The 56,312-nt window shown below is 31.9% G+C and overlaps 8 protein-coding genes across 11 annotated transcripts; 4 read left to right on the top strand and 4 right to left on the bottom strand.

Moving 5' to 3' along the window:
- The first annotated feature begins 278 nt into the window (after positions 1-278).
- On the top strand, positions 279-2,092 carry LOC124921394. Its single transcript, XM_047462053.1, has 5 exons — positions 279-415; positions 1,201-1,318; positions 1,434-1,533; positions 1,627-1,713; positions 1,794-2,092. Exons 1-5 carry the CDS (start codon positions 355-357, stop codon positions 1,926-1,928), a joined length of 501 nt encoding a protein of 166 aa, XP_047318009.1. The 5' UTR covers positions 279-354; the 3' UTR covers positions 1,929-2,092.
- A 239-nt stretch (positions 2,093-2,331) lies between these two features.
- On the top strand, positions 2,332-4,033 carry LOC124921395 (putative 4-hydroxy-4-methyl-2-oxoglutarate aldolase 2). Of its 2 annotated transcripts, none has more exons than XM_047462054.1 (2): positions 2,332-2,477; positions 3,400-4,033. In XM_047462054.1, exon 2 carries the CDS (start codon positions 3,408-3,410, stop codon positions 3,906-3,908), a length of 501 nt encoding a protein of 166 aa, XP_047318010.1. In that variant the 5' UTR covers positions 2,332-2,477; positions 3,400-3,407; the 3' UTR covers positions 3,909-4,033. The 2 variants fall into 2 exon arrangements, with proteins under 2 accessions (XP_047318010.1, XP_047318011.1); XM_047462055.1 differs by having other exon boundaries at positions 2,363-2,477; positions 3,360-4,033.
- A 3,825-nt stretch (positions 4,034-7,858) lies between these two features.
- On the bottom strand, positions 7,859-9,288 carry LOC124921179 (U-box domain-containing protein 27-like). The gene has a single exon (XM_047461804.1). It carries the CDS (start codon positions 9,182-9,184, stop codon positions 7,937-7,939), a length of 1,248 nt encoding a protein of 415 aa, XP_047317760.1. The 5' UTR covers positions 9,185-9,288; the 3' UTR covers positions 7,859-7,936.
- A 22,943-nt stretch (positions 9,289-32,231) lies between these two features.
- Positions 32,232-33,300, top strand: LOC124922031 (dof zinc finger protein DOF5.8-like). The gene has a single exon (XM_047462753.1). The coding sequence runs from the start codon at positions 32,522-32,524 to the stop codon at positions 33,149-33,151; it is 630 nt and encodes a 209-aa protein (XP_047318709.1). The 5' UTR covers positions 32,232-32,521; the 3' UTR covers positions 33,152-33,300.
- A 691-nt stretch (positions 33,301-33,991) lies between these two features.
- Positions 33,992-36,327, top strand: LOC124920915 (UDP-rhamnose/UDP-galactose transporter 4-like). Of its 2 annotated transcripts, XM_047461498.1 has the most exons (7): positions 34,035-34,110; positions 34,219-34,313; positions 34,683-34,836; positions 34,916-35,100; positions 35,192-35,392; positions 35,494-35,655; positions 35,739-36,327. In XM_047461498.1, exons 3-7 carry the CDS (start codon positions 34,701-34,703, stop codon positions 36,069-36,071), a joined length of 1,017 nt encoding a protein of 338 aa, XP_047317454.1. In that variant the 5' UTR covers positions 34,035-34,110; positions 34,219-34,313; positions 34,683-34,700; the 3' UTR covers positions 36,072-36,327. The 2 variants fall into 2 exon arrangements, with proteins under 2 accessions (XP_047317455.1, XP_047317454.1); XM_047461499.1 differs by lacking the exon at positions 34,219-34,313 and having other exon boundaries at positions 33,992-34,110.
- Positions 36,328-36,370: 43 nt separating this feature from the next.
- LOC124920916 lies at positions 36,371-37,857 on the bottom strand. Of its 2 annotated transcripts, none has more exons than XM_047461501.1 (5): positions 37,627-37,857; positions 37,354-37,489; positions 37,176-37,278; positions 36,885-37,029; positions 36,371-36,731 (listed from the first exon to the last, which is right to left on the bottom strand). In XM_047461501.1, the coding sequence occupies exons 2-5, from the start codon at positions 37,429-37,431 to the stop codon at positions 36,650-36,652; spliced, it is 408 nt and encodes a 135-aa protein (XP_047317457.1). In that variant the 5' UTR covers positions 37,432-37,489; positions 37,627-37,857; the 3' UTR covers positions 36,371-36,649. The 2 variants fall into 2 exon arrangements, with proteins under 2 accessions (XP_047317457.1, XP_047317456.1); XM_047461500.1 differs by having other exon boundaries at positions 36,379-36,731; positions 36,885-37,068; positions 37,627-37,848.
- Positions 37,858-39,016: 1,159 nt separating this feature from the next.
- On the bottom strand, positions 39,017-40,943 carry LOC124920609. The gene is made up of 2 exons (XM_047461130.1): positions 40,533-40,943; positions 39,017-40,410 (listed from the first exon to the last, which is right to left on the bottom strand). Exons 1-2 carry the CDS (start codon positions 40,848-40,850, stop codon positions 39,130-39,132), a joined length of 1,599 nt encoding a protein of 532 aa, XP_047317086.1. The 5' UTR covers positions 40,851-40,943; the 3' UTR covers positions 39,017-39,129.
- A 3,634-nt stretch (positions 40,944-44,577) lies between these two features.
- Positions 44,578-52,218, bottom strand: LOC124920195 (violaxanthin de-epoxidase, chloroplastic-like). Its single transcript, XM_047460629.1, has 3 exons — positions 51,923-52,218; positions 50,481-51,800; positions 44,578-44,806 (listed from the first exon to the last, which is right to left on the bottom strand). The coding sequence occupies exons 1-2, from the start codon at positions 51,932-51,934 to the stop codon at positions 50,520-50,522; spliced, it is 1,293 nt and encodes a 430-aa protein (XP_047316585.1). The 5' UTR covers positions 51,935-52,218; the 3' UTR covers positions 44,578-44,806; positions 50,481-50,519.
- Positions 52,219-56,312: the final 4,094 nt, after the last annotated feature.

Here is a 56,312-nt window from a genome sequence, read left to right as displayed (position 1 = left end):
GAGGTCCGACCGATGGACGGACCGATTGAACCGTTTAAACCGAATTTTGCCCAAAATTCCGAGTTGATAACCGGAACTGATTTCAAAACCTTGATTTAATGTAATCTACTCTCTAATATACTTTTATCTGTCATAATGCCAAATTGATTATTTGGAGATAAAAAATCACGAGTTCATACAAAAATAATAATAATAATAATAATAATAATAAAAATGTAATGAAGATGAAATGGATTGTAATATATTTGGGCTGAAATATAAGGCCCGCCTGATTTTCAATTCAATCTGGAATCTTCTCAAATCAAACTACCCTTTCTCGCTCTCTCCGCGGCTTTCCGATCAGTCTTGTGAAGAATGGACGCCTTCTCGAGTTCATTGATCTCTTCTCGTAGCTCTGGATTTCACTTCGTATCCGGTAATCTCACGCTTACTGTTTTAGGTTATTTCATTTTCCAGGATCCACTATATTTTCCTGTTCTTCCACATTCGCATCGTAACACTCAATCACTGCTTTTTAACTGTAAGCTGTTTGTGTATGTATGTTGCCAAATCCTAATTAACGATTAGGAATTTTCATTAATCTGTCTTCTAATTAGACTGGAAGTAGTTTTCCTGATGAAGATTCTCTAGATTTGAATGAATTCGTAATACTACTGCACACGAGAAGAGAAGAAATGTTATGTCATCCTTCAAATGAGTATTATACTGATATGTTCGAGTTTAATTGTTAAGTTAGGGTTAGCTATCCTTCAAATACTTAGAAAGAACTGATAAGAGTACTTAGAGTTGTATCATTGAATGCATAAGTTGAATTCCAGTTTGTAGTTTGAAAACTGAAACAGAACAGTTGGAACAAGGAAGAAGATTAATTGTACACAACTTTGAATCTTGTGATATTTGTTTGTATTGTTTCTCATTGATTCAATCATCTTTACACATTGTGAATTGTGTACTTGATAACTTGACATTCTTTTTCTCTATCACTGGAAAATGATTAACAAGACATTAAGTAGATTAGGTTTGTGTTAAAAATGGCATTTGCGATGTAAAACAGTATGAAACATAAAGAGAAAAGAATTGTCCCCCCGAAACAAGGCCACAATGTACTATTATTCCATTGAATTGTGAATAGATAGATTCTTATGGTTCACTTTCGTTTTGTGGGATATTCTTTTTGTTTACATGTTGTATTTCCTTTAGGATCTTCTCTGAAACTAGAAGATCAACATTTTCGCCCAAGTAACTTGTTAATCAACCCCACTTGCGGAGATAAAGCAAGATCTTTGAAGTCCAAAACTTCACTTACAATTAGAGCAAGGTACAATTTTTATACTTAACTCTCGAAACCCTAACTTTACTAGGACATGTATGCTAGTAGATAACATGTCTCATTTATCTATTTATTGATTGGATAAAGAAAAATTCAATTGCAGCAATGATTATGAAAGACAAGATAGTGGTAGCAATTTTTTGGGTGGATTTGTATTGGGAGGCATAATTGTTGGAGCACTAGGCTGTATTTATGCACCACAGGTACACTCTATTGCCTTTTTTGGACCCTTTATGTGTATTATTCATTCAACCATAGGAGATATTATAGTACATTCTAATTGTCACAAATTGCAGATCAGCAAGGCACTAGCGAGAACCGACAGCAAAGATCTAATGAAAAAGCTTCCGAAGTTTATATACGATGAAGAGAAAGCTTTGGAGGTCAGGACATGACACATTTTCTATCTAATCATTCTTCTTCACTATGTAACTTTGCTCACGGTTTTGCATATTCCAAACAGAGAACACGAAGGATACTGAGCGAGAAGATTTCGCAGCTGAACACCGCCATTGACGATGTTTCTTCTCAGCTCCACGCAGATGACGAACCAAATGGAGTCGCGGTTAGTCCCGAAGAGCTCGAAGCTTCAACATGATCTTTTTCCACTTTTCTAAAATATTTGTCCTTTGTTGTGAATTTCTTTAACTAATGTCTTGGTTAAGTAATGTTTTGCACTATTTTTATTCATTTCTTTAACTAATCAAGATAGTTAAGGTTTTAAGTTTGATTTTTCACTTTAAAATGTTTTTATTGAGTATTTGTTGATTATATAAGTCATAAATAATCATATATTTTTTTAGAAAAATGAAATTTGATTATAATTAAAGAAATATTCAAAAGAAGGTTGTTTAAGGAAGAATATAAAATAAATATATTATTTTTGATATGGACAAATGAAAGAAGTTAAAAAAATGGTGGCTTTCAGTTGGGAATCTTATTATCACAGAGATTGACAGCAGATAGGAAATTCCATAATTACCCTTACTCAAATTATTTCTTATCTAATATTCGAAAGGGGAAGCATATGAACAGATCACACATAATTGATTTGCTCATCTCTCTCTAGCTCCGTGATCAAAGCTCAAAAGAAGGCCATCTGACAGTTATCGCCGGAGATCCGATTCCGGCCGCCGGATTAATTCAGGTATGGAATACGGATTTCTGTTTTCTTCATCACATGCTTATGATTTGTTTGTTCTCGATTCTTTTTATCATTATCCTGTGTAGATTCTATAGAAATCGAAAGAGATACGTGTGTGATTCAGAAGAAGATAATATTTGTAGATCTTCAGGATCTATCTAGCTTCTCTTTTGAAAACTGTTTCGATGAGCATATATATGAATTTGTTTCCTGTAATAATCGTTTTGTAGCTCAATTAGTTGTAATCACAATGAATGAATGATATGCATATCATATACTAATAGGAAGTTTTGTAGCTGGATCGTAAAGGTTAATTTAATTATGGTTTGATCGATCCTTCTGACGACCTGTTGTATGTATTGATTTGTTCTTTGATTATAAACTACTAATCTAGGAAATGTTGATGACTGATTTTTTTATCATTTTCTAGGTTTTCATTGTGAGTTTTTGTTTCTGTAAAGTGAAAGTAAAGATTAACGATAGAGAGCGGGGATTTTGTGTCATGAATGGTGTCGAGAATGATGTGGGCTGCACACGTGATTGAACTTGGAAAATGGAATTTCTCTCTTCTATTAGATTTAAGTCTAATCACGTGATGACACATCATTATCGATATCATTCATCGCACCAAATTCTCGCTCTCTGAATATTTCTTTGAAATAGTTGTTTGTCAATAAGCAAAGTCTGAATTGATGATATTATTTGAAATAGAACATCAAAAGTAAAATGGTGAATATTTCTTGGAAATAGTTGTTTGTCAATACGCAAAGTCTGAATTGATGATATTATTTGAAATAGAACATCAAAAGTAAAATGGTGAATATTTCTTGGAAATAGTTGTTTTTCAATACGCAAAGTCTGAATTGATGATATTATTTGAAATAGACATCCATCTTTGTTTGTTTGTGATCGAAATTGGAAAAAGGTGAGGCGATGGCATATGTTACTACTGCGGAAGTTTGTGATGCAAATCCACAGCTGATAGTGAGTGGTGAAGTGCGAGCCCTGCAGCCAATATTCCAAATATATGGGAGAAGACAAGTATTCTCTGGACAGGTAGTGACGCTGAAAGTATTTGAAGACAACTTCCTTGTTCGCGAGTTCTTGGAAGAAAAAGGAAACGGGAGAGTTCTGGTGGTTGATGGTGGTGGAAGTTTGAGGTGCGCTATACTGGGAGGTAATCCGGTGGTGCAGGCTCAGAATAATGGATGGTCGGGGATAGTTGTGAATGGATGTATAAGAGATGTGGACGAGATCAATGGGTGCGATATTGGTGTTAGGGCTCTTGCTTCTCATCCGATGAAAGCTAATAAGAAAGGGATTGGAGAGAAACATGTTCCGATAACGTTTGGTGGGACTAGGATTTGCGATGGGGAATGGCTCTATGCTGATACTGATGGAATCCTGGTTTCTAAGAATGAGCTTTCTGTTTAAGATAAACATCTTTGTTTCGAATCATAATATTATTATTGTTATTGTAATTTCAGGTTTGAGTGTATTTCTGTTTCGGAGACAAGCATTATAATACATAAATATTAATAAATTTATTTTCTTTTATGTTTCATGTTGCTGGAATTTTAAGGTTTCTTTAATTAGATCTTGTCTTTTTACTTATCTGTGTAGTGTTAGTGTGTACCATATTTTTTGGGTTTCATGAGATTCAATTGTGTAGGACACCAAAAACACTCATTTATTTAATTTTATAAAATTAATTTATCTTTCAAAACTTAAGAATATTTTTTACTTTTAACCATAAAAAACTAATTATTTAAAAATTTAATCAAATTTAAAAAAATAAACAAGAAAAAAGCTAAATAACCAAAGATCAATTGAGCCATAAGCGGGAGTCTACATTAAGACCAGCCGCAGCAGGGGTCATTTGTGGTGTCAAAAGAGGAGGGTGGGAGGCAGCAGGGGCAAAGATGGGTGTCAAATTTTGGGTGTCAAAATTTGACATGGGTGTCAAATTTTGTTTGGCCCAATGAGAGGCTACCATGTGGCAGGATAATATCTACCTTTTGATTTTAGTTTTCTTATTTTAAAAATACATTTTAATAATAATTGATCAATAATAAAAAAAAATTATATCAATATTTTTTTATTTTTCACGATCTATAAATAAAGACTTGGTTTGTGTCATTTGGACACCAAAAAATTTCAAAAATTTTCTACCATATTATCATCCTTGTTTGTATCACCTTTCTTTTGAAATCTTCAAACTCTTCCCTATTATCATCCTTCTTCATTTTAAATAATATTTGTATGTTTGATTTATCAAGTGATGAATAATATTGTTTGTGGTTAAAAAAAATGAAATTATGTATATGTTTAAATGATGTGGAAGTGAGAGAAAGTGAAAAAGTAATTTTGATACCTTGAATAACACGCTGCTGTATGACATGTTAAAAAGTGGGTGTTAAAAGAGGTGTTAAGCTGACGTGGCAGAGTGTTAAATGAAAAAATTTGACACCCTGCTGTGGGTGGTCTAAGGATTGCACAGTTTTTCTTAATAATTTTTTATTTTATTCGGTCTTATTACAATACTGTGTGAAATAATTTTTTTTTTCTTTTTCACCCTAAAGTTGATGTATTTAATTTTAGAGAAGTGATAGAGAAAGAATTTGGTGAGAGAATGACTTGACATCACCTTCATTGTTTGGAAAATGTAAAAGTGGGAGAAAAAAGAGAAATTATTTGATTTTTTCAGCTAATAAGATTATGCCAAGTCATTCCTTCACCAAATTTCCTCACCAAATTTCCTCACTTAATCATTTCTCTTAATTTTATATATTGTTATTTGGTTTAATTTTTTTTGTTTCTTTTTTCTAATTTTGACATATAAAAATAAAACAATTATTACACAATTATAGGTATTTTTTTCATTGTTATGAAAACCGTTTGGTTATCAACTCGATTTTTTGAGCGAATTTCGGTCGGACTGGTCCAACCGATTGAACACTAGTCGCCGAATTTAAATTTTCTTTTATTAAAAGTAAATTTAAATATATTGGCACATAAATTATATATATAATCATTTAAATTTTAAGCATATGAAAAATAATAAAAAAACATGCTAATTAAACTCAATAGTTTACCAATTAAATTAATATCATACAAATAATTACAAATACCTTATTATATGACTTCAAATTGTTTGAAGCACAACAATAATTAGAGACTTTACCATACAATTGTGGCAACAATACCAACCAGTACAACTGATATTTTATTATCCTTATACGATATCTGTATGAAAAAAAAAAGTGTTATGCATATTGGAAATGAATACCTGAAATCTCATAAAAAAAAATTCTTGCAGTTTGATATATATTTGAAGAAGTTGAGGAAGACGATCAAGAATTGAAGGCTAGAACGGATTGTAGGGTAAAAGGATGCACAATCGATTAGAAAATTATAAATGGGAGTAAAGATGCAGTATACTTGGATATGAGGAGTTAATGAACGGTTGATCATGTTGGATTTCATCACCGTTGGAAAGTTTGTTTGAAATGGTAGATTTGATTTCTGAGGAGTTAAGGATTGTAAAGCCGGTTACAAAATAAATCTAAGAAGAGCTTCTGAAAGAGGAGAAATATTGAACAAGATGAATGTATTTCAGTTAATCACATTTGGATGTGAAAATATGGTATCCTTTCTAACCGAAAATATCCGATTTGGTTTTCAGGTCAAACCGTTCGGTCGGACCAAATTTTGACTGATTTGAAAGGTAATTGTATTAAAGTTAAAATTCAGACCGCTCAATCAATCGTTTCGCAGTCAGACCGTTTGAACCGCCGATCAGACCGCGTATTTTAAAAATATAATTTTTTCATTGGCCTTTAAAAACAAGTTTCTTATATTATAATTAGTTACACAATAGTCTTATTTATCACTCTAGAGACTCAATAATACAAAATCTTAAACGTTAATAGTGAATTTATAAAAACAAAAAAATCTCACCGAAGTGGAATACTCAAACAACGAGTATATCAGATAAGTCCAAACAAAGATCTAGACCGATCAAATTGTAGAGGACGCCGTGAGGATTCACCATCTGTGATTCGAGCCAAAATCGATATCGTTTCAATCTTTCTAAATATTTTGTTGTTATCTTATTTTTAAAAAAGTTGTTTAATTTTTCTTATTTAACTTTGAACTCAGTCCTTATTTGTCTAAGTCCATTGGATGAGCTCAACCAACCTATTTTAAATGACGATAGATTATATTTGCTGAAATAAATTCAGTTTTTTAATGTAATATTGTGATAATTTAATCAATGTAAAAGAGAAATATAATATATTATGGTGGACGTGTGATAATATGGACATTGGAGTGGTCAAACCCTCAACTTTCACCCACTTCTGAAAGGGATTCCAATTCTTTCCTACTTTTTTTTTTCTTCTTAATTTGTTATTTATTCTAAAGTCACTATTAAATAATAAATAACTATTTTTGTTGTTATAGTTAGTTATTCCGATTTTTATAATAAAACAATAATAGTAAAAATAAAATAAAATAAAATAAAATAAATCATAACCTACCACTTTAACAACATGAATACTGTGAATTTCTTTATATGTACATATTCTAGTTTCTTACTCTATTCCTTTTAGAGTAGATGCTGATCTGATCAATTTGACTCATTAAATCAGATCCACCTTTTATCATATCACATGTCCAAATTATTATTTTTTATTATAACTCAAATTAATTATATTAAAAATAATAATAAAAAAGAAATAATTTAAACAAAAAAATATAAATAAAACAATATTATGAATTCAACGTGTTTTATCATTTATGGATGATAGAGAAATAAAAAATATAGTGTCTAAAAAAAATAATAAGTAAAAAAAAAAATTGCAATGTTCGAAAAAATGATAATGTTCAGGATGTACGATAGAAATATAAACTGAAAATCAAGTTTATTCGAATATTTTTGTCCGTTTTGTGGCCTTGCTTTTGTTCCCGAGCATGGCTCATTTATTTTATTATGATTATTTTTTATTTCTCTTTCTCTCTTCAACACAAGTGTTAGATCATGTCAGATTCGTGTTTTTGCTTTCGTTCTCAACTTCGTTGTCTCTATCATATCATGGTTCGAGACAAAAATCTCCAGAACACAGTAATTTTTTCAAAAAAAAAAAATTCACCCTCTTCTACATATAAACATGTTTGGGACAAAAATTTCATTTTTTCGAAAAAAAATATTTCTTTTCTCCGCTCTTAAACATGGTCATTTCCCGTATCGTGCATATGTAACCGGTTCGTTGTCTATTTTCGTTATAATTCCGTTGTTCAAATTTGTTTGTTTGAAGTATAATACAAAAATGAGTAATTTAAATTAACAAGAATGTATGATATTGACAAAATTGCTTGTATACATTACCATCTCTCATTTATATATATATAAAAACTATAATACAAAATGTGAAGTTAATTGATTAATAATAATTAATTTTTCAAAAAGGCATAATATGTGTCGTCTTCGTTTCATAGCTCAACAAGCACGAACCAGTTCCACCTTTCAATTTCACCCCAAATATTTTCAGCAATTCATTCGCCATCTGCCGGACCGCCGGCGAACAATTACTCTGCATCAAAACCAATATCTTCGTCCCTCCATTACTACTACCCACCGCCTCCCTCGCCGCCGCTTCCCGGAATACACAACACAGACTCCACAGTATCGTCACCACATGCTCCGTCGCCTTCGTCGAAACCTTCAAGATCTTCTTCAACAACGCATTGATACATTCTCCGTTCCTTCCACAAATCTCTAAACTCCCTTCCTTCGTCGTCGATACCATTTCCAGAAGCTTCAGAATCTTCTCTGCTATACTGATTCTCAGATTTGTCTTGTTCAGCATTTCGCTTAAAGCTTGGACTGCGCCGAGTTTGATGAGTCTTGTTCTAGCTCGTTTCGGTATTGATAAACAGATCAAACAGGATAATCCGCTTTCAATCGCTTCTGGATCGGAGTCATTGGATGTTGCTAATCTGAAAATCTCTGATAGTAAATCGGTTTTATCGGCGAAATAAAGCTTGGATTCAGCATCCATTGCTACTAGTTCAAGCGCCTTGGCGGTTGCGATTCTGGATGATAGATTTCCTCGTTGTAATATGAATATAGTTGATTCAGTCACTTTCTCTCGTTTCTCCATTAGATATTTCGCTAACTGTTCTCTACTTACTCCAATCAACACCAGCTGAAGCAGCATTACCGATTCTTCAAGAAATTTCAAATTATCCGTGTTGAGATTCGCGGTGTCGGCCACGATACTGATGAGAAACTGAGAGAAACCGTCGATTGTCGCGAGGAACTTCCTGTTTTGATCGGAGACTTGCGAGAATGAGAGAAGCTTCGAGATGTAACCGCGGCAGTTGATTCGAGAGCGAAGGATTTTGGCGACGATTTCAGAGGCTTCGGATGTGGTTAACAAAGAGGAAGATGGAGATGGAGAATTGATGGATGAATCGGACCAGATCTGGATGAGACGTTGTAGAGTGTGATTTGGAACAAATTCTTTGGTGGAGAGGAGTTGCATGGTGGCGGGACAGGTGTTGTTACCGGCGTCGAGCCAGCGTTGGATGTTAGTACGGTCGTAGGTGACGCCGGTGCAGAGACTGACCGGAGATTTCATTAGGTCAAGAGAGATTGGGCAACGGAATAAGGTAGGGACTGTGATGAACAAATCATCTGTTCTCATTTCGTCTTCAAAATCACTATTTGCAGAAGAGAGAGAAAGAGAGTTGAAGACGGTGGTGCTGGTGGTGGTGGCGGTTGGAGAAGAAGAAGAAGGGGGAATAGAAATATATGCTTTATGAAGACAATACGGTCAAAGCTTCTAGTGATCAAGTTCTTTACTTTTTTTTTTGAAATTGTATAATTGGCCCCATTTGTTACACCCATATTAAATTAATCTAAATTGTAATGTCATAAAATATTTTTTAATTTTCGGAACAAAATTTGGGATAAAACGGTAATAATAATAATAATAATAATATTGTTTTACTCCTCTCTTGTAAGGGGAACATGTGAGATACGTAACATGGGATCTCATTTGAATAATTACATCATCGGTGATGGTTAGATTGTTTAGGGTTAGTTCGATGCTACATGTGTTAGTAGTGCAAGTATCTATTAAGAAAATGTCACATGTACAAAGAGAAAAAAATTAATAAATAAGAGAGATGATACTTTACTTTTGTGTATAAGTGTCACTTTATGAGTGAGATACAAGTAGTGCCTATACATGTAGCATCGAATTAACCGATTGTTTAGATGAAAATCGTGAACTTGGTTGGACAATTGAACTAGGTTGGGTCGATGAGTATTTATCTCGATTATTTTCTGGTGAACTATTTAGTTCGAAAAGAACTAAAAGATTTTCAATGATCAGGATATATCAATGTATTTATTCCACAACGCTATTATTATAACGATATAATAGATCTTTTTTAGGAAAAAGAAAACGGTGGAGACGATCAGTGAATTCATTAATTTTATTTTTTTTAAGATTTTTGAATTTATTAACGCTAAATTTTATGTAATTTTTGTTTGTTGGTGAACATTTTTTTGCTTATGTTTTCATTTTTGTTCTCATATATGATTTATTTCGGGTGTGTTTGGTGATAATGTGAACATTAATGTTTTTTTTTATTAATTTTGTTTGTATGTTTAAACGACTATTATCTATATTATGCTATACTGAATTGAGTTTTTTAAAAATAACAATGAGTAATCAAAATTTTCGCTTTGTAAAGTCTACTTTAAACCTAGATAAGATATTTTTGAACTTAATTTGAATCATGTTTTAATTTTAAATATCACTTTACATACAAAAGTATCATCTTTTGTTAGTGTAATTATTTATTACCTGGTAAATATTTATCTTCTGGATAACTTCATGAGTTGATTGTTTTTGTTTAATCTCTATTTTTTATTATTTAGCTTTGGTTATCCGTGTGTTATGTTGATTACTTTATAAAAATGTAATCTATTGTGAATTAGAAAGGGGGAGAAAAAGGTAAAAGACAACATCATCATTCTTACACTAATTTTCTTATACTTTAATGATCAATTATCATTATATATAACCAACTTGCACTAGTTTATTTTATTCATTTATTTTTTTCTGCTTAAAGTACCACTCTTATATATTCTTAGAAAAAAATCGTACATTTGTCTATTTAATTGTGGTCTCAAGAATATAAGATATTTTACAATCTATGCATTATGTATTTGGCTTCATTCAATATTTATTAATTATTATTATTATTTTTTTAATTTAATAAATTAACATTATCATTGTTTGAGGATTATTTTTAAATATCTATTTGGGTTCTGGGGTAACATAAACTAGAGTTCGGATGGGCTTAAAAAATTAATAGAAATTATGAATTAAACGATTTGATGAATTTTGATTTATTCTCTCTTTTTTAAATTAGATAATTAAATAGTGAATTAAATGGAAAAATAAATAATTAGGGAGACATATCACATTTTTACCGTAATTTTGTTTTCATTCGGAATGGGCACATCTGAGCCCCTTAATAGATCCGTCCATATTGATTTATTTTATAGGGTGACTATTATGATACTCACAATCACATTCTCGTTTACTAAAAGTATTCTTAAGGAAAATCAAATCTAAAATTTATGATTTTTTTTATGGAAGACATTTTGTCATTTGAAAACCAAATACAACTAATTATACAAAAGATTATATAAGTTTTTGTTTTTAATATTGAACCAGTATTTGTGCAAATCGCACTTAGGTACAAGCATTGATTGTGATCTAATAGGAACCGTGTGGGAGTGGAGCCGTAATTAGCAAAGCATGCAAAACTTTTTCTTTATTTTGAATTTTTGGTGCATCCAAATCATGGTTACCACCAACCCTACCCATGATGGATTTTTACCCATTTTCATGTTATTTACCATTTTTATTTGCTTAGAAATTAAAACACCCATTTCAAACAACAATATAACAAAGAAGAGTAATCATGAAACCATGCTTTCTTATTATTCAAATATGTAATCTAACCAATCCAAATTATAAAATTCATATATAGTCGTTAATCTATACTCTATATACAATTATATCAATAGTTAAGAAATCCCCAAAGAGGGGTTAATGCCGAGACTAGTTTCGAAACTAAAGAATGTTGAATGTGATATGGCCCTTAAAATACGAATGAGATGGATGTTTGTTGTCCCAACCATTCTTTTATTTTAGTCCCGAACCCGATAAGGAAATGAATAATTTATAACAAAGTTTTAATGTTTAAACATTGGTTCAACGAATTAATGAGCAAAATTAGGATTTTCTTCGAAACCATATCCTAGCTATATATATGTTTAAAGTTTGTGATGATCATGTGAATGACCCAACACAAAAGAGTTTTGCGTTTTTTTTATCTCGATGTCGATGAATGTTATGCCGAGTATTAAAAATAGACAGAACCCAAGGAAATAGTTAACTAATATAACTTAATGTTGTATTTAAATGATCCTTAATCTTAATTTAAAGAAGAAGAAGAATTGGAGGATATAAATTATTATTATTTTGACAATGCATGCATGCGTGCAATTAAATAAAATTGGAACTGAAAATAATTTTCAAGTCAAACCAAAGTTTGTGGCCTATGCATTGATGACAGATCATTATTGATAATGATCCATGTACTATTATTTATTATATATAATTATTGTTCTTGGCGACTATAATGCCTTGTATTTGATGCGGATTGATTTGAAATTAATCAATTAATGGGGTAATATAGTATGGTATGTTCAAAATATAATTTTAATATTTAAAAAATATTAATCAAAACAAAAAAAAATTAATCATATTTTAACTTAAAACATTTTTAATAAAAATTGAACTTCAAAATTTATATTATATTTTTTTTGTAATTGAATTCAGGAGAAAATAACTCAAACCAAACATACCTTCAAGAAATTATTTTTTCATAAAGATTTTTTTATGAAATTAAAACAGGAAACAGAAGTGATGGTTGTTTTGTTTTATAGCCTGTGTTTACTTCCACTCAAATTTCAGGTTGTAATACTAAGCCCATCTTACATAGGCCCACTTACTTGTGAACTAAAATTTTATTCCTAAAAGGCTAAAACCAAAATGAAAAGTTTTCTTTTTTCTTTTCTAAAGTTAAATTTAATGTAAAAAATAGTGGAATGCAAATTGAATTTGACCTCTCTAATTAAAAAAAAATAGATTGTTAAATTATATTGGGAAATATATATATATATAATATAACGAGTCAATAATTTTAATTTATTAACAAATTACAAATATATCTTTTAATTAAGCAAATTTAAGAATACGGAGAAGTAAAATAGTCAAATCAAATATCAAACTTCATTCGGTTTTCTCAACAACCCTTAAAGGCGTCTCTCGCATTTGGGTCCGGAGAGGCTATAGATTGTAAAATGAATGTCACTAGTGGTAGAGAGAGGATTATAGAAAGAAATCGATCATCGACTAGACTCCGCATTAACAATCAAAGAAAGAAGATATTTCTAGTTAACACACAACCTATGATGCAAACTAGGCTCGGAGCGGTGCAACAAAATCCTCATAAGGCTGAAGTTCATGCCTAATGCCTATGCAATTGTTGAAATTTTAAATTCATAAATTCCATTAATGAATGAAAATGAGAAATTGGGTAGATAAAATCAAATGAGATTCAAAAAAAATTCACACGAAATTCAAATGTGAATTAAAGTGGAATTTGATCTAATAATTAAATTATTATAATTTATTTATTAATTGTTTAATTAACATTTATATGTTTGAGATGAAATTAACCAATTGAATGTATTCAATGTTGTTAATTGTCATTTACCTTCATGAGATTATTGCTATTAATTTATTAACAATTAGAAAAATCATGTAGCATGTCCTTCCTAATGAAAAGGAAATGCAAAAGGCAATGAAGAGACAATCAATGTCAATCATTGGATCAAAAGTTAATTGTTGATTTTATTTTTATGAAAGTTTATCTTTTCAATAATATAAAACTCTTATCTCTAATCTCAAATCACTACATCATCTCATTCTTTCTCACTCTAGAATTCCAAAAGTCCTCTTCTTATTTTGTGAGTAATCTTCGAGTTCTTTGCTCGTCATTTCAATTGAAACTCGGTGATAGTTCATGTTTGACACAAAAATAATGAACGTCATGTTGATGATGCTAAGGCATTCTACCGGTTGTTGGATGATTCAAAACTTCCCTTGTACGAAGGATCCCTAATTTCAAAAACCTTCACCTTTATTAAATTACTTCACATAAAAAATGTTGGTCAATGGACCAACATGTCATTTGATTTGTTATTAAAATTACTCAAAGAAAAAATATTACCAGCTAATTCTGAGTTGCCAAGTTCATATTATGAGTGTAAAAAAATTATTACAGACATTGATTTAACATATGATAAAATTGATGCTTGTAAGAATGATTGTATGTTCTTCCGTAAAGAAGATAAAGATTTGGACGAGTGTAAAATATCAATGACGATGTTAGGGAACACCGACGTTGATAATTAAAATATCAGCAACGGTGTTAAGGTAATACTGACGTTGATAAGAGAATAAAATATGTGTGAAAAACTCGAGAGCAAGAATTATCAACGATGACGTTAGGGGAATGACGAAGTTGATAATTAACAATATCAACGACGACGTTAAGGGATTGCCAACATTGATAAGAGAATTAGAAATGTACCAAAAACCCAAGAGTAAGGATTATTAGCAACGGTGTTAAGGGAACGTCGACGTTGATAATTAACAATATTAGCGACGACGTTAGGGGAATACCGATGTTGATAATTAACAATATCAGTGATGGCATTAGGAGAATTCCTTCGCTATTAAATTTAAATTATTAATGATTGAATTCCCCATTTGCCATCACTAATATTTTAATTATCAACGTCGGCCTATCGTCGTCGATAAAAACCATTATCTTTTAACGACGACTGACGGCCGTTTTTTTTGTCGACACTAATATTTATTAGCGACGAAATTATGACTTTTAGTGACGACATAAACCGCCGTTAATGATACATTTTCCACTAGTGGAGTGCTTTGACTCAACTAATTCAAGAGGTGAAAATGTGCTTTTATCAAGTTAGACATTAAAAAGTTTATGATCATGTCAATTGGGAGTTTTTATTTGAAGTAATGGACAAAATAGGAATGGGTACAAAATGGATTGGATGGATTAGATTTTGTCTCTCGATAGTTAAGTTTTCTTTCATTGTTAATGAGAGTTCTCAGAAATTATTCAAGAGATCTTGAGGGATCAGACAAGGTGATCCACTCTCCTTTTTTGTTCGTCATTGTTATGAAAGCTCTCTAAAAAAATGATAGTTTTCATAGAAAACTCGAGACTCATCCTTGAAGTGAGTTGTGGGTCAACAAGATATCATTTTGTCATATCACATTTGATTTTCGCTAATGACACGCTTTGTATGTTTCAGGCTACTTATATGAATTTTAAAAACTTTCAGAATATTTTATGGTTACTCGGTGCATGTTCTGATTTTTGAGTTAATCTTAATAAGTGAGATATCTTTTTTTTTTCAAATTATGTTTCGAATAAAAGAATGATGAGTTTGGCAAATGTGTTGGGGTTCATAATTTGTGGTCTTCCGTCAACATATCTTGACATGTCATTATGTGCTAAATTACGATCCAAGGTCTCTTGTGACCCAATTATCACTAAACTAGAATATAAATTGTCTAGATGGAAAAGTAAATAATCTTGAAAAAGGGTCGGTTAATCCTCATTAAGAGTGTATTGTCATCTATGCCCATATATATAGGGGTGGACAAACCCACCGATCCGATCTAATCTGATATTTCGGATCGGATATCCGACACTATTTTTTTCAAAGATTGCGATACGTATCCGATCCGGTATCCGACCACTATCCAATCCGAAAACACTTGATCGGATCAGATCGACCAGTTGGATACCCGCTGATCTAATTTTTTCATATTTTTAATTTTTTTCATATGCTAGAAAATTGAAATTGTTCATTAAGGATCTCAGAATTCAACTCATAAGTGCAATACATATCAAAAATATAATTTAAATGCCAAAATGAAATCAATATATTTTTAAAACAAAGACATTAGTCCATCCAAGTGACCCAACATTTTTGTGGCAACAGCTCCAGCCTCCAATGTGGCAATGACTAATGACGATTTGAGAAATTCACAAACAGATCTGAAAAATGGGAAGACAAATAGAAGAAATAGATCTTTGATTTTTGTTTGGGTTTGGGTTTGTAAAGAGGAGAAATAGGAAGAAAAAGAAAGGGAGAGGGAAGGAAAACAAAGGAAGAGAGAGACTTATTTGATAATATTTTTGTTTGAATTTGATGTTTATTTAATAAATTTTAAAAATTATAGGATCGACTTCGGGTATCCAAATTTTTTTTGCCCGATCCGTATTCGATCCGGAAATCCGGTAAAAATATCGGATCAGATCGATATCCAAATCCGATCCAACGGATTCAGATTTTTTGGGATCGGCCGGATCAACGGATCGGATTTTTTAGTCATCCCTATATATATGATATGTCGTTATTCATTCTCTCTAAGAGTGTGGTGGTGAAAATGAAGAGAATAATGTTTAAACTTCTATGAGATCTTCTAACTCATCGATTTGTTATATAGTTAGTTGGAAAATATTAAATGTTTTAAAGATCAATGAGGTCTAGATATTTGAGATCTTATTTCTTTTAATAAGGCTCTTCTATCAAAATAGTGTAGTAAATTTGTAATGGAGCCAAATAGTTTTGGGTATCGATAGTCAAATGTAAGTATGGTAATGATTGGTCTAGTTGGTTCACCAAAATGTCTAATTATCCAGCGGGATGTAGCATTTGGAGAGGAATTTATTCTATGTAGAAAAGTTTTCATGAGAAATCTAGATTCATTGTGGAGGATGATTCTTCGATTAGATTTTGGGACGACATTTGGTGTAGTGTCAAAAGTCTAGTTATAACGTATTTTGAGCTTGTTCCATTGCTACATGTAGAAATGTCACAATTGAGTACATGTTTGATCATCGGCCTAGTTATTTTGCTAGCCGAATTAGATGTAAAAGGAGATTAAACATTATGGAGACTTTGTCCCATAATAGAGTTTAGTTTTAGTAGGAGTCAAGCAATTGTCGCCGTCTAAACAAGACGTTATGCGTTGGTAAGATATTGATTATTTGCATGTGGGGCATTGCTACAAGATGTTGACTAAGATGATTCTATATAATTTTTGTTTGGAAAAACTTTAAGAGTTAAAGATTTCATCCAAGATCTCGTTCTTTGGATGGAGTGTTATTCATGATAGAATTCTAACATATGATATGTGCATGAAAAAATGTTGTATTATGGCTAGTTGTCGTATGTGTAATGAAGAGGTTAAATCGGCAACTCACTTACTTTTGCATGATCGATGAGTGACTAGTATTTGGAGTTTTTGTAGAGCATTACTGTGATTTATTGGGTGATGCTCGAATCTTTGAGTAGTTACTGAGGAGTTTGGATTAATGCGACTGATATTGCAGGTCTATATATTTAGGTTATCATTCTAATTATTTTTTGGTGGACTATCTGGTTTGAGAGAAATCGTCAAACTTGTAATGATCGTAGTTGTCTGATGTGTATCATTCATAATACTATCATTACGATGTTTTCTATGATTCATTCAGGAAAGTTAGTAAAGTCTATTAGAGAGTTAATCGTTCTTTTCGATGATTTACGAGCTCGTGACTTATTGAGTACCGCTTTTTCTTATTGTTTTATTTTTTATTTTTTTTTTCGTGTCATATTTTTTTCGTTGTATTTAAACAATTTTTTTTTCATTTTTTATATATATGAATTTTTTTCAAAAAAATAAAATCAAAAACTATACTACTATTCAAAACAAAAATTTTGAATCTATTACTAATTATTAATATTATTATCGTAAAATAATGTGTTATTTTTAAAAAAACAAAGTCTTAACTTATTTTTTAAAATTAATAAAAAAAAATTAAAAGTATAATATTATGAAGGTAAAATAATGTGTTATTTAATTTATAAAATACCTGTTAATATTTAATTTTTTTATAAAAAAATAATAAAAAAAAATTAAAATGTAATGTTATAGATGTAAAATGATATGTTATCTAATTAATAAAATATAGTTTAGGTCTTAAATTATTTTTAAAAAATAATATAAAAATATATTATTATGTATACAGGTAATATAATGTAATCTAATTCTTACAATATAATTTATGTCTTAACTTTTTAAAATATATTAATAAAAGTAAATAAAATTATAAAAATATAAAAATATAAAGTTGCACGTTTATCCAATTGTATGTTAAATTTAAAATATAAAATTTTATTAATTTAGTTGGTTAGAATATTCTACTTATATTATATTATTAGGTTAAAAATTAAAATATATATTATTTTTAATCTTCTCACATAAATTATTTAAAAAAAAAACTCGTGAATGTGAATTTTACAACTATTATTCATGTACGAATACGTTGCACAATTAATTTCTAATTTTGAAGAAAAAACATTACCTGGCCAAGCCAAATATGGAGACCAATTTTAACTAACTTTGAATGCTATAATTCTTCATATTAATTAGGATGTAATATGTGACCAACTTGCCGTTTTTCAAAAGGCAAAGTATAAAAAGTCAATAATTAAAAGTAGGTCTACATGGGTTTGGCCCAAAATTGAGTTATTTTAATAACACAATTTTTATTTTTTTATATTTAATATATATAGACTTATAAAAAAAAAAACTAAACAAATTTAATTAAATATGGTTATAAAGGAGCCATACATTATTTTCTCAATAAACTCAAATTTTAGCATTAATTGATACCTCTAGTAAGAGTTAATAATGAATGACTAAATACATTTATTTCTTTTTATATATATGAAAGTAATAAAAAAAATTAACTTGAATGTATTATCGGGCTACATTACATATATACATGACAACCCATGATTTTTTTTTCCAATATATATATTAAATGTGTTACTTAACTATATTTAATATGATTTATTTTTGTTGAATAATATTTAGAACTTTTAAGGTACATGGGTTAATTATTTGAAATTAATTAGGTTATTTGAACAATTCACTATTTTTTCATTTCTTTTTATCAAATAAAATATTAAATACTTTTTATTTAATTTTTAATAAATATTATTGTTAATTTATGTATTTTCACTAATAACTCAAATTCTAATAGGTTTGTACCAAACAAAATTATTCAAATAACCCGAATAGTTAATTTATTTTAAAACGTTAGGTTTCAACTCTTTCGGAGTGCGACTAATTCCCGTGGTAAACACATATCTCGTAAACACACTAAACCAATTTAACTACATACGTGTCAAATGTGTCGTCGGATGGGTTCGAACTCATGACCGGAATAGTTATTTAAATAACCCCAGCTGAACAAGGTCTTAATTATTTGATTTATATATTGTAAAGGCTTATCTTAATTAGTGCTTATTGGGTCCATTTTAGTCATTAATCATTCTCTTGTGTTTGATAGCAAGAAATTTTTATTTTGAATCACTAACATTCTTTATTTGACACTTTATTTAACCAATTCCAACTTATACAGAGATAGATAGAGGAAAATGTATGGCTCCAACGACACCTCATTTATATATAGGGTTAGGGTTAGAGTTAGGGTTTAGAATTAGGGTTAGGGTTTAGGGTTGGGGAGAAAGGGTCCAATTACTAGTGAGTAGTCACAGAATACATGCATATACGTAGACATAACCTATAACTATGAGTTGGGAACTTGGGACGACAATAAATAATAAAATGGGGGCCATGCAAATCACCTAACCACAATATGGGTTAGATAGAGAAAAAGATGAAATAAAATTCAAAACTTTTCCTACTTTTCCCCATCTTCGGCCTTACACAGCTATCATCCATGCATAGTATTACTCACTCTTTTCTCTCTCCCTCTCTCCACCACAATATATATATATAATTAATAAATAAAAACATAAACTGTGCTTTATTTTATTTTATACAGTTACAGTGAATCTATCCATACAAGAAAAACTAAAGTTTATATATTAAATGCGTTACAAAATGCCCCCACCATATATATGACCATGACCATATAAAAATAGAACCTTTTCTTCATATGACTTTTCTACACAACCAGTCTGTCTGGTCTGGTCAATTCATCATTTTTCCATATATATGTAATTTATATAGCTACCTAGTATAGCTAGATAGCTCCCTCTATCCATCAATCTTCTTCTCCGACACACATTAAGAAAAGAACCTAAATCTATTCATCATCTTTCCCATGTTTTCTTCTTTCCCCTTTTCCCACATCAAATTAAATTAAAACCTCCCCCCATTCCCACCCATCTTCTCTCTACTCTAGTTTAAACATGTCTGCCTGCGGAGATAGAAGATCAAGACGGCCTATGTCTCTCAAATTGATCATGATCATCTTCTTCTTCACCCTCATTGGTCACTGCCGTGGAACGTCAAGAAGCACAACTTCAACTATCTTCAAAGTAATCAAGCCTCATCATAATTATTCCGGTCAATTCTTGGGTCTCATGCCAAAACGGACAACTCCTATTCCAGCCTCGGGTCCTTCAAGGAAACACAATGACATAGGTTTGTTGAGCAGATCATCATACTCATCGCCATGATCATCATCAATTAATCATCAGTATGCATATATAATTCTACACACACACTATTATATATACATATCTTCTTCTTCTTCTTGATCAATGACCAATATTGATCATCATGAAAAATCACAAATTTTTTTCTTTTGTGGGGTTCTTTTGTTAGATAGAAACTAGCTAAATGCAGATGAGAAAGTTGATGAGTTGTTTATGTTGTTACCTAGCTAGTACTGTAAATGGGTTATGTAATTCAACAATATGGATGACTGATCATATATCTTAATTTAATTTTGTGGTGTTTTTTCATATATATATTCATTTGATCCATTGTTTTTTCAGCTTATTTAAATTTATATGTGATAATTAAAAGTGAGGATTTGTTTTAATTAATTAATTATTTTAACAAATTCAAAAAGAGGAGAATTAATGATGATGATATGTCTGGTGAGTGGATATAAAAGTGGGGGGTTGGGATGGATGATTAAAGATGATGACGATCATGTGATGTGTAATTCAATTTCAAATCAACTTCTGTAGTAATAGAGATTCATTTTAATTTGCCTTTCTTTTCAAGTTAACTCAACCGTTTGTTAGGATTATTGTATGTTTTTTTTTCAAGTTTTATAAAGAGTAAAAATGTATTATTTAAGATTTGTTTAATATAAATTATTAAATTTAATAAAATACAAATATAAGTAATTTGGTAGGTTAATTAATGAATTAAGTTATATAATAATTATAAGAATATTAATATATATAAAAAAAATTGACTAAAAAATAACTTTATAATCATAAGAGCTTGTTTAATGTGATTTTTTTTACTCAATATTCAACTATTCTATTAAAAAAAAAAATTTAAAACATCAAATTACTAAATTAATTAACTAAAATATTAAAATAATTTTACTTTATTATTATAAAATTTTAAATACAGATATTATAATATATTATTAACTAAATTTTTAAATAATCAAAAAGATTTAGAAAAAAAATCATTAAAAATTTTCAAATAATCAAACAAGCTAGGTAATAACAATATCAAACAAACTCGACATTTGAAGAATATTTTATTTTATTTTATAAAAATATAATTTATTTTAGTATTTGGTTAAATGATAAATTAGTGAAATGATATATATTTAATTATGTTAATTTATTTAAATAATTTCAATCAAATAAATTTGAGATTATTTAACTTTTTTATCCAATCATTGTTAATCTAACTATAAAACTATTTTAATAATTAAAAATATAAATAATTTAATCTTAAAATAATAATAATAATGAAACAAACTAGTAATTAATTAGACTGAATATATACATTAATTATACACGTATTTTACTCATTGCCCTTATGATCATATCATAACAACTCCGATCGTACGTACATACCTTTGTGGGTCCCATACTTATTTACTGCTATAGTAAAAAAAAAGGTAATTAGTGGTTGGGTAAACCTGACAACTATATTGAAATATTTTTTTAATTCAATTTTTCTGTATCTTTAATTTATTCTTATTATTGTTAATTGTTAATTTATGTTTTAAATCATTTAACCTATTCATTGTAATTTATTAGTTAACTGTTGTATTGACAAATATGAGATGTAGAAATTTTTGATATGCCTAATCAAAGCAGCACAATATTTACTTTTAGTTTTATTTATTATTAATGTAAAATATATATATGGTAAATTTTAATTATTTTAGCTTAATATTTCCATATATATTTCAATAATAGTTGCGAGGAGTATGCAAAATAAAAATATATATATATGTGTATATATATAGTAATATTAAGTTAAAATTATTTAATTCCTCGCATACCTCTTATAAAAATATTCAAAACCTTTCTTATAATTTTAATTTTTTACTTAATTAATTACAATACTTATTGTGGCCAATACTAAATTTAGTGGTTTTTAATAATAAAAACAACATTCATTTTTTAACTTGATTTAAGGAAACTTTTTGTTAAAAATAATTAACACACTTCTTCAATAGAAAAGTTAAAACTTTAAACCATTAACAAAAATATATGATAAGTTAATTAATTTGTACTGAGATTAAGAATAATTAAATTTGAACAATTTTAAATAATTAGCTAGTGAGAAAAAATAATACGAATTAGAAAGATAAAAAATAAAGTTATTGCAAAATAAATTAGTATCCTAATTAATTATAGATCATGATTCTTCATTTATCAAACACAGTTATTATGCTCCAAAAGATTACTGCTGTCACAATTATTTCACCACTATGCAAATTATTATTCTAGAGGAATCCAAAGATTTGAGGAAATTAACCTAACTAAAAAATTACTCATTATTTTTGAAAAGTGAAAAAAAATACTCATTATTTATTTTCTTTTTGAAATTAAAGATGACACTTTTAAAAATTACTCATTATCAATCATAAAAAAATTAGTAATTACCTATGTAGTCATTAGTAATTAATAAAACTTAATTATTCATCACTGAAAATTATTAATTAAGATCTTCATCATTTAATAAGATCATAAATATTAGGGTCTGTGAACTTTAATAGAGTTGTATATATATTCCGTAGTTGAAAATTAAAAAGAGAGAAAAAAAAGAATAATTTTAGAAATTCTTTTTAGTAGGACTCTTTTTACATATAATAAATACATTTAACCTAAAATAAGAAAAAGAGAACAATATGAATTAGGAGTTAAGGACATAACAAGAATTTATATAAACTGATATTTCATTAAAAATTTAAAGCTCGCACAATATTCGTTGTTGTATTGATGTATTCATTAATTTAGTAACAAGTTATTCATGGATTAACTTATTTGAAAAGAAATTGTCGAATTTTCAATTATCGTAATCCAATGTGTATCATTAATGTTATTATTACGACGTTTTTTTAATTAATTCAGGAAAGTCATGAGAGTTAATCGTTCTTCTCAAAATTTACGAGCTCGATAATTTATTGCGTACCATTTTTTTATGTTATACTTTATCATTGTGCTTCAACATTATAATCATTTTTAATATACGTAGAACTTAAAAAGAAAATGAAAATAGTTTTTTTCGATGGATCAGGTTTAATTAATTTGTTTATGCTCTCTTTGTAATAAAATGGATTAATGAAGTTGTTTCACCTCTAAAAATAAAATGAAAAAATTAAGCACATAAATGTTATTTGAATAATAGGTTCAAGTTTTTATTCCGAAGCATTTAAAAATAATAATAATAATAATTTAGTAATATTAATTGTTTAGCCCATAATTATGAATAGAAAGGACTGAGATCGACCCATGCCACTTCCTTTCATTTACACTATTTCTAGTCTTCTTTGGTCCAAAGTACTTGCGGTCAAAGAGAATATATATATATATTTGCTAGTCAAAAGCCAAGAAAAAACTTTGAAAAATTGAGCTTTTTATATATATATATATATATATATATATATATATATATATATATATATTATCAAAAGTCTAACGTTACATTTATTTCATACCTAACATTGACAATAATATATATAATTTGAAAACATATAGTTTATAAATAATAATATAAAGAAAAGTATTTGGATATATATAGATTGTGGCCCCAAGTATTTGTATAAATAATAATAATAATAAGATTGATTATTGAAGGACAAAGAAACGTGGATGATCTAAAATGAATACCAAATTAAAGGCTACTTTTAATAAATCTACCTTTTTCACACACCCCTTCCCTTGCATGGATGGATGATTGGCCGTGATATATGATATATAAATATCTATCTCTTTTTTTAATAAGCTAATTAAATCACAATAATTCAAATTATTATATATATATATGTCCAAATGTATATTTCCAATCAATATATAATATTGTAACATATATCTCTTTGTCCTTTATTTGCTCTCAACTATATTCTTTCTGATCACACTTCAGATATTTTGCTTTCAATTAATTTATTTTTGTATTAAGAATATGCATTATGTTATATATAGGCTTACAGCTGATTAATTAATTAATTAATTAATTAATTAGCAATATATTATATATATCATCACACTCATCAAGGGAACTTATAATTAAGACGGGAAAAAGGAAAAGAAGGTTTGATTATTTGTACAAACTTCTACTTCTTCTATAATGATGATAAATAATTATATCTTTTCTCACTAACCGATTCTAGAAGTCGGTCATTCTCACGCCAGAATTATGATGTTTTTTTTTTTACTGTTTTCCTTTCTGCAGATTGTATATACTATATATAGTATAGGATTAATTAAATTAAAATGTCAAAATTACTTTCATTAATATTAGGTTATTATTTCATTCGATTAATTTATTAGCGTGAAATAAGTCTCCATTGCATAATAATTTGTTAAAATTTTGTTTTAAGTTACCTAGTATAAATAAGATCAAATAGACCCGAATGTTTATAGAATAAGTTATATAATATAAGTTATAAATTGTTTTAATCACTTTAGCTTATCTTTCTTATTTGCTCTCTATATAATTGATCACTTTTATTATTCTTTTTCTATTTTAATAATTAGTTTATATCTAATCACAATATTCTGATTGAAACTGTGCTTGAAATTAATTTTTAAAATATGAAAATTTTGATGTATCATAATCTAAGAAAAAAGAGAGTTTTGATATAGAGAGAAGAAATGTAAATCTAATATAAATTTATTAAATTAAAAAGATAACATTATTTTTGGTAACTTTATTTTATTAATGTGTTTAGTTATTTTTTATTTTTAAAATAAAATAAATATATATATATATATATTTATATCTTTATATTTAAGTCTATAAAAATAAGTGATTATAATTTATAAATATGTGTTATTAAATACACTTATATATATTAAATTAAGTAATAAATTATTTAATTTGGATAATATTTTACGAAATAAAATAAACTTTAATAAAACTAGTTTTATATATATTTATTTATTTGGATATATTTCAACTAGTGTGGGCCTGTGGTTAGCCCATTTTTATCAAGAAAATGCAATTTTTTCCTTTACCGAAATCAAGTTGTTTGTCCAAAGTCCATACTAAGTAATACCATGAATCATTATTAATAGCTTAGACCTCATTAGTTTTGCTCGGTTCGGGGCCGGTCTCTTAATAATATTTATTTTTCTATTTTCTCCAGATGTTAATACTTCTTATTTATTTTGTATATATTATCTTTTAACTCAAATGCAATGTATATAAAGATTGTGGTTATTTTATTTGAAAAATCATTTTTTTTAAATAAAAATAAAAAGAGTTAATATGAGAGTTGATAAGTCCTAGGGTCTGTCTTTACTCTTTTCCCACTCTTATTTGACACTCTAATATTAATTGCAGCATTGCTAATTGGTTAAATTTATGTATTTTTTTTTTCTAAATAAGTTTATATTAATGAAATAAGTGGGTTACAAAAATACATATATTTAAATAAATAAATAAATAAATAAAAGTCACATCGATCCCTTTAGGTTTTAACAATATATAATAAAAGAAGATTAAAGATGTAATTAAATAGATTTAAAAAAGAAGGGGGTTGTAAGAAAAAGAAAAAAAAAAGTCGCAATTAGTTGCTGGTGCATGATGCTGCAGGGTTGGGTAGAAAAATGGTGTTATTGGAAAAAAGGATTATTTGAAAAGAATCGAGAAATAGGGAAAATGCCGAATGAAGACGACGGTCGTCAACAGTATAGTCCTCTGTGTATATTGTCTGTCTGCCCATAGGGAGGGAGGGTTGGATTATGGGGGCAAGGACAATGACCCTTCAATGCCACTGCCCTTTCATTATAAGACACGTACCTCTATTTATATTTTATTATTATTATATATGAACCAATAATTTATTAATTAATTAATTAAATTATAATTCATGTATCTATCTATCTATCTAGATAGGAATAGGATAGTTAGATAGCTACTACACTTCAAGCCTGCTGCCTCGCGTGCCAAACGGAAATACTACCCCTCTCTCTCTCTCTAGACCCGTTTGTTTTTATTTTTTTCATTTCAATTTTAATATATAAATAAACTTTTAAACGTGTAAAACTCTTAAAGCTTATTTAATTAAATTATTTTAAAATTTTAACTATAACTAAATAATATTTTATTATCTCTCACATTAATCAAATCAATCATTTTACTAACAAAAAATAATTAAATATATTTTTATTTTATTTATAAAATAAATTATATTATTTTATATTAATAAATTTTAAATTTATTTTATAAAAAACACTAACAATTCAAAATCAACAACAATTAACAGTTTTTAAATGAATTAAAACTCTTAATTTTACAAATTTATAATTGTGCAACAATTTTGATTTTGAGTAAATTAATTAGGATTAATTTATTCATCCATATTTTGAAAACAAAGCTCAAACTAAATCCTTAATAAAGGGTATTCAAACATTTTATCAAAATTTTATTCAAACATTTTCTAATTTTAGTATTCGTTTTAGGAAATATTGTCATGTTTTTCTTTCAGCATCAAAATTCATTTGAAATTATCTTAATTATTATTTGGGTGCATGAACTTTTATTATAACTGTGAGATATGAGGTTTAAATTTTAATGTCGTTAGTTATTTTATATTTTTCTTTATGTTTCTTATATGTATATATATTAATGAAATATATGACACATTAGTGGCAATGTTAAGTTCCCAAAAAGATAAGATTAAGAGTCTGAGTTACTCAAATATTAAGTTTTTCTATTTTTTTTTATTCTTTTATTCTCTTTTTAAAAATATACAGAAAAGTTGAAAATTCATTTTGTTTTTAATTCTCTCCTTTTCTTTTGAACATATTAGAGTGTTTTGTTTAATTTTTTTGCCAATTAGATTTGAGTTAGTGTTTATTTTGTTCGGTTTAGCATCTTATTTAGTCGAATCAAATTTTTTGTTTTAAATTTTTATAATTTGAACCATACTTTCAACTTTTGTTGAGTTGTTTGTTACTCATACCGCAAATTATCTTGGTAATACTTTCTTGACTCCATGTGCGCATTTCTTTTTAACAACAAATTAAATAAAATTGACAGAGATTTGGAGTTGTTTCTCTTTTGTTTAAAGAAAGAGTTATTGAAACTGATATTTCATTTGATGGCTTTTGTATCCATCATTGATTTGTATGAGTTTTTATTATTATTTTGACAATATATGTAGAAGGTGAGTTCACCGTTATAACTTAGTAGAACATATTTCGGTATTACTTACCAACCTACGGACAATGACAAATTTCATTATCGCTCAAAATAATTTATAGAGATTCTTTTTACCGTACATGATTAGTTAGTTCAACTTACTTTACTTCCCCACTCATCGTTATCAAACTTAAACGAGTACGTATTTTGAGTCACCTTAATTTTTTTTTAATTTTTTTCAAGATTATTGGATTTTCACGATTTAATTTTTATTTTGTAAATTTGTCATATTACTTATATCTATATTCTCATTCAAGTTGAGTTATTTTTTAATATTTTATATATAATTTTTTATTTAAATGAATGAGAATTAACTATTTATTAAAAATAAAAAAAAAATTCCTAAAAATTCCTAAGTTAGGAGGAAATATGTTTAAACTTCTAACCATTATCAAAATAATTTTAAATAAATCCAAGTTTAAGCTTAAAGTATATATATATTTTTTAAATGGTCCACGGCAAATAATGTCTCGACAAAATTATTATATGATAACTGAAGAAAAAAATATAAAAATAAAGAAAAACAAAGTAATTAAGAAACTAAACGAAAAAACAAAAAGACAAAATCATCGAGCAAAAATTATTTCAAGGTCACACGCCGAATCCACATTTTTTATGAATCTCACTTGAAACAACGTAATAATAATGACGTCGTGAATGAATCTAACCGTCATCTATAGTTGCCAAAAGTTCTCTAAGTCCCCTATAGCCAAAAAAAATCACCAAAAAAATCACAAAAAATATAACATGAATAAAATTTCACCGTTTTAAACCATCAAATTGGACCGTCTCCACCCAAATCTCTTAACAATGGTGGCATAACTCATCGAATCCCGATCAAGGTCAAAAGAAGACTCCAAATCTCAACCACAAATTGACAATGCAAGTGGAGGTGTGAAGTCGACTCCTCCTTATGGCCAATTCAACATTAATTGACTCGCCATCATAAACTTGTATGTTTAAATATGTCATTTATTAAGATACCTACATGATTAACACTACAACCAAAGAATGAGATCTTAGTAGGCACCTTTGAATTTCATGACAAATCCAAAAATACTAGACTATATGATTCGATTAAATAACGTATAACAATGACCAACATTAAATATATACATATCTCGTTATCGCATAACATCACGAATAATCGGTTTGACCTCCTTAAAACCCACACATTTCAACAATCTCGCATGGTCAAAGACTTCATCACCCCTAAGACGTCTCTTGTATCTAATCCTACTAACAAAACTACCAGAGTGCAGATCAAACATGACATTCCGAATAACATCCCTACAAATGACAATAAAAGCAAGCACCTGAAATTATGTATTAGGACACTTGCCCCACACACGTCATTCCAAAAACATATTGATACTTCATCACTAGCGATAAATATTAACTATTCTCAAAAGTACTTCCACATGACGAAAGTACCCCCCAAATATTACAATCAACCAGACAAAGTGACAATTTAGTGAACCAATCAAACCAATTTTGATCGACTATCTTGTTCCTACTTATATTACTACACCACTTAGAGAGCTGAGCGAAGTTTTATTAAAAGTAACAATGTCTTGTATACCTAAACACACTTCATTTTTATCTAATTTAACTTTCTTCTCAACTAACAAGATGAGTAAAAACATAATTTGACGAGCCCTACAAAAAATGGTACATTTTAACATTCATTTTAGTATCATAAATAAAATACATATATGGCATTCATACTAACGCACCCTTAATAAGCACAAACCGAACTCTAAAAATTGTATAATGTAATATGAAATAAATATAAATATTATTTGATTAGTTCTTGACAAAAAATATATATATAAGACTAGTTTGATACAATTTATATTCGTATAATAAATTATTATAATAATATTCCCAATTAAACTATTACAAATAAAAATTAAAACACGTTTAAAATACATAAACGTCTAACAAAATAATTTAAAACATTTTTAATCATACTAAAAATTAATTATTAAAATAAATTAAATACTGCTAAAAAAATAAAAATAAATTGAAGGTAACTTTAAAACATTGTAAAAAGGGGTAAAGAAGTCCATTTAAAACGAGACCAGAATCTTGAGTAATAAGAGAAAATAAATAATGATGGGTGATAAATATTTTAATTTAATGATAATATTTTTGATAAAATAACTTAAAATATATTTATATATAATAATAAATAATAATTTAAAGTATAAATTTTTTAATAATATGAACATAAGTTATTTAAATAACTTTAACAAATAACAAATAAAAACAATCTGAGAGGGATTGTGTACGGTTCCATAGGATGAATGAAAATGACAAAACCATTGTTTTGACTCAGATGCCCCCTCGCCCCACACAGACTAGTTTGAATGTAATTTATTATTTATTATTATTTCTGTTAATTATTAAATCCAAATTTATAGCTTATCGTTTATTCAAATTATTATTATATTGTTCATTCCTAATTAATCAAATATATATATTTACAATTATCTAGCTAGACACCATATTATCAATTAAATATTTATGGTTAGTATTTATTAATCAAATTATTAACAAAATATATAATCAAAATAACACAATAAGGCCTGGTCTTTGGTTGTAGAGGAATCAAACCAGACCTTTTAAAGACAAAAGGAAAAGTTCACTTCTTCCATGCATATCCGACACCATCATCATCATCATAACTGTACAACAGAAGGCTATTTTGATGTAAGGAATATTTTTTAAAATAATTTGATTTTAGTAATTCAAATTATTCTTGGTTTAATTAAATAAGCTGAATAAAATAAGTTAATTGATTGTTTTTTTAATCTGTATATATAGGAATTAGTGAGTATAATGGAAAAAATAAACAAAATCAAAATAACCGTTAAAAATATTAATTTGGGATAAAGGTTTGGGTTATTGGGATTATTTTCCAAATATCCTTTTGTTGTGTTATAAAAAAAAACAACTTTTTTAGGTGAAAAAATGTTAGAACTATAAAACATACAAAAACAATAATTTGTTTTTAATATTTTAGTTAATGTGAAAAATGAAATTGATGTGATAGTTACTAATGTTTATGATTATTTTAAATAATTGAAATTGAATTAATTATATGGGTTTTTTATTTTAATATTTCAAAATTAGATATAAAAAAACAATTATTTGATATAAATAGGCTAGAATATATTTTGGTTTGTGTAATGACTCATGCGAGGAATATGAGTCCTGGTGCAGTTTGTTCCCGAGGCATAGATCTTGTAGAGAATCTCATAACTTAATCATTTATGTATTGAGAGATGATCAACACCAATAAATAAATAATACAACAATTGACATATACTATAATAAACAAATTTTAATTATAAAAATAATGAATTCTATACTATAACTATTCTTATTATTATTACAAGGTTGACTTGATAGGCCATACATGTTTTTTTTTTTTTACCTTCAATCTAGTATATCCCTATGTAGATGTGTGAAAGAGTGAATCTTGTTTAGGCTAAGTTAGGTTCAAGCCCATCTTCTATTATTATTTTTATTATTATTATATTTTACAATAAAAGATAATACATCCCCTAATTTTAATTTTATTCAATTTTATTCATTATTTGCTTTTTTAATTATATAAAAAATAGCTAACACTCATTAGCACACAAATTTTTTTTAAGTCCACATTGGCTTGAGTCAAGTCCGACCTGAAAATTAGGGCATAATCCAAATTTAAATTTTGTGGCCACTATTTTTTTAATTAATAATTATAAATTTTATATATAATATAAAGTGAGTAATATATTATAATGCAGAAAGAGATAAAAAAAAAGTTATATACATTGCAATATTAAAAGAGAAAAAAAAATAATAATATTATTTTATAAAAAATTGGGCATAGAGACCTATGCAAATGCATATTGCCTTACATTTAGTTCGATTTTTCATATACAGTCATATTTGGTTAAAAAATAATTCTCATCAATGAGTTTTCTCACAACCCAACCCGAGATCATGGTGATAATTTTCTTTTTAAACAAATTATCCACAAGATAGTGAAGAAAACAAAATACTTGAGCTTAATATGTGTGAGGCTCATATTTTTGGATAAAAAATCCCAACATAGGACATTAATTAAGAATGATATGTGTGACCAACTTATTTTTAATAATCAAAACAAGTTGGATAGGAAGAGGATGAACATATAGTGTTTATATTTAATACTTGTAATCATTTCAACTTATATTTTTTTCCCTCTAGAATATCTAACTTATTGGGATCATATATTTAACTATTTTACAGGTGAAAATTATTTGAATAAAACAATATTAACAATTTATTATATTATCTCACCTTACCTATACTTATAAACCAAATCAAAATAACCCTAAGTTGTTTTTGCTTAATATATATTTATTAATTAAGTTAAATTAATATTCATCCACTCCTAATTATGACTTTGTTTGTGCTTAATTGATCCTTAAATTTTCAACATTTAAATAATAATCTACTATATTAATTTTGTGTAATAAATTAACTTCAAATTTTATAATCTAACACAATTTTACCTCTTTAGATCTTAAGTAAACTAAATTTTATTTGAATCAAACTTACATGTATGTATATTTTTTAAACTATTCAATTATTTAATTTATTAAAATAATTTTACTTTATTAAAATAAAATTTTAAATAAAAAATAATAATGTGAAGTAATAAAAAAAAGTCTAAACAATTATTTCTCAAAAAAGCCAAAGAAAAATCCAAAATAACCTATTATTATTATCAAACAAGCTCTAGCTAGCTAGGTGAGCCTCCTACACATTCTGCCTATGAAACTGATATGTATATATAGAGAGAGACAGATATAGAGATAGATATAGAGAGAGAAAGTGCTATGTATGTATGTTTCGAGCCGACTGAAAAATGCCGCGGAATAACAGAGCTCTGCAAAACTTGTTTCCTGTAATTCGTCGGTCGGTGCGTCAGAAACCCTTCAGAACTACAGAATCTCTTTCTCTCTCTCTTTCTCTCTCCTTCTCTCTCTATATACATATCAATCTCTCTACTATAAATACACACACCAATCTTCTCTCAATCTTCAAACAAACCCTTTCCCTTAAAAAAATCCTCTCAAAATGCCATCATCAAATTCATCCGACCGCCGCCAACCACGGCCCCATCTCACCGGCGCACCTCCACAAGAACCCGATCACTTACCATGTCCTCGTTGCGACTCAACCAACACCAAGTTCTGTTACTACAACAACTACAACTTCTCTCAGCCACGTCATTTCTGCAAGTCCTGTCGCCGTTACTGGACTCACGGCGGCGCCCTCCGCGACATTCCCGTCGGAGGTGGTAGTCGCCGAAACACGAAGCGTTCTCGCACCTTTACCCTCCCCATAGTCTCCTCTGCCGCCGCCGCATCTGTTATGTCCTCCGATTCCCCTGTTTTTGCCGGGGAGATGAAGCTTGAACAGAATGGTATTGGGCCGTTTAGTTCTTTTTTGGGATCTCAAGGCCCAGGTATATTAGCTCTTGATGGGCTTGGTCTTGGACTTGGATTTTTTCTTGGGTCTGGTTATGAGAATATGGGGTTTGGAGTTGGGACTAGAGCGATTTGGCCCTTCACTAACGGGATCATGGATAACGGTAACGGAGGAGGAGTAGGGTTGGTTGGGAACACGTGGCAGATGGAGGGAGGAGGAGGAGGTGTAGAGAGTGGGCTGATGAGTGGTGGAGATTGCTTTACATTTCCTAAGTGAACTTTTATGATATTTTAATTTGATGCATTTTGGTTTGGACTTTTTCTTTTATTAAGCAGTTGGATGTATTTCATTGTCTAAATTTTGGGTTATTGTCAAATGTGGAGGAAACAAAAAAGTTTTAGGGTTTAATTTGATAGTTTTCAAAGTTTATGAGGTTGTTTGATCTTTGTGTAAAAGTTTAAGGAGCTGTTTATTCTTTTTATCATTATATTTTGTTTATTTTTTTTTATCATTATATTTTGGGCAATCAATTTTGAACTACCTGAAAATACTATCCGAATAGTATAAGAAAAAAATGTCATGATTGTTTTTGTTAGGATCAAAATTATTCGATCTTATTAATAAATAAAAAATTGGATCGTGAAATATCTGATGACTCGTTTACAATTTTTTTTCTTTTGGAAGATTTTTTGAAAACGGATTTTTTAATTTTTTTTTTGTGTTGTTATAATTTTAATTTGAAACTTACATCGGGTTGAGTTCGAGTTTAGTTAAATAAATTGGGTTAAAGATTCATGTTAGAAATTTTGACATGAATTACTAACATGAATTACTAAACATGTTGCTCGATCTAAATATGTCAATTTGAAACTGATTTGAATTGACCCTTAATTATATTGCTCTCTACTTTGAGTTTGGACAATAAAAACTTAATTTTATTTAGTTTAATGAATAAAAATAAAATTTCTAACTAGGTCCAAACAAGGCCTAAGAGAATTGGGTTATTTTCCAAGTGTTGGCCAGTCCAAATAAAATCAAACAGGCCCAAAAGAAATCGTGGGCAATTCAGCGCCGGCGAGTCCAAGTCCAAGACTGTCTTCTTCAATGAAGTAAAATTGATTACAGAATTCTCATTCTCTACTGATTTCACACGTAAACAAATCATCATCACTAAACGTTCATCTTCATTCCAACTTCTCCGATCGATCGCGACGAGATCCGCCGGCTCTCTTTCTGTTAGTACATTTTCCGTTTTGATTCTTCTTTCACCGTTCAATTCTATGCTATGTTGAATTCATAGATTTGTATCTTTTGTTTTGTTAATTTTCCATCTCTATGTTCAGAGAGTTCATATCAAGTCATTCATTTGGATCTATTTTATGTTATTATTGATCTTTGATCTGTCAAGATAGTGGAATTGTCGATGAGTAGATCACAGGTATTAATGATTGGAAATTACGTCCATCTGATATAATACTCTAGTCAAAGCACATTCATTTTCTTTTCAAAACAGAAAGAAGCTTTCCATAAGATCTGTCTTAATGCTTGTTTAATTTAGGTATAAGATTTATAACAATGCTAAATAATCTGATTTTAGTAATCTGATCATTTAGTGTCTGTTTGAAGACAACATTGCTTATGGTAGAAGCCAATCTATATAGCTGCAGAAAACTTATTGATTCTTGATCAATAAGTCTTTGACTTGCTAATTCTTCACTAATAAGATAATCAATTGGTTTTACTTATTATTCAAAGAACTCAAGAATTTGTAAGATCGGCTTTAATTTTGGTACCTATTGCTTTTCAGTGTAAAGTCTGAGAGAAGATGACAATAATTCCAGCAAAAATAATGAATAATAAAGGAGCTGTTGACACAGCTGCTTGGACGTTTAATATCGTCACCTCGGTGGGGATCATTATCGTCAACAAAGCTGTAATGGCCACTTACGGTTTCACTTTCGGTATGCACCTCAATATTCTGCAGGCTAAGTTTTCCTTTGAAATTTCTTCGAAATAAGTTCCATTTAATGTGTCATGTAGCTACGACGTTAACTGGGCTACATTTCGCAACAACTACCTTCATGACTATTGTTCTTAGGCGATTGGGATACATCCAGACATCTCATCTACCCTTGTCTGATCTTGTCAAGTTCGTTATATTTGCAAACTTTTCAATTGTTGGAATGAATGTGAGTCTAATGTGGAATTCAGTCGGATTCTATCAGGTCAGTTTATGTATATGATTTACATGACCCTTTTTCCTTTCTATATAACACTATAGTGAATCAGTTTCCTTTTGATGAAATGATTTGTCAGATTGCAAAGTTGAGCATGATCCCTGTCTCTTGTTTTCTGGAGGTTGTCTTGGATAAGATGAGATACTCGAGGGATACTAATCTGAGCATATTATTAGTCTTATTTGGAGTTGGTGTTTGCACTGTTACTGATGTTAGTGTTAATCCAAAGGGCTTTATTGCCGCAATTGTGGCTGTTTGGAGTACTGCCATGCAGCAGTATGTATGTTCTTTCTTTCTTTTCCCTGTCTTTTGACATTATTATTATTATTACGAAATTAGAATAATGTATCATATATTCATGCTGTGTATGATTTTTTGCAGTATGTACACTTTCTCCAGAGAAAGTATTCCTTGGGATCATTTAACTTACTGGGGCATACTGCCCCAGTACAAGCTGCATCCCTTCTATTATTAGGACCCTTTGTGGACTATTGGTTGACTGGCAAGAGGGTTGATGCATATAACTACAGTTTTACACCTCTGGTAAGTGAGACAGGTTTTCTTTGAATGTTTTGTACATCCAAAACACAACTAATCTATTCACTAATTGGTTTTGATGTTTGCAGATGTTCATATTTATATCATGCACAATTGCGATTGGGACAAATCTGAGTCAATTCATCTGCATAGGAAGATTTTCAGCAGTGTCGTTTCAAGTGCTTGGACACATGAAGACCATACTGGTCCTGATACTGGGATTCATTTTCTTCGGGAAAGAGGGGATCAATTTGCAGGTGGTTCTGGGCATGATGATAGCAATACTGGGCATGATATGGTATGGTAATGCCTCGTCTAAACCAGGAGGGAAAGAGCGATGGTCTTCTTCTATTTTGCCTGAGACCAAAGCCCTAAAACAAAAGGGATTGACAGAATCCAACAAACCTGATCACAAGGTATAATAATAAGATATAGATTACCAGAGAGCTAATAATTATTTTTGGCTTATTGAGTATTATTATTATTATTATTATTATTAACCACATTCTTTCTTAACATTAAAGAAAGCCCTTGTTTGATATGTTGTATCATAAAAAAAGGTAAAACTTTCTCAGTTTTTTGGTAAACCGAACTAAATTTGTTAGTTTTGGTATCTTTATTGTAATTCAACTATGGAAACAAGTCAGCAACAAATATTATTCATTTATATTTGGAAACTTATAAATTTGTTAGTTCTGGTGTCTTTATTGTAACATCTCATTCTTCTACATTGTTATGTCGGATATTTGGAAACATAGAAACAAATTGATTTGTCCGGAATCGAAAATATGTACACATTCACTTCATCACCAAATCAAGATGGTATGGGTAGAACATCCCTAGCACACCACTTGATAATCATTTCCCATCCTTGGGCTTCTCCACATGATGCCAAAAACCAAAAAGTCGCATAAAAAACGAAACGTTTCTCTTTAAAAAAAAACAAAGAATCAATCAAGTTACAAAGAATCAAACAAGTTACAAGTTACAAAGAATAAATCTAATCTATAATTGTCTGAGTGGATGTTTCAGCATTATTCATTTTCTTCTTCTGAGTTGGAGCTTGATGATCTTCAAAGAGCCTACACCCCCAAAACAAAAGAAACAACAAAAACAGTTACATAAGCAATAAAAAACACTCTTTACACAAGGGTTTCATGATCAAGTGGAATATAAATCATATCATTCTTCAGAAAATCTATGAATAAATCACTATAAGTACAAAGGATACTTACGTCTCCATTATTCTCTTTCGTTTGCTGCTGTCGATATATTTCCTTAAATCGTGTATACTCAAGTCTTCAAATTGTTGATCGAGTATGGATTTAGATAAGTTGGAAGTATCTAAATACTTATCCAAAGCTGGAATTAATGATGAATCTGCAAGGTTATCTCTAAGATGCTCCATTAATATGAAAGCTGCAAACATATATATAATCTCTAGTTGATGAGTAGAAGTAAACAACAGACCAACCAAAACCAAAAGAAAGAAGAATGAGACATATAAGATATATATATTCACATACCAAGTACTCTTAGCATCTTAATATTGCATTTGCTAGCTAAATCAGGATGACCAATTACATCAGCCCGTTTCAAAAGAAGGGTTTTCAAACTAATTAGCATATCCTAGCAAAACGAATTTCATTTCATTAATGATGATGATGTTCATGATGATGTGAGTAAAAAATCAATCAAACTTACTAGCTCAGATTCAGAGAGGGAACAGAGCCACTGGACATCTTGAAGCCTGTTTTCTAACAAGATATCTTCTTTAGCCATGAAATAGAAATGTAACAAATGGGTTTTCTCTGCAATTGCAAATCCTTATTGATTTATCCTGCATCATGAAAAAACCAACAGTTTTCTTATTAACACTCATTTTGCTTGCTTTTCTTGATTGCAATTCAACTTTAAGATTCTATTCCATCTGTACCAAATGAAAACTATTAAGTTTTCAATTTTCAATTTTCTTACCTTGCGGGAGAGATTCTGCTTAGAAGACGACCCACCCGGCGAAGACCGCTACCACCGAAGAAGAGCCGAAACGGTGACGAACCAGAGGTAGGGACTTGGGTTTAGGGGAAGTCTGAAGATAGGCTAAGATCAAGGGAGAGGGAGGAGAAAGGCGACGGCGAAGAAGAAGAAGAAGATGAAGAAACGAAAATGGCGTCGGAAGGAGAACTGTTTCTAAGGCTGCGGCAGTTAGGTCAAGGCGACGTCGAGCAAGAGGAAAACCAGACAGATCTAAAGAATAAAGATACGCCGTCAAATAATATTTTAATTATCACCAAAATTAAATTAAATCATTTAAAAACCTCTTTTAATATTATAAAAATGAGTTACCATATTTAACGAACATAAATCTAAAAAATAAAAAATAAAATCACCTCCTCATTTTATTTCTTAATATATAATACAATATATATTCATAATAATATATTTTAAAAATATTATAATAAAAATAAATATTTATGTTAAAAAAAATAATTTCTCTCGTAAAGCAAGAGAAAAATCTGTCATTTTTCGACTACTATAATTCATTTTAGTAGAGTTCAGAATGACTATTTTTTTGTTGTTTAATTTTCTCCCTTTACCTTTGGCAGAACCAAAAAAATAAATCATATTTAATATTTTTATTACATTTATTGTGGACCCGTGGTGACTTTTATACCTTCTTATTTTAAAACATAACCAAATTTTAGTTTATGTGATTGACATTTTTAAGTATGCATTTCCAAACTCATGCGGTACAAAATATTCTATGATAAATTAATTAATATTCAAATATTTCCCAAATCTTTCTGACAGCCTTCATTTGTTTCAAAATTTAACCGTAATTCATTTTCTTCGTCTCAATTTTCAAACTTATACATGGTACAAAGTCTTTTATAACAAATAAATCAGTATTCTTCAAATTTTTTCGACGGACTTTGTTTATTTTAAAATTTAACCACGACTACTCGTAAATTCACCTCCCATGATTCACATTAATCGAAATTAAGCAAAATCATGTGATGAAAACCTTCAACATCATGACTTCCCACATAAAAGCTCCTGCTTGTGACTATACATAGATGCATAGAACAAAACTCTATCATAAAAAAAACATAAATCTATTTTTTCAATTTCTAATAAGGCAAGAGAAGAAAAATAGCAGTACAAACGATAACCCTCTTTATAAAAATCTAGTCATTTAGAATTCAAACTGATGAAAAATATTTCAAATATTTACTGAAACTTACAAAGAATATTTGTTATCTAGCGCAAATGATATTATTTATAAAAGCGTCTTTGATTTTGAAGCCTTTCCTGCGCGTGAGTGTGTTGACTAGACAATTGATTATTCAGGAGCAAAGCAAGCTAAAGGTCTGATGATGGGATGGTTTTTTTCTTTTAATCAGTATCAAAATGATATCATTTTGATAAATGGGACATAAACTTAGACTCATATATACAATACATGGATCTTTTCATCTATCAAACTTGAATCCTTGAGTGTAAACTGTAACCTTGAGGCAACCCCAATGGAGGATCTTGACAAGAACAGTTATCCACACTATACAACTCCCACTCTTTTATGCAACACCTTTCCAACGCCAAAACTACTTTAGGCCACTGCCTTTCATTCGGGTAATCCCCGTTCGGGCTCACGAGTACAGCTCCTGTATACGATTGTCCAGCTGCACGAGCCGCACCATGATAATGGAACAACCCCCAACTAAGATCATCGCATACATCCACCACCGTCCAAAACTCATTCGAAACAACACCATTATCCAGCACACTCAAGTTAAATGTCCCCGGAACTTTACCTCTCTTCACTCGATATCTCCTCCTCCTCCAAACCAATTCCCCTTCTAAGGTTCTCACCTGAAAAACCGGTTCATACCAAAACGACCCTCTTGCTTTTCCCCTGTAAAATAGCTGGTATTGGCATGGAAACTGATCGTAAGCTGGATTCTGTCCTGCAACAACACGCCAGCTCCAATCCAGATTCCCAAGCCACCCAACAAAGAGATCCTCAGCAGTCTCATGACATAATTCTTCCCCACGAAATGCAATCATTGGAGGCACTACAGGTTTTCCGGGAATCTTTGCATCTAGGTCGAGACAGTTGTTCTTCTGAAGTACACAAAGCGAGAACTGTTCTAGATTGGGACTTTCATATGAAGCAATGCATTTATAATTACAGACCTGATCCACCGGGCTGCATTTATTCAAGCACTGGAGAGCTTTCCTACATTGAGGGTCCAAAAGACAGTTAAGTATCTGAGGGCCACAGTTCTTCATCATACATTTCAGGGTGGAAAAGCCTTTTGCTCTAAGGTTCTTCAATACTGAAACCGGTCGTATATAAGCATTTATGATAACCAACAAACAGAACCTTATGTCATCGGCATTGGACCTGGCCCAAGCTTCTTCTATAGTTCGAACAACTTCTAAAGATGCTTCACTTTTCTTCATAAGGTTATTCAAGCTGAATGAGTCACCTTTGTAATTAGTTTGGACAACTGATCCACCCAGTTTGTTACTTAGCCTTGAAGATGATTCAAAGCACATTACGTTTTGTATGTTTTCAGTGTGTTTGTGAATCCATTTGACAGATTCTTCATTTGTAACAGCTATATTGACAAGAATATCAGCAATACTGAGTTCCCTCTTCATATTTTGAACTAATTGATCACCATCATCTTCATGAAAATTATCAGTAAATACCACCATATCGTATTGGTCATCAAACCATTTCAATCTATCTATCTACATAATGAGAAATTAAGAAAGTGGGTTATCTTTCTAATGATTATATTTTGTGAAATTCCACAAAATCAGGGGATATCATGCATATGATGCAAGAATTGAATTAGGGCAAAAATACACACCGTGTGACGCATAACATCGAGCCAAGGCGTCGACTTTAGAGGACTGATGGTACCTTCTCCAACAATAGCAACTATTCTTACAGGAGGACCAGGCGCGATGTCTGTGAAGTGATTCTGTTGTTCTGTTTGGTCTGATGTCGGCGATAGAGCCGCGGCTGGCGGGAGACAGGCGGTTGAGAGGACGGGGGAAGGCGGTTGCTGGCGACGGAGAAGCGGAGGAGGAAAGACGAGAGTGAAAGGAAGTTTGCGATTGGAGAAGCTATACAATCGAGGAGGAGAAGCTGATAAAGTTCGTACACCGGTGGCCACTTCTGCCATTGATTACAATACCGTTGCAGCCACACCGAGATATTGAAGAAGATATTGAGCTTTATCTCGTTAGAAAATTAATTAAATCATTATTTTATTTTGTTATACATTATGTTGGATTAAGTGGTTATGCATAAGCCTCTCTTTTAGTGGTATAGAGAATTGGATTAGACAACATATATGCCATATCTAAATAGTTAGATATATTTAATGAAATTTGTTTCGGAAAGTCTATTGTTTGAAAGATGATCATTCAAACTTTCGAGCACTTTAATTATGGGCAGGAGAGAGATTTATTTTTTATTCTTTTTTTCGAAAAAATATAGTTAGATTTTTGTGGCATGTACATGAGAGAAAGAAAATTAGAATGATTGAAAATATGATGACTTAGAGAAATGCGAAGACACCCTAAAATAATTAATTCGAAGATATGTCCTAAATTAGTGTTTTATTAATATAGTAGTTAGTTAATGTATTATTAATGTGGTAGTTGATTAGTGTGTGATTAATGTGCTAGTTGAATTAAGTCATATAGCTAAAGGTATTATCTCATAATTATTAAATATTCAAGCAATATACTACTTTTTGCAAAAGATTACTTTATCTTTTTAGAGTTTTGTGTCCATTGAAGCAAATATCAATTATTGCTTCTAGTTAAGCTAATTAGTTACTCATTCTCATGAAGATCGTAACTAGTGTCGCAAGAATAGTTGGTGGAAAGATTGAACCCGTGTTAGTTGATATCAAAGCAAAATGACGAAGATATCGAATGAAAGTGAAACTACTAATGACGTAAATGAAATCGAGAAACTTTTCCACGAGATCAGAGAAGATCTTAGGAACCCTCGCAAGGTTCAAGTGGGAGGATCCAAAACTACCAAAGAAAATGAGAGATCTAGAGATGATATCGCTGACATTATCGCCAGGTTGGAGAAGGTAAAATTCACCATGGCTAACGAACAAGATAACTTTGGGGACTTAGAGGAACACATCGCCGAGATCGAGAAGGAGAGAGACGAGCTCAAAGAAGGGATGCAAGAGAAAACTCAAATCATGGAGCAAACCCTCCTTTTTGAGATAGTACCTTGAACGAGAAGCTCGAAGGAATGACCTCCAAGTTACAAGCCACCGAAGAGGAAATTGTGATACTCAAGAAGGCGGTTGCGCAAGAGTGCGAACTTACACCTATATGAGTCCATAATCCCATAGACGTTTCAAGGCTTAAAGTGTATTTAGTTGAGAGGAACGCAAAAGAGATCAATAACTTCTTATGGGGTCTAAATTAGTATTTCAAAGCACCCGACCTAGTGGAAGAGGCAAAAAGATAGATACTTTCACAACCTACCTAGAAGACACCGTAATGATGTGGTGGAGACGAAGAAGTAATGACATAGAAAGATGTATATGTTCTATCAACACCTTAGAAGAGTTTAAGGAGGAACTTAATAAGTAATTCTATCCCAAAAACGCCATTCGGGAAGCAAAGGCCAAGTTACGACGACTCTCACATAGGGAAAGCATCAAAGAGTATGTCAATGAGTTCATCGCTACTCTCATTGAGATCCCTAACTACTCGGATGACGAAGCCTTGTTCGCTTTCACTAACGTGCAATGACTAAACTTGGATAGGACAATTAACGGAAATGATTTAATCCAATTATTTTAGGAGTCGTAATGTTTTGCTAGAAGCCAACTGCGATTAATGAGTTTAAACCTATAGATATAATAATTAGGTCATATGAGGTCACACACTTAGAGTTGACGAATAAATTAAATGGAATTATTTCTAATTATTGTATATATATTAGATATTATTAATAATTAGAAATATTATTTTTATTGTTCATTAATGGTGAAATTAATTTTGGAAACCGGTAATTATAAATATTATTTTATGGTTTTTTATTTATGAAATAAAACAATCATAAATGGTAATATTAATTACGGAAACAGAAAGAAAAATATCACATATTGTCTTTTGATATTATAAGAGTGAATGCTTATAAGAGCAACTGCACCAGCTAATCTAAATCTGGGTATTTAAAATACATTAAAACATCATAAACTTACTTTAGCATCTCAAGTTTTAACTGGTCCATACATCAGCTACTCTAAATTTTACATTTCTATATCCTACAAAATTATAAAATATTCATTCCCTCCAAAATATTTTATTATAATAATCATATTCCAACGGTTAGTTTTTTTGAATTTAATTCCAAACTCTATAAATTTGAGTGGAAAAACCAAACTTGTATCTAGCATTCCAACTTTTACTTTCCTTCTTCAACAACATGAGTTCCATATATAATTGTATTCTCAAAAATATTAGTGACTCGAATTCTGAGTTCGATTCATCTTCAATGACTTCCTTCGATGATGAACTCGACCAAATTGTAACCATGGAATATGCTAGAAGAAGATTCCTCAATACGTCCCGATCAACCGCAAGCTCTTCTACCATGGGTAAAATGAAACGTCGTATCATTCCACGTGATATAGAGCAAGACCATGAGCGCTTATACAAAGATTATTTTTCTGAAAATCCAGTCTACCCAACATATATGTTCTGAAGACGATTTCGTATGAATCGTGATGTGTTCTTTCGCATACAAATGGAGGTTGAAAAACACGAGCCTTACTTTGTGCGTAAGAAAAACGCTGCAAGTACACAAGGATTATCTTCACTACAAAAAATCACAGCGGTACTATGAATATTAGCTTACGGGGATTCCGCAGACTCCATTGACGAGTATGTGCGCATTGGAGCAAGCACTGCCTTAAAGAGTCTTAAATTGTTTACTAAAACAATTGTTGAAGTATTTGGGGAAGAGTATCTAATGTCACCAACCCCCAATGATTTGAGACGTTTGCTAACACAGGTGAGAGTCGTGGGTTTCCCGGAATGTTGGGAAGTATTGATGCATGCACTGGACGTGGAAAAATTATCCAACCGCATGGCACAATATGTTTAAAGGTCATATTCATGAACCTACATTAATATTAGAGGTAGTGTCCTCGCATGATTTGTAGATATGGCATGCATTTTTTGGACTTCCAGGGTCTTTGAACGACATAAATGTTCTTGAACATTCGACGATATTTCATGGCTTAACACAATGTGTTGCTCCATCGGTTCGATATTCAATAAATTGACGCAACTACACAATGGGATATTATTTAGCTTATGGTATCTATCCTATGGGCAACATTTATTAAGAGTACCTGTGGTGACTTTTTATACCTTCTTATTTTCAAACATAACCAAATTTTAGTTTATGTGATTGACATTTTTAAGTATACATTTCCAAACTCATGCGGTACAAAATATTCTATGATAAATTAATTAATATTCAAATATTTCCCAATTTAACCGACTCAATTTTCAAACTTATATGTGGTACAAAGTCTTTTATAACAAATAATTCAGTATTCTTCAAATCTTCTCGACGGACTTTGTTTATTTTAAAATTTAACCACGACAACTCGTAAATTCACCTCCCATGATTCACATTAATCGAAATTAAGCAAAATATGTGATGAAAACCTTCAACATCATGACTTCCCACATAAAAGCTCCTGCTTGTGACTATACATAGATGCATAGAACAAAACTCTATCATAAAAAAAAACATAAATCTATTTTTTCAATTTCTAATAAGGCAAGAGAAGAAAAATAGCAGTACAAAAGATAACCCTCTTTATAAAAATCTAGTCATTTAGAATTCAAACTGATGAAAAATATTTCAAATATTTACTGAAACTTACAAAGAATATTTGTTATCTAGCGCAAATGATATTATTTAAAAAAACGTCTTTGATTTTGAAGCCTTTCCTGCGTGTGAGTGTCGTTGACTCGACAATTGATTATTCAGGAGCAAAGCAAGCTAAAGGTCTGATGATGGGATGGTTTTTTTCTTTTAATCAGTATCAAAATGATATCGTTTTGATAAATGGGACATAAACTTGGGAAATTTGAGGAAATGACCCCAAAATAGGGCCTAATAGCCGATGGTGCGGGCCCAAGATTTTTATAGCGCTGGTGACCCCCAAACATTTTTCTGCCGAAAATACCCCCGTTGCGTCACGCACCCTCCCGTTGCGTGACGCACCTGAGGGCATTGTGAAAAGTCCACAATGCCCTTACTATATAAGAAAAAAAAGATCAGTTCTTTTCATTCTTTCTTTCTTCTTCTCCCTCTTCACTTCCCTTCTCCTCCTTCTCTCTAAAAAACCGAACCACCGATCGACGAAGACGACGGCGGAATCCTCTCTTCCTTCACCATGTCTCTTTCTGCTGCTACAGGTATTCTTCTCCTTCTTCATTTATCTCTTGGATTGCTTTGTTTGTTAGGTTAGGGTGTAGTGATTAGTGAATGAGTAGGTGGAATGCCACCGTCGCGGCGGAAACCGGGTGCGTAACGCAGTTGCGTCACGTAGTTGCGTAACGCAGTTGCGTCACGTAGTTGCGTAACGCAGTTGCGTCACGTAGTTGCGTAACGCAGATGCGTAACGCACCCCAGACCCTTTATAACTATTACTTGATTTCATTATTACGGTGTCTCTCGATTGATACTATAATTTTTTCAATTGCAGCTGAAGTATTTGCTGACGTATTTGTTGTGTACAATGGAGAGTGGCAAATTGCAGCCAATGGTACCAGGTCTTTCTCTGCACAATCATGCAAAACCATGGATATACCTCAATGTACTACATTTGCTCAATTAGTTGATACAATCTATGAGACGATTAACGTGCAAAAGTCTGCATATGATTTAGTGATTAAAGTCATGTATGATCCTTCTGCAAAACTTCCCCCTGTTGTTATTGAGGGAGATAAAGATGTGGGCATGTATTTATCACGGTTGATATCGGGTCGAAGTTCGTCATCTTCGTCACCACTTTGTGTCTCATTAGTAGAGAAGTACCCAAGTCAAGATACTACACTACCAATCATTACTCAAAAAAGTATACCCGGCGTTGTTTCTCGAGTTGTTTCTCAACAGATTTTATTTGAAAGTGATAATGAAGGAGGAGGAGAAGAAGATGAACGAGCTCATCATGAACTGATTAATCATGAACGCGTTATTGACTTTAATTATGAACGGGTTAGTGATTTCCAAGCTACTACTAGTCCTGCATCAGTAGTTGCACGCACGCCGCACCGGTCAATACCTACACCAATGGGTACACCATCTAGTGCAAGAGCAATGGGTACACCATCTAGTGCAAGAGCGTCAATGGGTACACCATCTAGTGCAAGAGCGTCAATGGGTACACCATCTAGTGCAAGAGCGTCAATGGGCACACCATCGACAGACCCTACAGACGTATCACCGACAGACCCTTCATTTGCATTGGCGTTAACTAGTGAAACCGTATTGGAAGTCGGTACGTTATTTGATACTAAAAAAGAACTTCAACTGACGCTATATAAATATGCGATGACTTATCATTTTGAATTCAAAGTGAAAAAGTCTCGAAAACATCTTTGGTATGTGAAATGTATGGATGAGACATGCAAGTGGAGCTTACGTGCTGTGAAAGGTAAGTTTTCCGAGATGTTTGAGATTCGGAAATTCAATCGACAACACTCATGCTCAGTTTTGACGAGGCCGGAAAAAAAAATGCAAACACCGGCATGGGTTATTGGGCAGTGCATGAAGGGTAAGTACATGGATCATCACCATAACCACTTGCCTAAAAAAATAATTGAAGACATGCAGTCAGATTATGGGATGTTTTTGACTTATAATAAGGCTTGGAGGGCAAGGGAAACGGCTTTAACGGCGGTGCGAGGAACGGTAGAGGATTCCTATGGAAAATTGCCTTCATACCTATACATGTTGGAGAAGAATAATCCGGGTACCATAACAGATATTCAGACAGACGAGCACGGGCATTTCAAATATATGTTCATGTCTCTAGGCCTCTCAATTAGGGGTTTCAAAGCCTTCTGTCGTCCCGTATTGTGTGTTGATGCAAGTTTTCTCAAGCACAAGGTGGGAGGTCAACTATTGGTGGCTGTTGCATTGGATGCCAATGAGCAACTGTATCCTGTTGCATTCGGCGTTGTTGATTCAGAGAATAATAACTCGTGGACTTATTTCATGCAAAAACTTAGAGAAGCAATTGGATTAGTTGATGATCTCGTCTTCGTATCCGATAGACACCCAAGTATAGCCAATGCCTTGTGTGCTGTTTTTCCAGAAGCAGACCACGGTGCGTGCACATATCACATAAAGATGAATATTAATGCCAAATTCAAAACTGATAATTGCCATGTCGAGTTTGATTTGGCTTCTCGTGCGTACACTATCCCCCAATTTAATCGGTTTTTTGACAAGATCAGGGTTAAAGATCATAGGATTGCTGCCTATTTGGAAGAGATTGGGTTTCAAAGATGGAGTAGAGCATATTTCCCCGGTAAACGATACAATCAACTCACAAGCAATTATGCAGAGAGTTTGAATAGTCAGTGCAGGGAAGCCAGAAAGTATCCAATTTCAGCAATGCTTGAGTTTTTAAGAACAACATTACAAGGGTGGTTTAATGATAGAAGAGAAAAAGCGTCCAACCACCAAGAATTTTTATCTCCAACGTATGAAAAGTTATTATGTGATGGTTTTGAGAAAGCAAGATTCTATACCGTATCATCCCTTAACCGATTTGAGTTGTATGTGCATGATAATGAGGCACATTATAAAGTCAATTTGAAGGACAAGGACTGCACTTGTAGGGTATTTGAAGTCTCCGGTCTTCCTTGTACACATGCACTGGCTGCTGCCCGTCACAGGAATGTGGTTCCTTACGACTTATGCTCAAGGTATTTAATCGTTTTGAACTTATTTATTTAACCTATTTTTAATTGTTTTATTATCCTTCTCATAGGTATTATACAACTGTATCTTGGTTGAATGCATATGCGGAGACATGTTATCCGGTTGGTGATGAAGAGAATTGGGATCTTCCCGATATTATCAAACAACGCGTGTGTCTAAAACCACCTGTGAAGGTTAAGAAAGGTCGGCCACAAACTAAACGTAGGACATCCCAAGGTGAGGTCCGTAAGGTCCCGAGACGATGCAGTTCATGTGCAGGTCTAGGACATAATAGAGCAACATGCAAAGCAGTGATGCCTGCACCGTCTACCGCAAGAGCAAGAGCATCATCTCAGCAGCATGAGCCCTCATCATCTCAGCAGCATGAGCCCTCATCATCTCAGCAGCATGTGCCCTCATCATCTCAGCAGAATGAGCCATCATCATCTCAACTGTACGAGCCCTCATCTCAGCTCTACGAGCCATCATCTCAATCTTACGAGCCATTAGCTTAGAATGAACTTGTTAGTGTTGTGTTGTGGTGTTAATGTTGTTTTTGTAGACTTATTACCAAATGTCTTGTGTGGAGGTGTTAATGTTGTGTTTGCATCAAGGATTCAAGATTCAAGGATTCAGTAAAGTGTATTGTATTGTTAATGGTGTTAATGTTGTTTTATGGTGTTTTTGTAGTTTTCTGGTGAATGTAATACAGGGACAGGGTTTTTGTACCAAGTGTTTTTCTAGACGCAGCTGCTTGACGCAACTGCTTGACGCAACTGCTTGACGCAGCTGCTTGACGCAGCTGCTTGACGCAGCTGCTTGACGCAGCTGCTTGACGCAGCTGCTTGACGAAACTGCTTGACGCAGCTGCTTGACGAAACATGGTTTACATTAGTGCAGAACCTATTACAAAGGTTTGAGATTAACATTACAAAAATTACAAAGGTTTACATTAGTGCATGGTTTACATTAGTGCATGGTTTAATTAATTAGAATAACATATATATCATAAACAACATTTGATATCATTAAATCAACTATATTACAAAGGTTTGAGATTAACATTACAAAAATTTGATATCAGTACAGAACAAAAGTTTCATAAATAACCTATGGATCTACAATACCATGAAATAACCTCACTGCCCACTTTTCTCTCCAAGCTTTCATCTCAGTTGAGGTCACTTCTGATAGATTCAGACCTGCAGTCAAGTACTCAATATACATAAGTACAAATACACCACAATCTCCACTCTTTGTTGCTTTGGGAACTTCGGACTCTGGACGTCTAGTGTATGGCAAAACGGAATCAGGGTTGAGCATTGGAAATCGTTGTTTATCTTCAAGAGGCAATGCCTTGTCAAATATAACCGGAATCATTTGGCACATCGGCAGCACAAACTCATCAAGATTAGCATAACATCCAGGATCGCAGTCATATACGTCTACGCGCCATTGCTGTAGACGGACAACACAAAGTACCCAGTGGACGTCTTTGATGTTCAAAGGAATATATATATCATCGCATACTTTCCAACTATTCCTATAGTTGCTGTCATCGCCGAAGAAGTATTCGAAAAACATGCATGAACCGTTTGAAAGCAGGAAGCAACCTACCCTAAAACCCTAACATAAAACATGCATGAACTATTTGAAAGCAAGAAGCAACCCTAAAAACATAACATAAAACATGCATGAAGCATTTGCAAGCATGTAGCAACCCTAAACCCTAACATAAACCATGAATGAACCATTTGCAAACAAGAAGCAACCAACCCTAAAACCTAACCCTAACATAAACCATGAATGAACCATTTGCAAACAAGAAGCAACCAACCCTAAAACCTAACATGAACATAAACAAACATAACTAAAACTAACCTCAAGAAGTCAATGAATGAACGAGAAGATGAAGACGAAGACGAAGACGAGCAGGAAGAGACGTCGAGGCAGGTGCGTCGTCGAGGCAGGTGCGTCGTCGGGTGCGAGAGAGAGAGAGAGAGCATGAATAGTGGTCGAGGCTTATTTGGGTTTTTATATAAAATAAAAATTAATGTGACGCATCGTCTCCTACTTGACGCATCCGAGTTGACGCATCGGAGTTGACGCATCCTACTTGACGCATCCGAGTTGACGCATCCATCTTGACGCATCCATCTTGACGCATCCTACTTGACGCATCGGAGTTGACGCATCCTACTTGACGCATCCGAGTTGACGCATCCATCTTGACGCATCCATCTTGACGCATCCGAGTTGACGCATCCATCTTGACGCATCCATCTTGACGCATCCTACCAAACAAACAATCTGCATTCAACGAATCAGTAAAGGAATCAGCGAATCAATGAGGAACAAACAAACACGAAACAAACAATAACGAAATAAACACAAAATATAGTGGAATGGCCGAATGAAATGTCAATTTGTTCGAAATCCTCAGCGCTGTGCAAACTCGTCTCCATTGGATGTTCTTCGAAGCTATAGGCCGTTGAATATGGTGCCATGGTCGACGGTGCCTCTTCGATTCGTTCTTCATCGCTGAGAAAGAAGAGAAAATCTTCTCCGCCACCATTAGGGTTTCACGGCGGAGAAGACGGGAAGAAAGGGGCTGGATGAGAGAGAAACTGAAAAGAAAATGAAAAAAAATTAAGCCTTTATAGGGTTCAGGGTGCGTCACGCACCTGGAGGGTGCGTGACGCATGGGTAAAATGGTCATTAAAAAATTTGGGGGTCACCAGCGCTATAAAAATCTTGGGCCCGCACCATCGGCTATTAGGCCATATTTTGGGGTCATTTCCTCAAATTTCCCCATAAACTTAGACTCATATATACAATACATGGATCTTTTCATCTATCAAACTCGAATCCTTGAGTGTAAACTGTAACCTTGAGGCAACCCCAATGGAGGATCTTGACAAGAACAGTTATCCACACTATACAACTCCCACTCTTTTATGCAACACCTTTCCAACGCCGAAACTACTTTAGGCCACTGCCTTTCATTCGGGTAATCCCCATTCGGGCTCACGAGTACAGCTCCAGTATACGACTGTCCAGCTGCACGAGCCGCACCATGATAATGGAACAACCCCCAACTAAGATCATCGCATACATCCACCACCGTCCAAAACTCATTCGAAACAACACCATTATCCAGCACACTCAAGTTAAATGTCCCCGGAACTGTACCTCTCTTCACTCGATATCTCCTCCTCCTCCAAACCAATTCCCCTTCTAAGGTTCTCACCTGAAAAACCGGTTCATACCAAAACGACCCTCTTGCTTTTCCCCTGTAGAATAGCTGGTATTGGCATGGAAACTGATCGTAAGCTGGATTCTGTCCTGCAACAACACGCCAGCTCCAATCCAGATTCCCAAGCCACCCAACGAAGAGATCCTCAGCAGTCTCATGACATAATTCTTCCCCACGAAATGCAATCATTGGAGGCACTACAGGTTTTCCTGGAATCTTTGCATCTAGGTCGAGACAGTTGTTCTTCTGAAGTACACAAAGCGAGAACTGTTCTAGATTGGGACTTTCATATGAAGCAATGCATTTATAATTACAGACCTGATCCACCGGGCTGCATTTATTCAAGCACTGGAGAGCTTTCCTACATTTGGGGTCCAAAAGACAGTTAAGTATCTGAGGGCCACAGTTCTTCATCATACATTTCAGGGTGGAAAAGCCTTTTGCTCTAAGGTTCTTCAATACTGAAACCGGTCGTATATAAGCATTTATGATAACCAACAAACAGAACCTTATGTCATCGGCATTGGACCTGGCCCAAGCTTCTTCTATAGTTTGAACAACTTCTAAAGATGCTTCACTTTTCTTCATAAGGTTATTCAAGCTGAATGAGTCACCTTTGTAATTAGTTTGGACAACTGATCCACCCAGTTTGTTACTTAGCCTTGAAGATGATTCAAAGCACATTACGTTTTGTATGTTTTCAGTGTGTTTTTGAATCCATTTGACAGATTCTTCATTTGTGACAGCTATATTGACCAGAATATCAGCAAGACTGAGTTCCCTCTTCATATTTTGAACTAATTGATCACCATCATCTTCATGAAAATGATCAGTAAATACCACCATATCGTATTGGTCATCAAACCATTTCAATCTATCTATCTACATAATGAGAAATTAAGAAAATGGGTTATCTTTCTAATGATTCTATTTTGCGAAATTCCACAAAATCAGGGGATATCATGCATATGATGAAAGAATTGAATTAGGGCAAAAATACACACCGTGTGACGCATAACATCGAGCCAAGGCGTCGACTTTAGAGGACTGATGGTACCTTCTCCAACAATAGCAACTATTCTTACAGGAGGACCAGGCGCGATGTCTGTGAAGTGATTCTGTTGTTCTGTTTGGTCTGATGTCGGCGACAGAGCCGCGGCTGGCGGGAGACAGGCGGTTGAGAGGACGGGGGAAGGCGGTTGCTGGCGACGGAGAAGCGGAGGAGGAAAGACGAGAGTGAAAGGAAGTTTGCGATTGGAGAAGCTATACAATCGAGGAGGAGAAGCTGATAAAGTTCGTACACCAGTGGCCACTTCTGCCATTGATTACAATACCGTTGCAGCCACACCAAGATATTGAGCTTTATCTCGTTAGAAAATTAATTAAATCATTATTTTATTTTGTTATACATTATGTTGGATTAAGTGGTTATGCATAAGCCTCTCTTTTAGTGGTATAGAGAATTGGATTAGACAACATATATGCCATATCTAAATAGTTAGATATATTTAATGAAATTTGTTTCGAAAGTCTATTGTTTGAAAGATGATCATTCAAACTTTCGAGCACTTTAATTATGGGCAGGAGAGAGATTTATTTTTTATTCTTTTTTTCGAAAAAATATAGTTAGATTTTTGTGGCATGTACATGAGAGAAAGAAAATTAGAAAGATTGAAAATATGATGACTTAGAGAAATGCGAAGACACCCTAAAATAATTAATTCGAAGATATGTCCTATATTAGTGTGTTATTAATATAGTAGTTAGTTAATGTATTATTAATGTGGTAGTTGATTAGTGTGTGATTAATGTGCTAGTTGAATTAAGTCATATAGCTAAAGGTATTATCTTATAATTATTAAATATTCAAGCAATATACTACTTTTTGCAAAAGATTACTTTATCTTTTTAGAGTTTTGTGTCCATTGAAGCAAACATCAATTATTGCTTCTAGTTAAGCTAATTAGTTACTCATTCTCATGAAGATCGTAACTAGTGTCGCAAGAATAGTTGGTGGAAAAATTGAACCCGTGTTAGTTGATATCAAAGCAAAATGACGAAGATATCGAATGAAAGTGAAACTACTAATGACGTAAATGAAATTGAGAAACTTTTCCACGAGATCAGACAAGATCTTAGGAACCCTCGCAAGGTTCAAGTGGGAGGATCCAAAACTACCAAAGAAAATGAGAGATCTAGAGATGATATCGCTGACATTATCGCCAGGTTGGAGAAGGTAAAATTCACCATGGCTAACGAACAAGATAACTTTGGGGACTTAGAGGAACACATCGCCGAGATCGAGAAGGAGAGAGACGAGCTCAAAGAAGGGATGCAAGAGCAAACTCAAATCATGGAGTAAACCCTCCTTTTTGAGATAGTACCTTGAACGAGAAGCTCGAAGGAATGACCTCCAAGTTACAAGCCACCGAAGAGGAAATTGTGATACTCAAGAAGGCGGTTGCGCAAGAGTGCGAACTTGCACCTATATGAGTCCATAATCCCATAGACGTTTCAAGGCTTAAAGTGTATTTAGTTGAGAGGAACGCAAAAGAGATCAATAACTTCTTATGGGGTCTAGATTAGTATTTCAAAGCACCCGACCTAGTGGAAGAGGCAAAAAGATAGATACTTTCACAACCTACCTAGAAGACACCGTAATGATGTGGTGGAGACGAAGAAGTAATGACATAGAAAGATGTATATGTTCTATCAACACCTTAGAAGAGTTTAAGGAGGAACTTAAGAAGTAATTCTATCCCAAAAATGCCATTCGGGAAGCAAAAGCCAAGTTACGACGACTCTCACATAGGGAAAGCATCAAAGAGTATGTCAATGAGTTCATCGCTACTCTCATTGAGATCCCTAACTACTCGGATGACGAAACCTTGTTCGCCTTCACTAACGTGCAATGACTAAACTTGGATAGGACAATTAACGGAAATAATTTAATCCAATTATTTTAGGAGTCGTAATGTTTTGCTAGAAGCCAACTGCGATTAATGAGTTTAAACCTATAGATATAATAATTGGGTCATATGAGGTCACACACTTAGAGTTGACGAATAAATTAAATGGAATTATTTCTAATTATTGTATATATTAGATATTATTAATAATTAGAAATATTATTTTTATTGTTCATTAATGGTGAAATTAATTTCGGAAACCGATAATTATAAATATTATTTTATGGTTTTTTATTTATGAAATAAAACAATCATAAATGGTAATATTAATTACGGAAACAGAAAGAAAAATATCAAATATTGTCTTTTGATATTATAAGAGTGAATGCTTATAAGAGCAACTGCACCAGCTAATCTAAATCTGGGTATCTAAAATACATTAAAACATCATAAACCTACTTTAGCATCTCAAGTTTTAACTGGTCCATACATCAGCTACTCTAAATTTTACATTTCTATCCTACAAAATTATAAAATATTCATTCCCTCCAAAATATTTTATTATAATAATCATATTCCAACGGTTAGTTTTTTTGAATTTAATTCCAAACTCTATAAATTTGAGTGAAAAAACCAAAACTTGTATCTAGCATTCCAACTTTTACTTTCCTTCTTCAACAACATGAGTTCCATATATAATCGTATTCTCAAAAATATTAGTGACTCGAATTCTGAGTTCGATTCATCTTCAATGTCTTCCTTCGATGATGAACTCAACCAAATTGTAACCATGGAATATGCTAGAAGAAGATTCCTCAATACGTCCCGATCAACCGCAAGCTCTTCTACCATGGGTAAAATGAAACGTCGTATCATTCTACGTGATATAGAGCAAGACCATGAGCGCTTATACAAAGATTATTTTTCTGAAAATCCAATCTACCCAACATATATGTTCTGAAGACGATTTCGTATGAATCGTGATGTGTTCTTTCGCATACAAATGGAGGTTGAAAAACACGAGCCTTACTTTGTGCATAAGAAAAATGCTGCAAGTACACAAGGATTATGTTCACTACAAAAAATCACAGCGGTACAATGAATATTAGCTTACGGGGATTCCGCAGACTCCATTGACGAGAATGTGCGCATTGGAGCAAGCACTGCCTTAAAGAGTCTTAAATTGTTTACTAAAACAATTGTTGAAGTATTTGGGGAAGAGTATATAATGTCACCAACCCCCAATGATTTGAGACGTTTGCTAACACAGGTGAGAGTCGTGGGTTTCCCGGAATGTTGGGAAGTATTGATGCATGCACTGGACGTGGAAAAATTGTCCAACCGCATGGCACAATATGTTTAAAGGTCATATTCATGAACCTACATTAATATTAGAGGTAGTGTCCTCGCATGATTTGTAGATATGGCATGCATTTTTTGGACTTCTAGGGTCTTTGAACGACATAAATGTTCTTGAACATTCGACGATATTTCATGGCTTAACACAATGTGTTGCTCCATCGGTTCGATATTCAATAAATTGACGCAACTACACAATGGGATATTATTTAGCTTATGGTATCTATCCTATGGGCAACATTTGTTAAGAGTATTTCGTTACCGCCAAATCCAAAACTCTAATATTTTGCAACCAAACAAGAAGCTGCACGAAAGGACGTTGAACGTGCATTTGAAGTACTTCAAAAATGATTTAACATTGTTCGTGGACCGACCAAATATTATAAGCAAACGACGCTAAGGTATATCATGCTCACTGTTGGGTTATTTTGATTGGGCTCCCAACTATGAAATAAAAAGCCTAGCACGTTTAATAAGTCCAGAAGTTCAGAAACCCAGAAGCCCAGAAGTCCAGAAGCTCAAGAGTCCTTTTGTATTAAATAGGGGCAGGGTTGTCTTATTGGAAAAAGACTTTTGAGTTGTCCATGTTCTACTATAAAAGGTTAAGGAAGTGGCTTATCAAAACATATCTGAAAGTCATATAGCATACACTTATAGAGAGATAGTGAGATCTCTTCTTTGTTTAGCTCTTATCTTCACTTGTTTCGTGTTTAACATTTGATTATAGTGAAGCTTCTTTGGACAAAAGTCCCGTGGTTTTACTCCTTGGTTTGAGGAGGTTTTCCACGTTAAATTCTTGGTGTTCTTGTTTCATTTATATTTCTTTTTATGTTTGTTGTTTCTCGCTCCTAAAGATCCAATCAAGTGGGGAATAATTTATTATCACAAGTTTGGTGATTATTCTGCTTTATTCCCAACATAGTGGTGTCAGAGCTTGGTTATAAGCGTGTTTATTTTTGATTGGTTTATGAAGATTAACACAAACAAAATGATTTTGTTGAATGGTTCAAACTATCATATCTGGAAGGGTAAAATGAAAGATCTTCTATTTGTGAAGTCTTTGCATTTACCTATTTTTGGTAGTGAAAAACCTATCTCCAAATCCGATGAGGAATGGACTTTTGAG

The sequence above is a fragment of the Impatiens glandulifera genome, chromosome 1 (genome assembly GCF_907164915.1).
Source record: "Impatiens glandulifera chromosome 1, dImpGla2.1, whole genome shotgun sequence".
NCBI lineage: Eukaryota > Viridiplantae > Streptophyta > Magnoliopsida > Ericales > Balsaminaceae > Impatiens > Impatiens glandulifera.
Note: the sequence above shows the minus strand (reverse complement) of the source record. Positions and strands in the feature narration are given on the sequence as shown.

Excerpts from the sequence above, each read along its gene's own strand:
- LOC124921394 (XM_047462053.1), top strand. The coding sequence starts at position 355 with ATGGACGCCTTCTCGAGTTCATTGATCTCTTCTCGTAGCTCTGGATTT. Across the intron at positions 1,319-1,433 it reads TCACTTACAATTAGAGCAAG|CAATGATTATGAAAGACAAG; the intron begins GTACAATTTTTA and ends ATTCAATTGCAG. Across the intron at positions 1,534-1,626 it reads GCTGTATTTATGCACCACAG|ATCAGCAAGGCACTAGCGAG; the intron begins GTACACTCTATT and ends CACAAATTGCAG.
- LOC124921395 (XM_047462054.1), top strand. The coding sequence starts at position 3,408 with ATGGCATATGTTACTACTGCGGAAGTTTGTGATGCAAATCCACAGCTG.
- LOC124921179 (XM_047461804.1), bottom strand. The coding sequence starts at position 9,184 with ATGAGAACAGATGATTTGTTCATCACAGTCCCTACCTTATTCCGTTGC.
- LOC124922031 (XM_047462753.1), top strand. The coding sequence starts at position 32,522 with ATGCCATCATCAAATTCATCCGACCGCCGCCAACCACGGCCCCATCTC.
- LOC124920915 (XM_047461499.1), top strand. The coding sequence starts at position 34,701 with ATGACAATAATTCCAGCAAAAATAATGAATAATAAAGGAGCTGTTGAC. Across the intron at positions 34,837-34,915 it reads CACTTACGGTTTCACTTTCG|CTACGACGTTAACTGGGCTA; the intron begins GTATGCACCTCA and ends TGTGTCATGTAG. Across the intron at positions 35,393-35,493 it reads GTACTGCCATGCAGCAGTAT|TATGTACACTTTCTCCAGAG; the intron begins GTATGTTCTTTC and ends GATTTTTTGCAG.
- LOC124920916 (XM_047461500.1), bottom strand. The coding sequence starts at position 37,431 with ATGGCTAAAGAAGATATCTTGTTAGAAAACAGGCTTCAAGATGTCCAG. Across the intron at positions 37,279-37,353 it reads CCCTCTCTGAATCTGAGCTA|GATATGCTAATTAGTTTGAA; the intron begins GTAAGTTTGATT and ends TCGTTTTGCTAG. Across the intron at positions 36,732-36,884 it reads CGAAAGAGAATAATGGAGAC|GCTCTTTGAAGATCATCAAG; the intron begins GTAAGTATCCTT and ends TTGGGGGTGTAG.
- LOC124920609 (XM_047461130.1), bottom strand. The coding sequence starts at position 40,850 with ATGGCAGAAGTGGCCACCGGTGTACGAACTTTATCAGCTTCTCCTCCT. Across the intron at positions 40,411-40,532 it reads TCGATGTTATGCGTCACACG|ATAGATAGATTGAAATGGTT; the intron begins GTGTGTATTTTT and ends CTCATTATGTAG.